At 56.5% G+C, this 70,203-nt stretch overlaps 1 protein-coding gene across 1 annotated transcript; it reads left to right on the top strand.

Moving 5' to 3' along the window:
• The first annotated feature begins 11,093 nt into the window (after positions 1 to 11,093).
• Positions 11,094 to 58,374, top strand: LOC126232426 (uncharacterized). Its single transcript, XM_049942685.1, has 12 exons — positions 11,094 to 11,151; positions 11,297 to 11,446; positions 11,572 to 11,852; positions 26,465 to 26,713; positions 26,845 to 27,058; positions 27,413 to 27,562; positions 27,688 to 27,968; positions 49,779 to 50,027; positions 50,159 to 50,372; positions 50,727 to 50,876; positions 51,002 to 51,282; positions 57,958 to 58,374. The coding sequence occupies exons 1-12, from the start codon at positions 11,094 to 11,096 to the stop codon at positions 58,372 to 58,374; spliced, it is 2,694 nt and encodes an 897-aa protein (XP_049798642.1).
• The last annotated feature ends 11,829 nt before the right edge of the window (positions 58,375 to 70,203 follow it).

Below are 70,203 nucleotides of genomic sequence, written 5' to 3'. Positions count from 1 at the left end.
AACCGCCGACGTCTGCGTGGGGTGCTGCAACCTCGTGACGAGCGACTGCTCCACAGGGGAGGAGTCGGCCGTTGCCACAGCACGGTGGCTCGCAGACGGCGTAATTGACTGGGACGTCCGCGGCGGCACATCGTCGGTGTCCATGGGCGCAACCACTTGCGTCGCGACAGGGGACGGAGCGACGGATGTCTGCGTGGCCGCATCGACCCCAACCGGCCGTGGCACGGGCGGGGCGGCGGCGGGAACCGCTGACGTCTTCTTGATGGCTCGCAGCTCATCGCGCAGCCGCTGGAGCTGGCGATGCACGGCCGCGAGCTCCGCCTTCAGCGCGGCCCGTTCGGCCGCAAAGGCGGCTTGGAAGCCGGCCATAGCGTGGTCGGTGGCGGCTTCAAGACGGCGCGGCTCGCACCCCTCGCCGGAGCGGGAGGGCGGGTCGGCCGGCGTGGCGCTGGACGCCGCCGCAGGACGTGGTGCGGCGGACAGACGGCGTGACGCTCGAAGGTAGCCGCAGCTACGCGAATTGGCGGCGTGGGACCCGCCGCAGTTCGCGCACCTGCCGGCCACTCCACGAGGCTTCGTACAACAGCGGGTGTCGTGAGCCGCCGCGCACTTCAAGCACGCGACGGCATTCGTGCATTCCCGCGCGGTATGCCCCAGCTGCTGGCAATTGTAGCACTGGAGGTCCTTCCTGGTCCGCTGCGGTCGCCTGCGCTGTAGCTGACGTTGGCGGCGGCCGGAGAACCCCATTGCTTGGAGGAGAGCTTCTAATGCGGCGGCAAACTGTTCCACAGCCATAGCGTTACGTGCGCGGTGACAGTAGCAAGAGTGTCGCAGCGAGTCGAGCAGCGGAATACTAACTCGGTATGGCCCGCGCGGCCCCGCGCCGCGCTTATATGCCCTCGGTGCGCGTGGTGGGGGGAGGGCGGGCCAGAGTCTATATAGGGGGGCGGCGGCAGAGAGCTCGCACCGTAGCCGACTCGCTAGCGCCGGGTGAGGAGCTGGCGCTTGTGTTTTTTCGCTTGCTTGCTTTGAGGAGGAGGAAGGAAGAAGAATGACAGGCCGCGGCAAGGGAGGAAAGGGGCTGGGCAAGGGTGGCGCCAAGCGGCACCGCAAGGTGTTGCGCGACAACATCCAGGGCATCACGAAGCCCGCCATCCGCCGCCTGGCTCGCAGGGGCGGCGTGAAGCGCATCTCTGGTCTGATCTACGAGGAGACCCGCGGAGTGCTGAAGGTGTTCCTGGAGAACGTGATCCGCGACGCGGTGACGTACACTGAGCACGCCAAGCGCAAGACTGTGACGGCCATGGACGTGGTGTACGCCCTGAAGAGGCAGGGGCGCACCCTGTACGGTTTCGGCGGTTAGGCAGGCAGGCAGCCAGCCAGCCAGCCAGCCGGTGTGCTGTGCTGCGTTGTGGCCTTCCCGCGGCCGTGCCGTGCCCGTGCTTGGTGGGAGAGACGAAAACGGCCCTTTTCAGGGCCACCACACTGTTCGGAGATTGAAAAGTGCGAAAGAGTCTGTGTTGCCTGTGCGTGTTGTTGTTGTTGTTGTTGCTGCTGCGCGTGCGTTAGTTTTTGAGTTTGACGCGATGGGCGCGGCTGAGTCCAGTGTGTGCGTGGTTTGTTGTTTGTTTGTGGCGTGGGCATAGGCGGGCGGGCCGGATCGATCGATCGATCGGATCAGCTGTTTGGTTTTTTTGTCTGTGCCACGCGCGCCCCTTTAATTGAAACATTATAATGCTAACAATGATCATCACATTATCGGTGTATCGATGTCGTTGTCGTTTGGAACGCGACTCTGTGCGTGCGCGGAGGGGTGCAGAAACAAAAAAGACAAAAAGAGAGAAACGACAAAATGTGTGCGCGTTCGGCCACACGGGCTGTGGACAAGATGGCGGACGTGCGCCGGCGCTGGCTGTGCAATGTATGTATGTGGACGTGTTGTGTAAAGTGCGGCGAGCACGGACGACGGAAACTTTGCTTTGGACGTAGGTTTGTGTGGTGGCCCTGAAAAGGGCCGATTGTTGTGAGCCGAGCCGGCAAGGCAAAGGCAGGCGCGTTTGCGTGCAGGGAGCACGCAAGCGCAGCGCCGCGCTCTCTGTTTAGGCCTTCTTCTCGGTCTTCTTTGGCAGCAGGACGGCCTGGATGTTGGGCAGGACACCACCCTGTGCGATGGTGACGCCCGACAAGAGCTTGTTGAGCTCCTCGTCGTTGCGGATGGCGAGCTGCAGGTGGCGCGGGATGATGCGCGTCTTCTTGTTGTCGCGGGCCGCGTTTCCGGCCAGCTCGAGCACCTCAGCCGCGAGGTACTCCATGACGGCGGCGAGGTAGACGGGCGCCCCGGCGCCGACGCGCTCGGCGTAGTTTCCCTTGCGCAGGAGGCGGTGGATTCTGCCGACCGGGAACTGGAGCCCAGCCCTGCTTGAGCGGGACTTTGACTTGCCCTTGACTTTGCCTCCCTTTCCGCGTCCGGACATGGCGTTTGGCTAGTTGAAACACGTAACGTAACGGTGCGAGCCGCAGCGAGTCGAGCAGCGGAGTGCGTGGCGGCGGGACTACTACTACTACTCTCTTTAAGTCCTCTACCGTTAGAGGGGGTGGTGGTGGAGGTTATTGTCGCCTTCGGACATTTCCTCCTCTTTTCATGTGTGTTGTTTTTGTTACTTTGCTTTTGTTTGTTTCTGTTTGTTGAGAGTTCTTATTTGTTCCGTATGTGCTACTGCAGGAGTAGCGACTTGGGTCTTGCATATCTGCCCCTATGGTGTTCATATTGCCCAAGGGTGTTTATTAAGTCGTTTTCTGACTTCCGCGCCGTGGCGTAGAACGCTTCTGCCAGGGCACGGAATCGTGTTGGGAGTGGCACTATGTCTGCGGCTTCATGCAGGTCTGCCGTGGGGAAGCGCATGGGGACGTGTAAGGCCCGTCGTAGCGCTCTATTTTGGACCTTCTGTAAGCGATCTATCGTCGATCTGGCTGCATAGCCCCATACAGGGCACGCATATTCCAGTATCGGTCGAATTAGACTTCGATAGATCGCTACTCCTGTTGCGGGGTCGAGGGAACTGGTGCTGTTCAAGACAGGGTACAGAATCTGCATCCTGGCGTGAGCCTTTCTGCGAAGTTCCTCTATGTGACACTTCCATGTCAGGCGTCTGTCAAGTGTGACGCCGAGGTACTTCGCAGAATTTCTCCATGGCAAGTTCTGCCCCTGCAATCGCAGCAGTTGGTATGGTCTTCTTGGGGGTCGGCGTTTCCCATATCGTCTGGTGAGCAGCATGGCTTGTGTCTTCTCAGAATTTATTGAGATGCGCCACTGCTTGGCCCAGTTTTCCGTCCTGTTTAGGGCGGTTTGCAGACGCCTTGTAGCCAGGTTCCTGTTTGTCGAGCAGGAGAAGAATGCAGTGTCGTCTGCGTATTGTGCAGTGTGTACATGCTGAGTCGTAGGGATGTCAGCAGTGTAGACACTGTAGAGGACGGGTCCCAGGACCGAGCCCTGGGGCACGCCTGCACTGATTCTTCTCCTGGTCGATTGGGATCCATCGATCTTGACTGAGAAAGTCCTACCGGAGAGATAGTTTTTAACGATTTTGACGATCTTTCCGGGGAAGCCTAGGGTGTACATCTTGTGTAGTATTCCGGTGTGCCAGACTGAGTCAAAGGCTTTTGCTACGTCTAACAAGACAAGCCCGCAGTAGCCCTTTCGGTTGAAGCTGTCCGTGGCTGCTTCAACCACCCTCATGATTTGCTGGGGGGCGGAGTGTCTTTGCCTAAATCCGAATTGGAATTTCGGCAGAATCTGCTCTCTTGTGATATAGTCCTGTATGGGGGTTAGTAGGAGGCGCTCGTAAAGTTTACTGAGGGTGGGCAGTAGACTAATTGGTCTATAATGTTGCGGGAACACCGGGTCTTTTCCTGGTTTCGCGATCGCAATGACTTCTGCGTGCTTCCATTGCGCCGGGAATTTTTGTGATCGCGTCAGTTCATTAACTATATCTGTGAGGTGGGTGATTGCCAGAGGCGGGAGGAGTTTCAGTAATTCATTTGTGACCTGGTCGTGACCCGGGGTTTTCCTGGTGGGCAGGGACTTGATGCAGCGCGCCACATCTTCAGTACTGAAGAGTGGCGTGTAGTCATCTTCGTCGTCTGCTTCCAGGAACACGGCCAGTTCTCTGCGGACTGTTGCGACGTGTTCTCTGTCCTGTACTTCTGCTGGTCTGAACTGTTTTTCGAACACGTCGGCTAGTGCGTTAGCTTTGTCAATGGGGCTGAACTGCAGTCCGCGTTCGCCATGCAGTGGTGGCATTTTCGCGCGTCTTTTCGTGTACTGTTTGGTGGCTTGCCATAAACTATTGTCTCCTAGTTTGAGAGCTGAGAGCCTTGCCGACCATTGTTGGTTGCGGTACTCATTGAGATCTGCTTTCAGCTCTCTCTGTAGCCTATTGAGCAGCCTCCGTGTATCCCTATTTCTGGTGAGCTTCCACTCTTTGGCGATCCTGTTTTTGTGCCGTATTTGCGCAAGCAAGTGCGGGGGGAGTTGCCTGGAGCGGGGGGTCCCCGCAGGAGGCGGTGTGGCTCCCTCAGCAGCTTGTAGGATCGCTCTTGTGAGGTCGTCTAGTGCCTGTTCTGCTGTCTCTGCAGTTGGAGGCGGGGTCTGGGCAAGTTCAGCTGCTACTGCGTTACTGAATTGCTCCTTATTGATGCGCTTGTATGTCGCATGCCGTTGTGGGATAGAGAGCCATTCTCCCATATCGACCTCAAAAATCACGGGATTGTGGTCCGACGACATTCTGTTTACCGATGTCGCGGATACAAAGCCTACCAGATTCTTTGTGATGGCTATGTCGAGGACGTCCGGTCTTCCTCCGTTCTTTGGGAAGTGTGTCGGTTCCTCTGGGCCCCATATTTGTAACTGGTGTGTGCGCGCAAGTCGTTGCAGTTGTTGACCAGCTTGATTTCGGTGTCTCGAGTTCCAGTCCGCGTGCTTGGCATTTAGGTCCCCTGCTATTAGTAGTTTGCCTCTAATACGGCTTAGTGCAGCTATGTCGTCCTCTTCTAGTCTTTGGGAAGGGGGGCGATACACTGCAACGACTGTTAGGGGGCCTGTTACTGTGGCCACTTCGATTGCCGCCGTTTCTATTCCTGGTGTATTGGGCGGGTATATTTGGTGGTGTCTGATTCCTTTTTTGACATATACCGCGACCCCGCCTCCGTGAGTGGGTCGGTCGTTTTTGTAACAAATGTAGTTTGGTACAGAAACTCTTAGTCCTGGTTTGAGGAATGTTTCTCCCACTAGGCATATGTCAACGTTTTCTTCCTGTACGAATTCTCTAAACTCCATGGGTTGGCGAGTGAGGTTGTCAGCGTTAAACGCGCATATTTTGAGACCTTGTATGTTAGGTCTCCTATCCATGGTGGGGGACAGTTTTTCCTAAGGTTGTCGCTGCTACAGGCGACTGCTGTGCTGCCGATCTGAGGTCGGCGGGGAGCTGCGTCAGTGTCGCAAGGATGCCTACTAGCTGTGTCATCTGTGCCTGTAGCAGTCGGATGGACGACGCGAGTTGTTGGATTGCAACAGACTCGACTGCTTCTCGCGGACTGGTTGGTGGTTGGTGTGGAGGACAGACTTCCCTAGGACTTTCGTCAGCTTGAGGAACCTGTTTACTGCTGTGTTGTGGTGGTGGTACGTGGTTCGGCGGGTCAGGTGGGTCACCGGCAAGTGCACGGGAATATGTGGTGGATGCGAAGACCTGCGTTCTTACTGTTTCATTTTGTCTTCTCTGGGGTGGTGGGGGGGGTGGTCTGGGTGCTGGTATGCTTTTGTTATTATTCGGGGTTTTACTGGTGTTTTTGCCCCTCTGCCTGTCCCTTACAGCTCTATACTCAGGACATCCTAAGTAGCTGGCCGGGTGTGCCCCTTTGCAGTTGGCGCACTTTTCCTTTCCCTCCCCCCTTGGTAGTTTGCACTGATCGTACGTGTGCTGTTCAGTGCACCTGACGCACACCACTGGCATCGTGCAGTCACGCGCGATGTGCCCAAGGGCCTGGCAGTTGTAGCAGCGCCCTGGGCCCGATTTCTTTTTCAACTTCTCTGGAGTGACTTTTAGAGCCAGTATCTTCTTGACCTCCCAGATCTTTCGATTTTGGGCAGAGTCTGGGAGGGTGACTGTATGGAGGGGCCAGGGTCGGTTCGGTCTCGTCAACACCACCGAGCTAACCTCAAAACCTTCCTCCAGCAGGAACGTTTTTATGTCCGCAGTGTCGGTGGTATGTGGGACACCGCGGAACACCAGTCTTATTGGCCTTCTCGCTGCTAGTGGGAAGGTGTAGAAATGGAATTTGCGTTCCTCAAGCACCTTCCTCACTGCCTTGTAGTCGTCAACGTTTTTCATTGTGATTTTAACTTTGTCACCGCCGGTTATTTTGGCGGTGAACTTACTCTCCCCTACCGTGTTTGTTATCACGTCGTACAGTGCCTTATAGTTGTTTTCCAACTGTACAACTAATGGTGGGATTCTGAGGGTTTTTGGTTGTTCGTTTCCCTCAGTGTCTGCTTGTTGCGACTCTTGTGCAGGTTCTCCCATCACATCAAACCTGTTGGCGGTGTGGATTGGGGCTGGTGTGACTAAGGCGGGGGATTGTCTGGCGGTTTTTCGTGCCAGCTGGAATCCTTCTTCATCTATTTCCCTCGTGGCGGTTCCTGCGCTGCTTCCGCATCGCTCGCTCCCTTCAGCGCACGCCCCGTCCACGCTCCGAGGTTCCTCCGCTCCAGCATTCTCTCGCGGCGGCGAGCCCGCGCCGACGGCATCGGTTTCCTTCCGCCGCCCGCGCGCACCCGCCTCCGCGCCTTCTTGCTTTTGCGCATTCACCCCGGCGCGCAGCCGCTCGGGCGCCTCGGGTCGCGCGCTAGCCGTCGCAGCGCTGGCGCTTTGTTCGGTCGCAGCGCTTTGTTCGGCTGCTACCTGGCCCTGCTGGCCGCCGCTACACGTGGCCCGGTCGGCCTTTGTGTTGGCAGGCGCGGTCGGCTCAGGCGCGGCTGACCCGGCCGCGTCCGCCTCTTTCGGCCGCCGCGCAGCGACGGTTTTACGCGAAGTAGTCTTTCGTTTCTTTGCCGGTGACCCAGTGACTTTCTTGCTTCGTTTCGGTGACTTTTTTGCTTTCGCCTTAATTAGGCGGGCATTTGGTGGTGTTTTGTCACCCTTGGGCAATAGCCGCGGTTGTTGCCAAGCTCTTTCGAGCTTCTTCTCGTATTTCCTTCTATCTTTACCGGTGAGGCCCGCGATTGCGTTAATCAACAGCAATCGCGAGTTCGGGCTCATCCCGCCCTGGCTGCTCGTTAGGTCCGTCCTGTCGACCTCGTAGCAGCCAGGGGCGTTTTCTTTCTCCGTTACCGTGAGTTTGACAGGGGTGTCCATGTCCAGACGCGGGAGGATGGCTGCCAAGGAGTGTCGGTGTCTGCTTTTGGTTGGCACCGTTAGGTATCAGGCAGGACGATCCGACCCTAACAAATCTGACACGCGCGGGTATCTGGCCGTTGACCAGGCCCTGACGTGCAATTTCCCTACACTTGGGGGGGAGCAGAGCTAGTCTCTGCGGCAGCAGGAGTGCTCGTCGCAGCCGAGATGCTCGAACCGGCCGAAAAAGCGAACCGCGGCAGCAAGAAGACGCGCACCAAGACGCGCCAACCCACAGCTCGCAATCCACAACGACAATTTGCTCGCCAGCTGCCGATAATCCAGCCGCTCGCCCCGCAATCTTCTTGCAACTCCGCTCCCGATTTTAGAAAATCAGGAGCTCGGAAGCCTTAGTGCCGAACCGTCCAGCTAGAGCGCTAGGACAATCAGCGACTAAACCCGCAAGCAGGTTCCTATGGCTGAGTAACAACGAAGACGGAGAGTACTAGCGCAGCCCCGCACACGCGTCCGCACTCTCCAGAAGCTACTCAGCGAATGCGGCGGGACTAGGGTGGGGGTCCCTTTATGGGCTCGGGTGCGGCGGCCGGTTGCGCGCGCGCCCCATTGGTCGGCGGCCGCAACAGGGCGAGCTGGTAAAGGTGGGGTGTTGCGGTAGCGGCGGGTGCCACTGTGTGGGGAGACGCTGACTAGAGCGGAGCGCTTGCTGCTTGCTGTACGTTCGAGATGCCGCCCAAGACTAGCGGGAAGGCCGCCAAGAAGGCTGGCAAGGCGCAGAAGAACATTTCGAAGGGCGACAAGAAGAAGAAGCGCAAGAGGAAGGAGAGCTATGCCATCTACATCTACAAGGTGCTGAAGCAGGTGCACCCCGACACGGGCATCTCGTCGAAGGCGATGAGCATCATGAACAGCTTCGTGAACGACATTTTCGAGCGCATTGCGGCCGAGGCGTCTCGCCTGGCGCACTACAACAAGCGCTCGACCATCACGTCCCGCGAGATCCAGACGGCTGTGCGGCTCTTGCTGCCTGGCGAGCTGGCCAAGCACGCCGTGAGCGAGGGCACGAAGGCGGTGACCAAGTACACGAGCTCCAAGTGAGGGGGTTAAGGCTGTAGGGAGCTCCCCTCCGTTGCGAGAGCGGCAAAACGGCCCTTTTCAGGGCCACCAAATTGCCTTTGCGGGAAGAGCGGAATTGTTGTTTGTGTGAGGCGGCGCATAGCTACCCGGTTTGGTTGGTTGCGAAGCAGCTGGTGGTGGTTATGCGTGCTCGCGAGTCTTGGCGTGGTTGGTTGGTTGGTTGTTTGTCGACACATAGACAGGAGGTGTTGTCTGTGTCGCTGATTCCTTTCCTTTCTTTGTCTCTGTCTGCCCGGTTAGTCACGTGACTGCAATTGAAACCCCTCGCGATTGTTGGATGTCACCGTTAGGGCCGTCTGCGGGTTTGTTTGTTGTCACATCATACATACATACATACATGATGGCGAGGGTGAAATGTTGTGTTGCCGTCTACTATTCCCTTTGCTGTACGGCGTGGAGGTGTGTTGGTGACGTTTTAAAAAAAAAAAAATGGACGTGTCTTTACTAGTCATTAAGAAGACGCAAGAATTGTACGGGCGGGTGGGGTAGGCGACACGCACGGTGGTGTACCCATTTATTTGGCCCTTGATTTTGATAGCCGTTTCTGCAGTTGATTTGAATGATTGATTGTTGTGCGCACGCACGCCGGTGTCGTCATTCAAGGTGCACGTGTGTTCGGTTCAGTGACGGTAGACGACGACGGCCGTTGTTTGTTGTTATGGGCGTACACGCGGTTGTCTGTGTCCCCCGGTGAAATGGCCGGTTTGTCGGTGATGTGATGTGATGTGATCCGATCCGGCGGCCCTGAGTAGCTGTCTATGGGCATCATGGCAACGTGTCGGTCTGAACACCCGTCTCACTGTGGCACCGTCGGCGCTGCGAACGGTGACGAAAGGCTGACTGTGATCGGTCGGATGTCATGTCTTGTCTGGGCAGAACGTGTGGAATGAGCAAAAAAAAAAAAACTGTGGGGACGGAAACAATGGTGGAGGAGGGGAACGAAAATAATAAAACGAAACGAAACGAAGAAAAAGAAGAAGGAGAAGCAATCACCGGAAAACGAGACAGGGGAAAAACGGAGAGGCGCTGTCTAGAGCAACGGAACGTTCCCGTGCATTGCAGCCGCACTGACATGCGTTTACGGCGCGGCTGCAAGTGTCGGCCGTGGTGACGGCTGAATTGCATTGCCTTCCCGGATGCAACGTTCGCCCGATATGGCTCGGAGGAAGAATCTATGAGAGAGTGCCTTGCCCTTGCCGTTTCGTGTGCGGTGTAGCGAATGATGTGTGTGTGTGTGTGTGTATGTAGTGGGGAATGGATGGTCGATAGCTGCCGTCACGGTCGAGATAACGCAGTCAAAGGTGTCGCGAAAAAGTGTGTTAGCCGTGGTTGGTTTGTGTGTTTGTTTTGTTTTTAAAGAGAAGGGACGAGAGAAAGAAGGTAGGTGGAGAGTGCGTTGCGTGTTGCGAACTGCGTCCGTGAATACGGCAGTATTTGGTGGTGGGCGTGCCCTTGCAGGTGGCCCGGAAGGCGTGTTCGTTTCGCGGTAGTGTGGACGGGTGAGGGGCACGCGTAACGCTGCGCTGCTGGCATATTCGGGAGATGGGAGGGGGCGAAAGGAGAAAGGAGACGCGGAGGGCGCGTGCGGGTGGTTCGCGCTGCGCTCGGCGGTTGTGTTTGTTTGTGCAACAAATGTGTTGCCGGGAGGGGGACCGTTGTTGTGGTGGTTGCGGTTGTAGCCTCCGACGCGGCTGGCAGTGAACAACGTGAGACGACGGATGCGTGGCTGGGGCGGCGCATGTCGCCGGTGCCATGCCTTTAGAGCCGCGTGGTCGGGGTGTGCGCACCGCGTGTCGTGTTGCGAGACATCACATGTGCTGCTGCGCACCGGTGGCGTGGCGTGGCGTGGCGTGGGGGCGAGGAGAGCGAGCCGCGCCAGTACCGCGCGGTGTGCTTGTGCGCCGGAGAATGGCACACTGCGCCTGCCCGTTGAGGAGGCTGATGGCCGTGGTGTGGTGGAAATGGAGCGCGTCGGACGTGTACCAATGAGAAAGAGAAACAAAGCAAGCAACCACGAACGAAAGGTGGAGGGCGGCATTGTGTCACATGTGGCGGTGGGGAAAAACGAAAAAAAAAAACAAAAAACAAAAAACAAAGACGTTAAGAAAGAGGAGAAACAACAAAGACAATGAGTCGTGCGTTCGCGAGGGGGGTGGGTGTGCGTGCGTAACGCCGGTACGCGCAGTGCGGAGCCCAACGGCTGTGTCGTCGGCCGAATGGGTGCGGGAATAGAGGCCGCGTCGGCACGGAGAAGGAAGGACGCACGCGCGCTGCGGCGTTGGCGCGGTTTGCGGCTGGCGCCTTTGGTGGCAACGGCCAGGACAAGCAGCGGTGTATGGTGTTGTGCGGGGCGGACAGGGGCGGCGGTGGTGGACGGGGAGGAGGCGGTGGCGTGTGTGGTACGGCGAAAACGGGACGGACGGCCGGCGGATGTTGAGAGGCGCCGCCCGCGCACGCACGCAGACACACAGAAGGGAAGAGCGAGAAAGGAACAAATGGAGGGGGCGAATGTGGAGGTGCGGGGAGGGGGAGGCGGTGGTGTTTGTGGGCATGTGGTGGGAGAGAAGGGCGGGGGCGGAAGGACAGCAGAGGCGCGAGGCGACAGCCTGTGCTTGTTGCTTGCTTGCGTCTTTTTGTTTTTTTATTTTGTTTTTATCCTTTGGTCGCCTTGGAGCCTGTCGGTCCCGTCCGTGTGTGGCCACGCTGTGGGTGCGTGTATGTTTGTACGTTTCGTTTTTTGTCTTCTTCTGCAGCAGAGGCGGCCAGCAAATGCGTGCGGTTGGATGGATGGGCGGCCACGGCACGGCACGGCACCGCACCTGTGCCCAAGGAGGAGACGCTGGCGGCGGGCCACCCTCGGATGCGGCCGGCCGGGGCTGTGTGCGCCGCTGCAACAACAACGAGTAAACAAGACGAAGACGAAGCGGATGGCTGGTGAGTGCATTTCGGCGGTAGACAAGGCAGTGTGTGATGTGGCGTTGTGACGGGGGGGGGTTTGCTCACGCGGCCTCGTTGTGTTGATGCGCAGGAAGACGAGATGCGGGCAGACGCGTACAGAGAGACGAGCCCGGTCTGCAGCAGGATGTGTGGCGCGCCGAGTGCAGAGCAGCGCGCGCCGGCTGGGCTGGGTTCGGCTGGGCCCGCCCGGCGGCGGGCCGCGCCGTTGTCGCGGACGTGAGCGCCCCCTGGCGGGTGGTCGGAGGCGGCGCGGTGGACGTGTGGCTGGTTGGCAGTGCACATTGCGAGTGGCTGGCTGGCTGGCTGGCTGGCGGGCGGGCGGTCGGCGGCGGCGGCGAGAAGAGAGAGGAGGTATGTGTTGCGGGCGCCTTTGCTGCGCTGCGTCGTTGCGTGCCTGGGCGTGCGCCTGTCGACTGTGTGTGACTGTGTTGGGCGTTGTGCCACGTACGTGTGCTCGGCCGAAGGCAGGCGTCGGAAAGAAGAGGGCGAAGGGCAGGAAAGTGGGTCGGTGTGCGTGCGTAGCCCGTGATGTGATGATGTCACGTCACGTCATGTGTTTGCGAAGCGGCTGCCGAGAGGTGTGTGGTAGCGAGCGGGAATGTGCGTTTGGTGGTTGCGGCGTGAGGTGAGGGTGGGAGAATATTGGGGCGGGCGGGCGGGCGGGCGGGCCGGCCGTTGTTGGTGGTTCCTCCTGTGGTTGTTTGTGCAGCTTTGATGGCAACGTGGAAGGACGCCGGTTTCGTGCCTTTGCGTGTGGTTGTCGACGGTGACTGGTTGGGGTGTGCGCCGATGCACGTGCCATGTCGTTAGTATGTTTGGGTCGTGAGTGTTGTTTTTGGCTGTGTTGTTGTGTACGGGAAGGGGGGGGGGGGAGAGGAGGAGGCGGGTGGATAGTGCGTGCAGTAGTGTCGTTGCGACGGGCGCGTCGGGTGGAGCTGTGCGTAGTGGCGGAAAGGTGTAGGTTGCGGGAAGGGAGCCCGTCGTGTGTCGTGTCGGTGTCGTTGACGGGGTCGCGTGCGTGCGTTGTGAAATCGAGTGTGGCGGGAAAGGAGCAGTGTGCCGCTGGCGTCGTGGCCGTTAGCAGAGGCTGTGCTTGTCCGTTTGTTACCTGTTGGACGCTTGGTGCGAGTTGTTTGCTGCTGTTGTTGTTGTTATCGTTGTCGTTTGTCGCCCCCGTCTCGCGGGTTGTTTTTGTTTGTCGGCTGTGCTGTGTCGGCGAGCTGTTTTGCGGTGCGTGAATGTGTTGGTGCAAAAGTGGCGGCGTTATGGCTGCGCCCGCGACGAGCCGCGGGCGCGCCATTGATGATGTTCAAACACAGAGCGGCTGTGTGCAATGGGAGGCCTGCGTACGGGTAGCGGTGTTGTCGTACGTGCATCCGGCCCGGTGCGGAAAGCGCCGTTGCCGTTTGCCCCTTAGTTGCCAGCCATGTCGCGTGAGCGGCGGGTTGCCTCTGGTCGACGTGGTGCCTCGGGTTTGTGGTTTTTGGTGCCCTTTGGCCGGTGGGTGGTGTTTAATTTTGTTTTTGTGTGTGTGTGTGTTTTATATCTGCCTCCTGCTCGGTCTTGCGGCGGTTTGGTCGACGTCGTCTGTAGTTTTTGCGGCTTGCCGACGACCGACCGACCGACACACCTTTGAAACCTACGTGTGGCGCCCGAAGGTGAACGTAACCTGACCGCGGACCTCTCGGCGCCTTAACCTAACCTAACCTCTAACCTAAGATGTCCGGCCGTAGAGGTAGGTGCGGCCACCTGACGCCTCACGTCCGAACGCTTAACCTAACTTTGACGCTTAACCTAACTGTAACCCTTAACCTAACCCACGTCCACCTAACCTAACCTAACCTAACCTAACCTAACCTAACCTAACCTCACCTTAGGGTGGTGTACACCGCGAATGCCTTAGGGCATGTTATGTTATATAGTCTTAGGTGGAGTCCACTATACGCAACAAGCGGCTACACGGGTAGCAGGGGTTGTGTGGCGTGGGCTGGGCGGTTCTGTTTAGGTTGGATGGCCCTTGGGCAAGTACGGAAAGGGCAACGGGCGCGGGGCAAGGTCAGGACATGCGGGGACCAAGCGGCAATCGGTATTGTAATTGTCAACTGTCGAAGCTCTGCGTTGGTAAAGTACCGGAACGTCAAGCGCTGATAGAAAGCGCCGAAGCTGCAATCGTTATAGGTACAGACGGTGCTTTAGAAAGGATAGCGTGCATGCAACCGGTGGTGGAGTGGTTCGTCGCTGTTAGTAGTAGTTTATCCTGTGTAGTGAAGTAGAAGTGGTGGACGGTTCCTGTGAACTATTGTGGGTGGAGGGTACACTCAACAGCCGAGCTAGGTTGATAATTGGCTCCTTTTACCGACCTCGCGACTCAGCAGCATTAGTGGCCGAACAAGTGAGAGAAAATGTGGACATACATTTTCCTTTCCGCAGCGTGTTACAGTCTTAGGTGGAGATTTCAATGTGCCAGATGTTCAGGACGGGTGGTAGGGACAGAGCATCGAGTGACAGTATACTGAGTGCACCATCCGAACGAAAAATGCCGCGAGCAATTAAACAGAGAGAGAACCGACTCGTGGAGATAACATCGTGGACCTACCGATGACAAACAGACCCCGAACTTGTCGACTCTGTATGTGCAGAACAGGGACCCAGTGAACAAGAGGCCGTTGCAGCATCGCTGAATATGGACGTTAGTAGGAATATACAAACAAAAAAACAAAAAAAAACAAAAAAAAAAAAAGGGAGGAAGGTTTATCTGTTTAGCAAGAGTAATAGAAGGCAGATTTGAGACTACCAGGCAGATGCAAACGCAAATGTCTGCTCCGACACTGACAATGTTGAGTGTTTATGGAGAAAGTGCAAGGCAATCGTAAAATGCGTCTTAGACAGGTACGTGCCGAGTAAAACTGCGAGGGATGGGAAAAACCCACCGCGGTACAACAACCAAAGTTTAGGAAACTATAGCGAAAGCAAAGAGAGCTTCACTCAAAGTTGAAACGCAGCCAAAACCTCTCAGACAAACAGACGCTAAACGATGTCCAAAGTTAGCGTAAGGAGGGCTATGCGTGAAGCGTCCGGTGAATGCGAAAGTACAATTCCATGTACCGACGTGACAGGAAATCAAATCAAATCCTAGGACGTTGTGGTCGTACGTTGAATCAGTAGTAAGCGGCTCGAAGCGGCATATCCAGACACTCCGGGATGATGATGGCATTGAAACAGAGGATGACACGCGTAAAGCTGTGAAATACTAAACACCTGTTTCCAAAAGCTGTGTCACGGAGGACGACCGCACTGCAGTTCCTTCTCGCACAAACGAAAAAAATGGCTGACATCGAAATAAGTGTCCAAGGAGGAATAGAAAAGCAACTGGAATCACTCAACAGAGGAACGTCCACTGGACCCGACGGGATACCAATTCGATTCTACACAGAGTACGCGACAGAACCTCCTAACAGCCGTGTACCGCAAGTCTCTAGAGGAACGGAGGGTTCCAAATGATTGGAAAAGAGCACAGGTAGTCCCGGGCTTGAAGAAGGGTCGTCGAGCAGATGCGCAAAACTATAGGCCCTATATCTGTGACGTCGATCGGTTGTAGAATTTGAGAACATGTTTTATGCTCGAGTAGTAGCATGTCGTTTTTTGGAAACCCAGTGTCTACTATGTAGGAATCAACATGGATTCCGGAAACAGCGATCGTGTGAGACCCAACGCGCTTTATTTGTTCATGGGACCCAGAAAATATTAGATACAGGCTCCCAGGTAGATGCCATTTTGGTTGACATCCGGAAGGAGGGCGTTCGATACAGTTCCGCACTGTCGCCTGATAAACAAAGTAAGTGTCTGCAGAATGTCGGACCAAGTGTGTGGCTGGACTGAAGAGATTGTAGCAAACAGAACACAGCATGTTGTGTTATCAATGGAGAGACGTCTACAGACGTTAAAGTAACCTCTGGCGTGCCACAGGGGAGTGTTATGGGACCCATTGCTCTTCACACACAATGTATATAAATGACCTAGTAGATAGTGTCGGACGTTGCATGCGTCTTTTCGCGGATGATGCTGTAGTATACAGAGAAGTTGCAGCGAAAAATGCAGGACGATCTGCAGCGGATAGGCACGTGGTGCAGGGAGTGGCAACTGTCCCTTAACATGTATTGCGAATAATATAGAAAGAAGGACCCTTTATTGTATGATTGAGTATATGATAGCGGGACAAACACTGGTAGCAGTTACGTCTGTAAAATATCTGGGAGTATGCGTGCGGAGTGATTGGGAGTGGGATGATCATCATATTAAAAAAAAAAAACAAAAAAAAACAAACAAAAGTAATTGTTGGTAAGGCGGGTACCAGGTTGCGATTTATTGGGAGAATGCGTAGCAAATGTCGTCCATCAACAAAGGAGGAGGTGGCTTACAAAACACCCGTTCGTTCGACCTATACGTGCGTGTTGCCCATCAGTGTGGGATCCGTACCAGGTCGCGTTGACGGAGGCGACGGAGACGATCCAACGTTTCGTCGCAGGGTCATTTGGTAACCGTGATAGCGTTACGGAGATGTTTAACAAACCCACGCGGCAGACTCTGCAATAGAGGCGCTCTGCATCGCGGTGTAGCTTGCTCGCCAGGTTTCGAGATATTGCGTTTCTGGATGGGGTATCGAATATATTGCGTATACCTCCCGAGGAGATCACGAATGGATGTGGTTAGAGAGATTCGAGCGCGCACGGAGGCGTTTTTTTTTTTTTTGCAGACTGTCGTTTCGTCCCGCGAACCATACGCGACTGGAACAGCAAAGGGAGGTAAATGACATTGGCACGTGAAGTGCCCTCCGCCACACACCGTTGGGTGGCTTGCGGAGTCTAAATGTTAGAGGTCGGCTGTCGGTGTGTGCTTTTGATGAAGGCAGATTCGGTGCGTCTGTAGTTGCGGATGGCGGTTAGCCACCCTCGCTGAAAGCGGCGAGGGGCGGCGGCGCCTCGGTTGGCCGGTGCCCATGTTGCGCAGGCGGCGCTCGTTTTTGTTTTGCGGCGGGCAATGTTGTGAGAAACGGGCGCGAATGTTGGCGGGCGAGGTGGCCCGACGGCCGCGGGCCGATCGGGAAACTGTGGGAGGGCGATGGGGCGGCGGAGGTGCGTTTGCACGGCCGTCATCGCCGCACGCCTCCGCTTGTGTGGCTGTGGCGGCGGCCGCGCTGGCCGGGCTGGCGCGGCGACGGTGCGCCAGTTTTGCCGAAGGTTTGGCCATTGTGGCGGGTCGTCGGCTGGGGCTGTGGGGGCGGCATTTGGGCGGGGGCGGCGATTCTCGGCGGGCCGAGCCAGGCTGTGGCGCGCGGTAGCTGCAGTTTGGCCGTGGTTTGCGGCGCTGCCGTGGCGACTGGTTGGCGACTGTGGTGTGGCCGTGTGTAGCCCCATCCTCGGTGGTTTGAATGGCGCGGGTGGTTGCGGCGCAGGTTTGGGGCTGGTCCGCACAGGCTGTCGGACGTTGGGCGGTAGCAAGCGCGGGAGGCGCGGCGCGGCGGCGCGCAGAGTGGCGGCCGCTCTCTCGGCCGTCCGCGCCCGCCCGCGACACTGGCCGGGCCTGGCGGCGCGGCGGCTATTCTCTGCCGTGCTTGCCGCCTTGCCGCTCTCTCTCGCTGTTCTGTTGTTGTGTGTACGCGCGTCGTCCGTCGAAATAATGGCAGATCAGGCGGCTACGAACGAGACTGCTGCGGCACCCGCCGCCACCGGCACGACGAAGAAGGCCAAGTCTGCGGCGTCTGCGAAGAAGCCGCGCGCCAAGCCTGCGCACCCGCGCACCTCTGAGATGGTGACGGCCGCCATCAAGAGTCTGAAGGAGCGCGGCGGCTCGTCGCTGCAGGCGATCAAGAAGTACATTGCCGCGCACTACAAGCTGGACGCGGAGAAGCTGGCGCCCTTTATCAAGAAGTACCTCAAGTCGGCCGTCGTGGCTGGCGAGCTGGTGCAGACGAAGGGGAAGGGCGCGTCCGGCTCTTTCAAGCTTGCCGGCGCCGGCGGCGGGGCGGCCGAGGGCGGCAAGGCTCGTGCCGGCGGTGCGAAGAAGAAGCGCGCCGCTCCGGCCAGCAAGGAGAAGAAGGGCGGCCGCGCGGCCGGCGCAAAGAAGGCTGGTGGCGTGAAGGCGGCGACCGGTCGGAAGGCGGGCGCCGCCAAGAAGGCGTCTGCGGCGTCGGCGGCTCCCGCGGGTGCGAAGAAGGCGGCTGCGGCCAAGCCGGCCAAGGCCAAGTCGCCGTCGAAGGCGAAGAAGGCCGCCAAGGTTCCGACGAAGAAGCCGAAGGCGCCGCGCCCGAAGAAGGCGACGACGCCGTCTAAGGCGAAGGCGTCGCCCAAGAAGAAGAAGTAAAGTAGTAAAGTTAAAGAAAGGCAAGGGAGAGGGGTTGGCGCTTGACGCCGTCGTCCCCCACCGCCCTCCCCCGCGTCGTCTTAGTGGCGCGCGATGGCACGGCTGCGGCTGTCGCGCGGCCCAAAACGGCCCTTCTCAGGGCCATCAAAGGACGTCGGGAAGGCGTTGATTGTCGTGCATGCGCCGGTGTGGTTGGTTGGTTGGTTGTGTGTGACCCTTGTGGGTACTGTTTGCGTGCCGTGGTGGTTGGATTGTGGTGCCGGTGGCGGTAGGCGGCGGCGCGCGGTAGCGGAGCGGTTGTGGCCGTTTGTTGGTCTTTTTATTTTATTTTATTTGTTTTTTTTCTTTTTTTGTTTTTGTTGTTGTTGTTGTTGTAGTTGTTTTGTTTTGCGGCGGCCGACGTTTGGTTGCTCATGTATGTTTCTGGAGACTCTTGTTTGTTTGTGTGTTTGCTTGCTTTGCGGATGTCGTGTCTTTTGTGTGTGTGTTGTGTCTCTCTCTCTCTCTCTCTCTTTGAAAGCGGCGGGGGGACGTGAGACGTGGCAGTGGCCGGCGGGAATTGGGAAGGCGCGGTGGCGTTGACGTTGTAGTGTAGCGTAGCGTGCGCGCGCCTCGGAGACGGCGGCGGCCAGCCACCCGTGGTGTGTGGTGACGTCGTCCGGCTGTTGTGTGTGTGTATTGTGAGGGATGGGAGTGACGTCGATTGTTGGCGAGAGCGGCTGTGGACGGGAGGGGAATTGGTTGTTGTTGTTTTGCGGGGCGGCAAGACCGACAAAAGTTTTGCTCGCGACGGAGAGATGTTAGTGGCCCTGAAAAGGGCCGTTTTTGTTGGGCGGGCGCGCGTGCGCGGCGCGGTTTCTAGGCGCGCTCGCCGCGGATGCGGCGCGCGAGCTGGATGTCCTTGGGCATGATGGTGACGCGCTTGGCGTGGATTGCGCACAGGTTGGTGTCTTCGAAGAGGCCGACGAGGTAGGCCTCGCTGGCCTCCTGCAGGGCCATGACTGCGGAGCTCTGGAAGCGCAGGTCGGTCTTGAAGTCCTGGGCGATCTCGCGCACTAGGCGCTGGAACGGCAGCTTGCGGATGAGCAGCTCTGTGCTCTTCTGGTAGCGCCTGATTTCCCGCAGGGCGACGGTGCCCGGCCTGTAGCGGTGGGGCTTCTTGACGCCGCCGGTGGCGGGCGCGCTCTTCCTCGCCGCCTTGGTGGCGAGCTGTTTGCGCGGCGCCTTTCCGCCGGTGGACTTGCGGGCCGTTTGCTTTGTGCGGGCCATAGCGGTTAGCGGCGTGGAGGTGCGTGCGGTACACGAAGCGTCCGGTGCTGCCTTGACAACGGGCCCGCGCGGCCCCGCGCCGCGCTTATATGCCCTCGGTGCGCGTGGTGGGGGGAGGGCGGGCCAGAGTCTATATAGGGGGGCGGCGGCAGAGAGCTCGCACATTAAACTTTCCTGGCTACTGTGTCTATCGTACCGACCGACCGGGCGACGCCGTGGCAGGTGGAACTGCAATCGTCATACACAAAGACATCGAGCACACAAACATAGAGCTCCCTGAACTGGAAAAAATCGAGGCTACGGCCGTCAGAGTCAAGTTCAACGGAGCCTACACCACACTGATATCGGTATACAACAGCCCTGTAGGCATTTCAACACGCGATATCAGCACATTACTCAACATTTCACCGCGAGTAATCGTCGCTGGAGATCTGAACGCAAAACACCCAGAATGGAATTCACGCATACGAAATCCCAACGGCAAAAAACTGTACGAACATTCACTTGGCAGAAACTACATTATACTAGCGCCGACTGAACCGACGCACATTCCCTATCAGAGGGGACTCAGGCCAGACGTGATAGACATGGCCCTCATCAAGGGCATTACAACGACACTCAACGTTGCCGTTGAAAACGATCTGCCCTCAAACCACCAACCTGTAATACTATACATTGAGGAAACACTGCAGCACATGGAACAACGCAAGATGTTGGACTACGGGCGTGCAAATTGGACAAGGTTCAAGCAAACGCTCGATAGCCACATCCCACCTATACACGAAATTAATGAAACAGCACAAATTGACGAGGCAGTAGAAACCCTCACTAAAGCCGTCCAGGACGCAATGGCAGGCACCATACCTGATCGCACCTCACAACAACGCAGTGCGGCCCTGCCCCAGGAAATCCTGGGCCTAATCTCAATGAGGAATCGCCTCAGGAGACAATGGCAGCGCACCAGGCGTCCGTACTTCAAACGGCACATTAACAGACTACAGGGCATCATACACGATAAAATACAAACACATAGAACACAACAGTGGGACCAAAAACTCGAAGGGCTGGACACCACACGACCTGGCGTGTGGCAACTAGCCCGACACTTCACCAGGGAGAAAATATACACCCCAACGCTTCAAGGGCCCGACGGACCTGCATACTCAGCGGAAGAGAAAGCAGAACTAATGGCCCGAACACTCGCAGCGTCATTCACACCGAACCTGGTACCATCAGATCCAGTGTTCACACTTGCTTCTGACCAAGAGGTTACACGCATTCTAGCCCAACCATCGCGCGACGACATTCGACATGCTAGCACAGCCGAAGTCTCCTGGGCTATAATGCATTCCGCCGCTAGGAAAGCCCCTGGTCATGATGGCATTCAAAACCGTGTCCTCCAGGAGTTCACGGATAAAGCAACTGAGTACCTAACACACATAACGAATGCCATACTAAAACACCAACACTTCCCCGCCTTTTGGAAGACGGCCAAGGTCCTGATGTTCAGGAAGCCGGGGAAAGACCACAGCCTCCCACAAAATTACCGACCCATCAGCCTTCTGAGCTCGCTCAGTAAGATTGTTGAGAAGGTGATTCTCAAACGCATCACTAGGCACTGCATAACAAATGACATCCTGAGACCGGAGCAATTCGGCTTCAGGAATCACCACTCCACAACACAACAACTCCTACGGGTCGTTGAACATATAACACATGGTTTCAACATAAACAAAGCTACAGGGGCAGTGTTCCTGGACATCGAAAAGGCTTTCGACCGTCTATGGCACAACGGCCTCATTCGCAAACTCAGCGACGCGGGATTCCCCGACGGGCTGCTGCGTCTCATACACTCATACCTCACAGACAGGAGTTTCAACACTGATGTGCAGGGAAAACAATCAACACGACACGGTATACACGCGGGAGTACCCCAGGGAAGCATCCTAGGGCCCCTACTGTTTAACCTCTACATAAACGATCTCCCAACCACACACAACACAATGATGGCAATCTACGCGGATGACACAGCCATCCTTGCGCAAGATTGGAAACCATCAAACATTACGTCACGCCTACAGACTGCACTCAGAGTGGCCGAGCCTTGGTTGGAGAAATGGCGTGTTAGAGTAAACGTCGACAAGTGCGAAGCCGTTCTGTTCACTAGAAGACCGAAGCAACTGCGCAAACACCGTTACTGCAGACCAATAACCCTACATGCACGCCCAATACGTTTCCGCGAGAAAGTCAAATACCTCGGTGTCTGGCTGGACCGGAAATTACTCTGGGGGGACCACATACAACACATGACCAACCGAGCTAGCGCGAGGCTCAAACAGCTCTATCCTATGCTCAACAGGCGTAGCACACTGAACAGAAGGGTGTCGAGGTCCATGTACATGACACTTATCCGACCCCTGATGACGTACGCAGCTCCTGTCTGGGGATACGCTGCGCCTACACGCCTGCGCCGTCTGCAGCTCATACAAAACAAAGTACTCAAAATCATAAGCAATGCTCCACGATACACACGCATCGCGGACCTTCACCGGGAATACCGACTTGAGACTCTCACGGAGGTAATCCACAAACTCACCACAAGACTTTACAGAAACTCCAGACATTCGCAGAACCCGTTTATTCTGAATCTGGGGAACTACGACCACAACCATAGATGGAAACATAAAAGACCAAAAGATATACTTGTAAGGGCATAACATCTATGGCCAAGCATACGCAAACATAACGGCACAGGCGAGCCCCTGTTAATCAGACGCTATTACTGGATATCCAGCTGAAATACACTGCCGAACAACTGGCACCACACAGGGAAGCCGTACCGTACACTGCATGCAAACAAGCTCCACACATCCCCCACACAGTGAGACGATCTATGGCCGATCTCCCACTACTGTATAACGATCTTGATTGTTCCAGGAATGTAGCAGCTGCAGCCACTGGGATACATCGCCATCGCTTGTCACGGTAATGATGCATGATACCCATACTAACAAATCCAACCTTGCATGAGCTATCGCAGCTAGTAAGCCACTACTGCTCTTACTACCCATCCCACTGTCGCAGAGGTTTTTTTTCCCACGGCACGAGCCATGGCACTTTTTTTCCCTCTGCTCTTCAAATCGCTACCCTCACTCGCGTTTCGTCCACTATCTATCACCTGATGGACCGTGTTAATGCGTAGTCTTACCCAGACGCACGGACAACATCACAGCCCAGCATCCTGTGATCCACTTACTAGATAACTAACATGTTTTACGGAGGTGACAGTAGAACTTTTGGTTTGGTCACCACGTTGGTGCGGGCGTGGAGGGGCCCCATCTTCTAGAGCTCGCACCGTAGCCGACTCGCTAGCGCCGGGTGAGGAGCTGGCGCTTGTGTTTTTTCGCTTGCTTGCTTTGAGGAGGAGGAAGGAAGAAGAATGACAGGCCGCGGCAAGGGAGGAAAGGGGCTGGGCAAGGGTGGCGCCAAGCGGCACCGCAAGGTGTTGCGCGACAACATCCAGGGCATCACGAAGCCCGCCATCCGCCGCCTGGCTCGCAGGGGCGGCGTGAAGCGCATCTCTGGTCTGATCTACGAGGAGACCCGCGGAGTGCTGAAGGTGTTCCTGGAGAACGTGATCCGCGACGCGGTGACGTACACTGAGCACGCCAAGCGCAAGACTGTGACGGCCATGGACGTGGTGTACGCCCTGAAGAGGCAGGGGCGCACCCTGTACGGTTTCGGCGGTTAGGCAGGCAGGCAGCCAGCCAGCCAGCCAGCCGGTGTGCTGTGCTGCGTTGTGGCCTTCCCGCGGCCGTGCCGTGCCCGTGCTTGGTGGGAGAGACGAAAACGGCCCTTTTCAGGGCCACCACACTGTTCGGAGATTGAAAAGTGCGAAAGAGTCTGTGTTGCCTGTGCGTGTTGTTGTTGTTGTTGTTGCTGCTGCGCGTGCGTTAGTTTTTGAGTTTGACGCGATGGGCGCGGCTGAGTCCAGTGTGTGCGTGGTTTGTTGTTTGTTTGTGGCGTGGGCATAGGCGGGCGGGCCGGATCGATCGATCGATCGGATCAGCTGTTTGGTTTTTTTGTCTGTGCCACGCGCGCCCCTTTAATTGAAACATTATAATGCTAACAATGATCATCACATTATCGGTGTATCGATGTCGTTGTCGTTTGGAACGCGACTCTGTGCGTGCGCGGAGGGGTGCAGAAACAAAAAAGACAAAAAGAGAGAAACGACAAAATGTGTGCGCGTTCGGCCACACGGGCTGTGGACAAGATGGCGGACGTGCGCCGGCGCTGGCTGTGCAATGTATGTATGTGGACGTGTTGTGTAAAGTGCGGCGAGCACGGACGACGGAAACTTTGCTTTGGACGTAGGTTTGTGTGGTGGCCCTGAAAAGGGCCGATTGTTGTGAGCCGAGCCGGCAAGGCAAAGGCAGGCGCGTTTGCGTGCAGGGAGCACGCAAGCGCAGCGCCGCGCTCTCTGTTTAGGCCTTCTTCTCGGTCTTCTTTGGCAGCAGGACGGCCTGGATGTTGGGCAGGACACCACCCTGTGCGATGGTGACGCCCGACAAGAGCTTGTTGAGCTCCTCGTCGTTGCGGATGGCGAGCTGCAGGTGGCGCGGGATGATGCGCGTCTTCTTGTTGTCGCGGGCCGCGTTTCCGGCCAGCTCGAGCACCTCAGCCGCGAGGTACTCCATGACGGCGGCGAGGTAGACGGGCGCCCCGGCGCCGACGCGCTCGGCGTAGTTTCCCTTGCGCAGGAGGCGGTGGATTCTGCCGACCGGGAACTGGAGCCCAGCCCTGCTTGAGCGGGACTTTGACTTGCCCTTGACTTTGCCTCCCTTTCCGCGTCCGGACATGGCGTTTGGCTAGTTGAAACACGTAACGTAACGGTGCGAGCCGCAGCGAGTCGAGCAGCGGAGTGCGTGGCGGCGGGACTAGGGTGGGGGTCCCTTTATGGGCTCGGGTGCGGCGGCCGGTTGCGCGCGCGCCCCATTGGTCGGCGGCCGCAACAGGGCGAGCTGGTAAAGGTGGGGTGTTGCGGTAGCGGCGGGTGCCACTGTGTGGGGAGACGCTGACTAGAGCGGAGCGCTTGCTGCTTGCTGTACGTTCGAGATGCCGCCCAAGACTAGCGGGAAGGCCGCCAAGAAGGCTGGCAAGGCGCAGAAGAACATTTCGAAGGGCGACAAGAAGAAGAAGCGCAAGAGGAAGGAGAGCTATGCCATCTACATCTACAAGGTGCTGAAGCAGGTGCACCCCGACACGGGCATCTCGTCGAAGGCGATGAGCATCATGAACAGCTTCGTGAACGACATTTTCGAGCGCATTGCGGCCGAGGCGTCTCGCCTGGCGCACTACAACAAGCGCTCGACCATCACGTCCCGCGAGATCCAGACGGCTGTGCGGCTCTTGCTGCCTGGCGAGCTGGCCAAGCACGCCGTGAGCGAGGGCACGAAGGCGGTGACCAAGTACACGAGCTCCAAGTGAGGGGGTTAAGGCTGTAGGGAGCTCCCCTCCGTTGCGAGAGCGGCAAAACGGCCCTTTTCAGGGCCACCAAATTGCCTTTGCGGGAAGAGCGGAATTGTTGTTTGTGTGAGGCGGCGCATAGCTACCCGGTTTGGTTGGTTGCGAAGCAGCTGGTGGTGGTTATGCGTGCTCGCGAGTCTTGGCGTGGTTGGTTGGTTGGTTGTTTGTCGACACATAGACAGGAGGTGTTGTCTGTGTCGCTGATTCCTTTCCTTTCTTTGTCTCTGTCTGCCCGGTTAGTCACGTGACTGCAATTGAAACCCCTCGCGATTGTTGGATGTCACCGTTAGGGCCGTCTGCGGGTTTGTTTGTTGTCACATCATACATACATACATACATGATGGCGAGGGTGAAATGTTGTGTTGCCGTCTACTATTCCCTTTGCTGTACGGCGTGGAGGTGTGTTGGTGACGTTTTAAAAAAAAAAAAATGGACGTGTCTTTACTAGTCATTAAGAAGACGCAAGAATTGTACGGGCGGGTGGGGTAGGCGACACGCACGGTGGTGTACCCATTTATTTGGCCCTTGATTTTGATAGCCGTTTCTGCAGTTGATTTGAATGATTGATTGTTGTGCGCACGCACGCCGGTGTCGTCATTCAAGGTGCACGTGTGTTCGGTTCAGTGACGGTAGACGACGACGGCCGTTGTTTGTTGTTATGGGCGTACACGCGGTTGTCTGTGTCCCCCGGTGAAATGGCCGGTTTGTCGGTGATGTGATGTGATGTGATCCGATCCGGCGGCCCTGAGTAGCTGTCTATGGGCATCATGGCAACGTGTCGGTCTGAACACCCGTCTCACTGTGGCACCGTCGGCGCTGCGAACGGTGACGAAAGGCTGACTGTGATCGGTCGGATGTCATGTCTTGTCTGGGCAGAACGTGTGGAATGAGCAAAAAAAAAAAAACTGTGGGGACGGAAACAATGGTGGAGGAGGGGAACGAAAATAATAAAACGAAACGAAACGAAGAAAAAGAAGAAGGAGAAGCAATCACCGGAAAACGAGACAGGGGAAAAACGGAGAGGCGCTGTCTAGAGCAACGGAACGTTCCCGTGCATTGCAGCCGCACTGACATGCGTTTACGGCGCGGCTGCAAGTGTCGGCCGTGGTGACGGCTGAATTGCATTGCCTTCCCGGATGCAACGTTCGCCCGATATGGCTCGGAGGAAGAATCTATGAGAGAGTGCCTTGCCCTTGCCGTTTCGTGTGCGGTGTAGCGAATGATGTGTGTGTGTGTGTGTGTATGTAGTGGGGAATGGATGGTCGATAGCTGCCGTCACGGTCGAGATAACGCAGTCAAAGGTGTCGCGAAAAAGTGTGTTAGCCGTGGTTGGTTTGTGTGTTTGTTTTGTTTTTAAAGAGAAGGGACGAGAGAAAGAAGGTAGGTGGAGAGTGCGTTGCGTGTTGCGAACTGCGTCCGTGAATACGGCAGTATTTGGTGGTGGGCGTGCCCTTGCAGGTGGCCCGGAAGGCGTGTTCGTTTCGCGGTAGTGTGGACGGGTGAGGGGCACGCGTAACGCTGCGCTGCTGGCATATTCGGGAGATGGGAGGGGGCGAAAGGAGAAAGGAGACGCGGAGGGCGCGTGCGGGTGGTTCGCGCTGCGCTCGGCGGTTGTGTTTGTTTGTGCAACAAATGTGTTGCCGGGAGGGGGACCGTTGTTGTGGTGGTTGCGGTTGTAGCCTCCGACGCGGCTGGCAGTGAACAACGTGAGACGACGGATGCGTGGCTGGGGCGGCGCATGTCGCCGGTGCCATGCCTTTAGAGCCGCGTGGTCGGGGTGTGCGCACCGCGTGTCGTGTTGCGAGACATCACATGTGCTGCTGCGCACCGGTGGCGTGGCGTGGCGTGGCGTGGGGGCGAGGAGAGCGAGCCGCGCCAGTACCGCGCGGTGTGCTTGTGCGCCGGAGAATGGCACACTGCGCCTGCCCGTTGAGGAGGCTGATGGCCGTGGTGTGGTGGAAATGGAGCGCGTCGGACGTGTACCAATGAGAAAGAGAAACAAAGCAAGCAACCACGAACGAAAGGTGGAGGGCGGCATTGTGTCACATGTGGCGGTGGGGAAAAACGAAAAAAAAAAACAAAAAACAAAAAACAAAGACGTTAAGAAAGAGGAGAAACAACAAAGACAATGAGTCGTGCGTTCGCGAGGGGGGTGGGTGTGCGTGCGTAACGCCGGTACGCGCAGTGCGGAGCCCAACGGCTGTGTCGTCGGCCGAATGGGTGCGGGAATAGAGGCCGCGTCGGCACGGAGAAGGAAGGACGCACGCGCGCTGCGGCGTTGGCGCGGTTTGCGGCTGGCGCCTTTGGTGGCAACGGCCAGGACAAGCAGCGGTGTATGGTGTTGTGCGGGGCGGACAGGGGCGGCGGTGGTGGACGGGGAGGAGGCGGTGGCGTGTGTGGTACGGCGAAAACGGGACGGACGGCCGGCGGATGTTGAGAGGCGCCGCCCGCGCACGCACGCAGACACACAGAAGGGAAGAGCGAGAAAGGAACAAATGGAGGGGGCGAATGTGGAGGTGCGGGGAGGGGGAGGCGGTGGTGTTTGTGGGCATGTGGTGGGAGAGAAGGGCGGGGGCGGAAGGACAGCAGAGGCGCGAGGCGACAGCCTGTGCTTGTTGCTTGCTTGCGTCTTTTTGTTTTTTTATTTTGTTTTTATCCTTTGGTCGCCTTGGAGCCTGTCGGTCCCGTCCGTGTGTGGCCACGCTGTGGGTGCGTGTATGTTTGTACGTTTCGTTTTTTGTCTTCTTCTGCAGCAGAGGCGGCCAGCAAATGCGTGCGGTTGGATGGATGGGCGGCCACGGCACGGCACGGCACCGCACCTGTGCCCAAGGAGGAGACGCTGGCGGCGGGCCACCCTCGGATGCGGCCGGCCGGGGCTGTGTGCGCCGCTGCAACAACAACGAGTAAACAAGACGAAGACGAAGCGGATGGCTGGTGAGTGCATTTCGGCGGTAGACAAGGCAGTGTGTGATGTGGCGTTGTGACGGGGGGGGGTTTGCTCACGCGGCCTCGTTGTGTTGATGCGCAGGAAGACGAGATGCGGGCAGACGCGTACAGAGAGACGAGCCCGGTCTGCAGCAGGATGTGTGGCGCGCCGAGTGCAGAGCAGCGCGCGCCGGCTGGGCTGGGTTCGGCTGGGCCCGCCCGGCGGCGGGCCGCGCCGTTGTCGCGGACGTGAGCGCCCCCTGGCGGGTGGTCGGAGGCGGCGCGGTGGACGTGTGGCTGGTTGGCAGTGCACATTGCGAGTGGCTGGCTGGCTGGCTGGCTGGCGGGCGGGCGGTCGGCGGCGGCGGCGAGAAGAGAGAGGAGGTATGTGTTGCGGGCGCCTTTGCTGCGCTGCGTCGTTGCGTGCCTGGGCGTGCGCCTGTCGACTGTGTGTGACTGTGTTGGGCGTTGTGCCACGTACGTGTGCTCGGCCGAAGGCAGGCGTCGGAAAGAAGAGGGCGAAGGGCAGGAAAGTGGGTCGGTGTGCGTGCGTAGCCCGTGATGTGATGATGTCACGTCACGTCATGTGTTTGCGAAGCGGCTGCCGAGAGGTGTGTGGTAGCGAGCGGGAATGTGCGTTTGGTGGTTGCGGCGTGAGGTGAGGGTGGGAGAATATTGGGGCGGGCGGGCGGGCGGGCGGGCCGGCCGTTGTTGGTGGTTCCTCCTGTGGTTGTTTGTGCAGCTTTGATGGCAACGTGGAAGGACGCCGGTTTCGTGCCTTTGCGTGTGGTTGTCGACGGTGACTGGTTGGGGTGTGCGCCGATGCACGTGCCATGTCGTTAGTATGTTTGGGTCGTGAGTGTTGTTTTTGGCTGTGTTGTTGTGTACGGGAAGGGGGGGGGGGGAGAGGAGGAGGCGGGTGGATAGTGCGTGCAGTAGTGTCGTTGCGACGGGCGCGTCGGGTGGAGCTGTGCGTAGTGGCGGAAAGGTGTAGGTTGCGGGAAGGGAGCCCGTCGTGTGTCGTGTCGGTGTCGTTGACGGGGTCGCGTGCGTGCGTTGTGAAATCGAGTGTGGCGGGAAAGGAGCAGTGTGCCGCTGGCGTCGTGGCCGTTAGCAGAGGCTGTGCTTGTCCGTTTGTTACCTGTTGGACGCTTGGTGCGAGTTGTTTGCTGCTGTTGTTGTTGTTATCGTTGTCGTTTGTCGCCCCCGTCTCGCGGGTTGTTTTTGTTTGTCGGCTGTGCTGTGTCGGCGAGCTGTTTTGCGGTGCGTGAATGTGTTGGTGCAAAAGTGGCGGCGTTATGGCTGCGCCCGCGACGAGCCGCGGGCGCGCCATTGATGATGTTCAAACACAGAGCGGCTGTGTGCAATGGGAGGCCTGCGTACGGGTAGCGGTGTTGTCGTACGTGCATCCGGCCCGGTGCGGAAAGCGCCGTTGCCGTTTGCCCCTTAGTTGCCAGCCATGTCGCGTGAGCGGCGGGTTGCCTCTGGTCGACGTGGTGCCTCGGGTTTGTGGTTTTTGGTGCCCTTTGGCCGGTGGGTGGTGTTTAATTTTGTTTTTGTGTGTGTGTGTGTTTTATATCTGCCTCCTGCTCGGTCTTGCGGCGGTTTGGTCGACGTCGTCTGTAGTTTTTGCGGCTTGCCGACGACCGACCGACCGACACACCTTTGAAACCTACGTGTGGCGCCCGAAGGTGAACGTAACCTGACCGCGGACCTCTCGGCGCCTTAACCTAACCTAACCTCTAACCTAAGATGTCCGGCCGTAGAGGTAGGTGCGGCCACCTGACGCCTCACGTCCGAACGCTTAACCTAACTTTGACGCTTAACCTAACTGTAACCCTTAACCTAACCCACGTCCACCTAACCTAACCTAACCTAACCTAACCTAACCTAACCTAACCTCACCTTAGGGTGGTGTACACCGCGAATGCCTTAGGGCATGTTATGTTATATAGTCTTAGGTGGAGTCCACTATACGCAACAAGCGGCTACACGGGTAGCAGGGGTTGTGTGGCGTGGGCTGGGCGGTTCTGTTTAGGTTGGATGGCCCTTGGGCAAGTACGGAAAGGGCAACGGGCGCGGGGCAAGGTCAGGACATGCGGGGACCAAGCGGCAATCGGTATTGTAATTGTCAACTGTCGAAGCTCTGCGTTGGTAAAGTACCGGAACGTCAAGCGCTGATAGAAAGCGCCGAAGCTGCAATCGTTATAGGTACAGACGGTGCTTTAGAAAGGATAGCGTGCATGCAACCGGTGGTGGAGTGGTTCGTCGCTGTTAGTAGTAGTTTATCCTGTGTAGTGAAGTAGAAGTGGTGGACGGTTCCTGTGAACTATTGTGGGTGGAGGGTACACTCAACAGCCGAGCTAGGTTGATAATTGGCTCCTTTTACCGACCTCGCGACTCAGCAGCATTAGTGGCCGAACAAGTGAGAGAAAATGTGGACATACATTTTCCTTTCCGCAGCGTGTTACAGTCTTAGGTGGAGATTTCAATGTGCCAGATGTTCAGGACGGGTGGTAGGGACAGAGCATCGAGTGACAGTATACTGAGTGCACCATCCGAACGAAAAATGCCGCGAGCAATTAAACAGAGAGAGAACCGACTCGTGGAGATAACATCGTGGACCTACCGATGACAAACAGACCCCGAACTTGTCGACTCTGTATGTGCAGAACAGGGACCCAGTGAACAAGAGGCCGTTGCAGCATCGCTGAATATGGACGTTAGTAGGAATATACAAACAAAAAAACAAAAAAAAACAAAAAAAAAAAAAGGGAGGAAGGTTTATCTGTTTAGCAAGAGTAATAGAAGGCAGATTTGAGACTACCAGGCAGATGCAAACGCAAATGTCTGCTCCGACACTGACAATGTTGAGTGTTTATGGAGAAAGTGCAAGGCAATCGTAAAATGCGTCTTAGACAGGTACGTGCCGAGTAAAACTGCGAGGGATGGGAAAAACCCACCGCGGTACAACAACCAAAGTTTAGGAAACTATAGCGAAAGCAAAGAGAGCTTCACTCAAAGTTGAAACGCAGCCAAAACCTCTCAGACAAACAGACGCTAAACGATGTCCAAAGTTAGCGTAAGGAGGGCTATGCGTGAAGCGTCCGGTGAATGCGAAAGTACAATTCCATGTACCGACGTGACAGGAAATCAAATCAAATCCTAGGACGTTGTGGTCGTACGTTGAATCAGTAGTAAGCGGCTCGAAGCGGCACATCCAGACACTCCGGGATGATGATGGCATTGAAACAGAGGATGACACGCGTAAAGCTGTGAAATACTAAACACCTGTTTCCAAAAGCTGTGTCACGGAGGACGACCGCACTGCAGTTCCTTCTCGCACAAACGAAAAAAATGGCTGACATCGAAATAAGTGTCCAAGGAGGAATAGAAAAGCAACTGGAATCACTCAACAGAGGAACGTCCACTGGACCCGACGGGATACCAATTCGATTCTACACAGAGTACGCGACAGAACCTCCTAACAGCCGTGTACCGCAAGTCTCTAGAGGAACGGAGGGTTCCAAATGATTGGAAAAGAGCACAGGTAGTCCCGGGCTTGAAGAAGGGTCGTCGAGCAGATGCGCAAAACTATAGGCCCTATATCTGTGACGTCGATCGGTTGTAGAATTTGAGAACATGTTTTATGCTCGAGTAGTAGCATGTCGTTTTTTGGAAACCCAGTGTCTACTATGTAGGAATCAACATGGATTCCGGAAACAGCGATCGTGTGAGACCCAACGCGCTTTATTTGTTCATGGGACCCAGAAAATATTAGATACAGGCTCCCAGGTAGATGCCATTTTGGTTGACATCCGGAAGGAGGGCGTTCGATACAGTTCCGCACTGTCGCCTGATAAACAAAGTAAGTGTCTGCAGAATGTCGGACCAAGTGTGTGGCTGGACTGAAGAGATTGTAGCAAACAGAACACAGCATGTTGTGTTATCAATGGAGAGACGTCTACAGACGTTAAAGTAACCTCTGGCGTGCCACAGGGGAGTGTTATGGGACCCATTGCTCTTCACACACAATGTATATAAATGACCTAGTAGATAGTGTCGGACGTTGCATGCGTCTTTTCGCGGATGATGCTGTAGTATACAGAGAAGTTGCAGCGAAAAATGCAGGACGATCTGCAGCGGATAGGCACGTGGTGCAGGGAGTGGCAACTGTCCCTTAACATGTATTGCGAATAATATAGAAAGAAGGACCCTTTATTGTATGATTGAGTATATGATAGCGGGACAAACACTGGTAGCAGTTACGTCTGTAAAATATCTGGGAGTATGCGTGCGGAGTGATTGGGAGTGGGATGATCATCATATTAAAAAAAAAAAACAAAAAAAAACAAACAAAAGTAATTGTTGGTAAGGCGGGTACCAGGTTGCGATTTATTGGGAGAATGCGTAGCAAATGTCGTCCATCAACAAAGGAGGAGGTGGCTTACAAAACACCCGTTCGTTCGACCTATACGTGCGTGTTGCCCATCAGTGTGGGATCCGTACCAGGTCGCGTTGACGGAGGCGACGGAGACGATCCAACGTTTCGTCGCAGGGTCATTTGGTAACCGTGATAGCGTTACGGAGATGTTTAACAAACCCACGCGGCAGACTCTGCAATAGAGGCGCTCTGCATCGCGGTGTAGCTTGCTCGCCAGGTTTCGAGATATTGCGTTTCTGGATGGGGTATCGAATATATTGCGTATACCTCCCGAGGAGATCACGAATGGATGTGGTTAGAGAGATTCGAGCGCGCACGGAGGCGTTTTTTTTTTTTTTGCAGACTGTCGTTTCGTCCCGCGAACCATACGCGACTGGAACAGCAAAGGGAGGTAAATGACATTGGCACGTGAAGTGCCCTCCGCCACACACCGTTGGGTGGCTTGCGGAGTCTAAATGTTAGAGGTCGGCTGTCGGTGTGTGCTTTTGATGAAGGCAGATTCGGTGCGTCTGTAGTTGCGGATGGCGGTTAGCCACCCTCGCTGAAAGCGGCGAGGGGCGGCGGCGCCTCGGTTGGCCGGTGCCCATGTTGCGCAGGCGGCGCTCGTTTTTGTTTTGCGGCGGGCAATGTTGTGAGAAACGGGCGCGAATGTTGGCGGGCGAGGTGGCCCGACGGCCGCGGGCCGATCGGGAAACTGTGGGAGGGCGATGGGGCGGCGGAGGTGCGTTTGCACGGCCGTCATCGCCGCACGCCTCCGCTTGTGTGGCTGTGGCGGCGGCCGCGCTGGCCGGGCTGGCGCGGCGACGGTGCGCCAGTTTTGCCGAAGGTTTGGCCATTGTGGCGGGTCGTCGGCTGGGGCTGTGGGGGCGGCATTTGGGCGGGGGCGGCGATTCTCGGCGGGCCGAGCCAGGCTGTGGCGCGCGGTAGCTGCAGTTTGGCCGTGGTTTGCGGCGCTGCCGTGGCGACTGGTTGGCGACTGTGGTGTGGCCGTGTGTAGCCCCATCCTCGGTGGTTTGAATGGCGCGGGTGGTTGCGGCGCAGGTTTGGGGCTGGTCCGCACAGGCTGTCGGACGTTGGGCGGTAGCAAGCGCGGGAGGCGCGGCGCGGCGGCGCGCAGAGTGGCGGCCGCTCTCTCGGCCGTCCGCGCCCGCCCGCGACACTGGCCGGGCCTGGCGGCGCGGCGGCATCGGACTCCGAGCAGCGCTAGCTGTGTGACGTGCACTAAGGGGCGGCGTTCTTACTTCGCACCTGGTGTACGTATCGCAAATTGTCGTGTTGTCAGGGTGACAGGGCGCAGTAGGAGACAGGAGAACGTCCCTGGACTAGCCGGGGCTAGGAATGAGTAGTCCAGGGAATGATGAAGACCCAGGGCCTCAGACGCGGGGGCCCGACCGGGAGCAGGCCGGCCCCCCGCGCGCTGTACGTCCGCGGCCTTCGAGGCAAAGACAAAACAGTAGGGCTGAGGCAGAATACGCGGGTAGGTCTGAGCCTAATCCCAACACCACCCATGAAACAGACGTGGAACTAGCACTCCGACGACAAATCCAAAAACTACAAGAAGCACAACAAGACTCCAACATGGCGACTCTCTCAAATGACAAATCAACCAATCACGACGCACCACGTCAAGACACAGATAGAAACTCAACAAATGAAGACACCAATCAAACATATGACGACGATAACTACTCACATTATTACCACTCTTCTGAATCTGATGTATCCGAACCAGAAGACATGGAACAAGACGATGGGGAAGGGGAATTTCAAACCCCTCCCCCACGTAAAACAGCAAAAAGGAAAAACACAGATGAGGACACTGTACCGCATAAACAATTTTCAATTCAGACAGAAAACAGATTCGAACCTCTTGCACCTCCACCTCAACGAAGAAATAGTACTGTAAATCCTGCAACCACATCCCATCCAACAGCATCATCATCGACTGCTCCTCATGCCATCCCGAAGAAACCGAGAATCCCGCCCATCACTATTCAATACAAGGGACACTACCTCACACTCAATGCTGCTTTAAAGAAACACATGGACGGACCAATACAAGCAATCTACAAAGGAGACACCATCAAGTACCATTTTGATTCATTAAAGGACCAACGGACAGCACTTGACTTTTTTCACCACCACAACATTTCAAACTTCACGCATCAACCACAAACCGAACGAACTTTAAAAGTTGTAATCAAAGGACTTCCCGAAACTGTCACGGAAGCAGAAGTGGAAAAAGACCTACGAGACCTCAGCTTCATGCCGCGAAATGTCCATCAATATAAGAAAAGAGACAACAACACAAAACAACTAAAACCCATGGACGTATTCTGTGTAACTCTCGACCGGAAACCCGAAAATGACGCCATCTACCATGTACGATACATACTAGACACAAAAGTAACAGTGGAATCCTACCAAAACAAAGACGGTCCACCTCAATGCAAAAAGTGCCAAGGGTTTTTCCACACAGCAAACTACTGCTCCATGCCTACTCGCTGTGTCCGCTGCGGTGGCGCACATAGAGCACGGGATTGCAGCCTACCACTAAACGCCACCTCTCACTGCGTAAATTGTAAACAAGACGGCCACCCCGCATCTTTTCGCGGCTGCGAAGAATTTCAAAAAGCAATCCGGATATACCATGCACAACGACCAAAAACCACCACTCCCGCCGTAACAACAATCCAACCAGCAATAAAACACACACCTATGCCAACTCCAGCCGAAGCCAGCCGCAGAGGACGAAGAACATGGGCAAGTCTCCTGACTAACCAGGAATCATCTTCAACCACCCAGACTCATCAGACAACAGATTCAACCGCAAACCAATCAACCGAACCAGCTTCCTTCCTCGACTTCCTAAACCAGATGAAAAACCTTTGGAAAAATTCACAGTGGACCAACATCATTTCCATCATTACCACCACATATCAACAATTTATGACCGCACCTGACTTATTATCAAAAGTACTAGCAATCGCCAGTGGAATAATGAAATTCTTCGCCACCGATAATGGAAATTCGACCGACTAAGAAGCAAAACCTCCGTTTTTGCAATTTTAATGCTTCAGGAATCCATAACAAAGCAGATTTACTAAATGAATTTATTGAAGACAACAAGATCGACATTCTATTTGCCACTGAAACTCATTTACGTCCGTCACAATCATTCAAACTTCGAAACATGATATGCCATCGAACTGACAGAACAAACCGACTGGGAGGCGGAACAGCCATCTTCATTCGCTCTCACATTAGACACAACCCCGAAATCACGCCACAGATGACATCACTAGAAGCCACAATAGTCAAAATTGAAACAGCACAAGGGAAAATAACCCTGGTGGCCGCATACCTCAGCCCCAGAGTTACACTCGAAGAAAATGACTTACTCCAAATATTCGACAATAACAACAAAATTTTACTGGCCGGCGACTTGAATGCTAAAAACACTTCATGGAATTCACGACGGAACAACGCACGTGGAAACACACTTTACAACTTACAAGGAAGACTAAATGCTGTAATTTCCGCTCCTCAAGACATCACTCACATTCCGTTCAATCACCGCCACCAACCCGACGTCCTGGATATCTGTATTACCAAGAACCTGGATCCTGACTTACATCTCCGAACCCTTCAAGACCTCACTTCTGACCACCTACCTGTTATCGGCCACATCGGAAATGCAGTAGAACCTCCACAACCACGACACAAAACCATTATAGATTGGGACCAGTTTCACAGATGGCTGAACAACAACATTCGCCCCACATTGGACCTTACCACTACACAGAAGATAGACAAAGCTATCGGATCGCTAACAGAAAAAATCAAAACAGCATACAAAAAAGCATCCACAACTACAATATTTCCCGTATCAAACGCTCACCATCTACCTCCACTCATACAAGATTTAAAGTACCTGAAAAACGCAGCTAGACGCCGATGGCTCCATACTCGAAACCCAGAAGACAGAAAACAATTTAACAGACTAAAAAAGCAAATCCATCACCGAGTACAGGAATGGAGAGCTGAAATATGGGAAGACCGCATGAGCTCCTTACAACTTCGCAACACAGACGACTGGAAATTAATTAAGAACCTACGACGTACGAAATCTCACAAACCGGCATTACTTCACAATAACGATCTTATCTTTGACGCCCTTAGCCAGGCAGAACTCTTTGCAGCCACGTACGAACAACAGAACACAATAGAACCTCCTGGAAATGCACAACCCGACATCTTACAATATCAACAGCATGTAACAACAACAGCACAGAATATACGTCAGACGCCTCCGCGCGATCAACCAGAACTCACCACTCCAGCCGAAATTAAATCAATCATTAACCGACTTGGCACAAACTCCGCTCCTGGACCGGACCTCATTTCCAACATCCATCTCCAAAACCTGCCAAGAAAACCTCTCGTCCTGCTAACCAGAATCATCAACGCCTGCCTCATCAACCAATACTTTCCTCAAGCATGGAAGATTTCAAAAATAGTTCCGATACCCAAACCTGGAAAAGACCTCAAGCAACCACAGAACTATAGACCGATAAGCCTACTTCCAACCATGTCCAAGCTCCTGGAACGAATCCTACTACCAAGAATCCGACAACCTCTACTCGACGGCAACATTATCAGACAAGAACAATTCGCATTCCAACAAAAACTGTCAGCAGAACTCCAGATCCTCCGCATTACCGAACACATCACCAAAAACATGAACTTATCCAGATTTACAGCCGCAATATTCCTTGACATTGAAAAAGCATATGACAAAGTGTGGAAGGACAACCTCATAACGAAATTAAAAGACCACACTGACATACCGGAATGTTATATAAAAATGATCGACAGTTTTTTACATGACAGAAGGTGTTTTGTCCAGATTGACAACAAACGATCAACCCAAAAAACATTACAGGAAGGAATACCGCAGGGTTCGGTGCTTTCGCCGACCCTATTTACAGTATACGTCAACGACATACCCAAAACTGCAACATCGACAATAGCACAATTCGCAGACGACACGGCACTCCTTGAAACACACCGACGATTATCAACGACAATAAATAGACTGCAGCAACAAGTGGACCTCACCGAAAAATGGGCTGAAAGAAACAGGATTAAAGTAAACCCGGACAAGACAGTTGCCATACTTTTTACACGCCGCAGACCACAGATCCACGACCGAATTGAACTCAATGGAACGCAAATACCATGGACAACATCTGTCAGATACCTAGGAGTAACAATAGACAACAAAATGCTTTTCAAACAGCACATTGAAAACAAACGTCTGCGAATATCAAGAACAATTCATGCAATTTACCCTCTTCTGGCTAGTAAGGAAATGTTCCAAAGGACGAAATTAACCATTTACAAAGCAATAGTCATACCAATGATGCTCTACGGCTGCTCGTCGTGGGGCATAACCAGCAGAACAAATAGAAAACCACTCCAAACACTGCAAAATAGATGTCTAAAACTTATCCTAAACGCGCCATGGTGGACGAGGACTAATCGCCTACATGAGGAACTTCACATGCCAACAGTCGACAGTCAAATTATCACCACTACAAGAAGACTAATTGAGAAAATTGGAAGGCTCAGACCTACCACGCATCAACTACAGGATCTAGCAACAGTAGCACCAACACACCGGCAAAAAGTAAGAGTTCCACTCTCTATCCTAGAAGACGACTAATATACGCAAATCAATAGATCAGGTCAACTACAACAAGAAGCTTCACTAAAATAAAAAATACCAAGATTGTGGGCCTAAAGGACCAAAGTACTGTGCCCAAAGGCTCCCCAAAGAAAAACAAGGTGTCCCATTTTGTGAAATAAATGGTGTCCCCAATAAGTAACCCTACTCCTCACACTTGAGGGGCCAACCTCCTCCGGAGGTAGTACCCTTGCCGACGAAAACAACACACCAAAAAAAAAAAAAAAAAAAAAAAAAAAAAAAAAAAAAAAAAAAAAAAAAAGCGGCGCGGCGGCTATTCTCTGCCGTGCTTGCCGCCTTGCCGCTCTCTCTCGCTGTTCTGTTGTTGTGTGTACGCGCGTCGTCCGTCGAAATAATGGCAGATCAGGCGGCTACGAACGAGACTGCTGCGGCACCCGCCGCCACCGGCACGACGAAGAAGGCCAAGTCTGCGGCGTCTGCGAAGAAGCCGCGCGCCAAGCCTGCGCACCCGCGCACCTCTGAGATGGTGACGGCCGCCATCAAGAGTCTGAAGGAGCGCGGCGGCTCGTCGCTGCAGGCGATCAAGAAGTACATTGCCGCGCACTACAAGCTGGACGCGGAGAAGCTGGCGCCCTTTATCAAGAAGTACCTCAAGTCGGCCGTCGTGGCTGGCGAGCTGGTGCAGACGAAGGGGAAGGGCGCGTCCGGCTCTTTCAAGCTTGCCGGCGCCGGCGGCGGGGCGGCCGAGGGCGGCAAGGCTCGTGCCGGCGGTGCGAAGAAGAAGCGCGCCGCTCCGGCCAGCAAGGAGAAGAAGGGCGGCCGCGCGGCCGGCGCAAAGAAGGCTGGTGGCGTGAAGGCGGCGACCGGTCGGAAGGCGGGCGCCGCCAAGAAGGCGTCTGCGGCGTCGGCGGCTCCCGCGGGTGCGAAGAAGGCGGCTGCGGCCAAGCCGGCCAAGGCCAAGTCGCCGTCGAAGGCGAAGAAGGCCGCCAAGGTTCCGACGAAGAAGCCGAAGGCGCCGCGCCCGAAGAAGGCGACGACGCCGTCTAAGGCGAAGGCGTCGCCCAAGAAGAAGAAGTAAAGTAGTAAAGTTAAAGAAAGGCAAGGGAGAGGGGTTGGCGCTTGACGCCGTCGTCCCCCACCGCCCTCCCCCGCGTCGTCTTAGTGGCGCGCGATGGCACGGCTGCGGCTGTCGCGCGGCCCAAAACGGCCCTTCTCAGGGCCATCAAAGGACGTCGGGAAGGCGTTGATTGTCGTGCATGCGCCGGTGTGGTTGGTTGGTTGGTTGTGTGTGACCCTTGTGGGTACTGTTTGCGTGCCGTGGTGGTTGGATTGTGGTGCCGGTGGCGGTAGGCGGCGGCGCGCGGTAGCGGAGCGGTTGTGGCCGTTTGTTGGTCTTTTTATTTTATTTTATTTGTTTTTTTTCTTTTTTTGTTTTTGTTGTTGTTGTTGTTGTAGTTGTTTTGTTTTGCGGCGGCCGACGTTTGGTTGCTCATGTATGTTTCTGGAGACTCTTGTTTGTTTGTGTGTTTGCTTGCTTTGCGGATGTCGTGTCTTTTGTGTGTGTGTTGTGTCTCTCTCTCTCTCTCTCTCTTTGAAAGCGGCGGGGGGACGTGAGACGTGGCAGTGGCCGGCGGGAATTGGGAAGGCGCGGTGGCGTTGACGTTGTAGTGTAGCGTAGCGTGCGCGCGCCTCGGAGACGGCGGCGGCCAGCCACCCGTGGTGTGTGGTGACGTCGTCCGGCTGTTGTGTGTGTGTATTGTGAGGGATGGGAGTGACGTCGATTGTTGGCGAGAGCGGCTGTGGACGGGAGGGGAATTGGTTGTTGTTGTTTTGCGGGGCGGCAAGACCGACAAAAGTTTTGCTCGCGACGGAGAGATGTTAGTGGCCCTGAAAAGGGCCGTTTTTGTTGGGCGGGCGCGCGTGCGCGGCGCGGTTTCTAGGCGCGCTCGCCGCGGATGCGGCGCGCGAGCTGGATGTCCTTGGGCATGATGGTGACGCGCTTGGCGTGGATTGCGCACAGGTTGGTGTCTTCGAAGAGGCCGACGAGGTAGGCCTCGCTGGCCTCCTGCAGGGCCATGACTGCGGAGCTCTGGAAGCGCAGGTCGGTCTTGAAGTCCTGGGCGATCTCGCGCACTAGGCGCTGGAACGGCAGCTTGCGGATGAGCAGCTCTGTGCTCTTCTGGTAGCGCCTGATTTCCCGCAGGGCGACGGTGCCCGGCCTGTAGCGGTGGGGCTTCTTGACGCCGCCGGTGGCGGGCGCGCTCTTCCTCGCCGCCTTGGTGGCGAGCTGTTTGCGCGGCGCCTTTCCGCCGGTGGACTTGCGGGCCGTTTGCTTTGTGCGGGCCATAGCGGTTAGCGGCGTGGAGGTGCGTGCGGTACACGAAGCGTCCGGTGCTGCCTTGACAACGGGCCCGCGCGGCCGTCCGAGGCACAAGACTGAGGGATGTACCCTCTGCAGTTTGCGAAGTACTAGCGTAGCGAAGACGCTTCTCCTTCTTACTTGAAGCTTGATGTTGAATGACGTGGCGGTTGGAATTTGTGCTTGACTTTTGTGCAATTTTTTTTTTTTTTTTTTTTTTTTTTTTTTTTTTTTTTACAGGTGAAAGGATAGTTAGAGAGATAGTGGAAGAATCTGGAAAACGAATGGCCCCATTGACTGGCCGATTTTTTTTTTTTTTTTTTTTTTTTTTTTTTTTTTTTTTTTTTTTTTTTTTTTTTTAAATAGAAGATAGGACAGTAAAAGGGATAGTAGAAGAGGGTGGAAGACGAAAGGCCCATTGGCTGGCCGAGAATCATGATGACGTAAAAGTAGTGATAGAATAAAGGATAGGAGGAGGAATAGCGTGAGTTGATAGAAAACGAAAGGCCATTTTCCTGGCCTCTTCCTTTTGGTGGCATCTCGCGATGGCGGCGGCAGACAGTCTTGAGGTGGGGTGAGAAGAAAGAGAAAGCAGTGTGAGAGTGACAGGAAGAGGTGAAAGAGGAAAGCATGGCATGATTAGGCCAGTGGTGGGGAGGGTGTGGGGCTGATTAGGGTGGCAGTCTATACGGGGTGGTACATGACTAGGGGAGATGAATCAATGACATGAGGAATGGTAGTCTACCTGAAGTGTGGTGACTGATGAGTGCAGGTCATGGGGGGCGAAACAGAAGGTCAGGCCATCGAGTGGTGGCTAGACGATGGACGCGGGTGCCCAAGGAAAGGATTAAGGGATTGGGAGAGTGACGGGTTTTTTGGTAAAAGGAATTGGCTGCGGAGAGGATTCGGGTACGAAGGAGCGGCACCTCGGCCAGGATGTGGAGCTCTTGGGTTGGGAAGTCGAAAGGAAGGTGGAGGGCACGCCGGAGAGCCCGGTTCTGGACGGTTTGGAGTCGGCGGAGGTGGGTGGGGGCAGCATTGCCCCACACCACCACCGCGTATTCAAGGATGGGGCGGACAAGGGAGGTGTACAATCGAACAGCAAGGTGGGACGGGAGTGAGGAGGTTGGGTTGATGAGAGGGTAAAGCAGGCATAGCCGCCCCATTGCTTTACGACGCACGTCATCGATGTGGGGGCGCCAGGTGAGGCGCTGGTCCAGGGTAACACCCAGGTACTTAGCAGTACGAGTCCAGGGGACTGGTGTACCAAGGACCATCACCTGAGGGAGCCGAATGGGAATGTGGCGTCGGCAGATGATAAGGGCTTGGGTTTTGGAGGGATTAAATGCCAGACGCCAAGTCCTAGCCCAATCGGTTAGGGAATCTGTAGCCCCCTGGAGCCGCTGTTGCAGAACTGCCGCACTCCGAGAACGAGAGAAGAGTGCAGTATCATCTGCGTAGAGAGCTAAATGTACTCTCGGCGCAGAGGGCAGATCAGCTGTGAAAAGGGAGTAGAGTAGCGGTCCAAGAACACTGCCTTGCGGTACTCCTGCCCTGATGCGTCGTCGTGTGGATTTCCCGTCGGGGATCCTGACATGGAAGGTGCGACCTTCCAGATATGTGGCTATTAGCCGTACATGGGACACCGGGAAGCCGAGGGAAAATAACTTGTAGAGCAGCCCTTCGTGCCAGACCGAGTCAAACGCTCTGGACACGTCGAGGAGTACGGCCCCGAAGTACTCCCTACGTTCTATGGCGTCCAGTGCCTCTTCTACCAGGCGCAGGAGTTGGTGAGTGGTTGCATGTCCCTGCCTGAAGCCAAACTGCTCATCAGGGAGGACTCGTTCTCGGGCAATGTGGATGAGCAGTCGTTTGAGGTACAGTCTCTCGAACACCTTGGAGATGGCGGGCAAGAGGCTGATGGGGCGGTAGCTGGCAGGGGAACGAAGATCCTTCCCAGCCTTGGGTATGGCGACCACTTCAGCATGTTTCCAGACGGTGGGATATTGCCTGGTTCGGAGGATGTGGTTGAAGGTGGTCGTCAGGATGGGAATAGAAGCTGGGGGTAGCTGCTTGAGGAGGGCATTTGTCAGCTTATCAGGGCCACCAGCTTTCTTGGATTTGAGGTACCGCAATTGCAGTTCGACCTCCTCTTCATTGATAGGGGTGATTTCATCCTCGGGGTCCTGGACGGCAAGGAATCGTGGGAGGCGCGCCGTTACCAGGCGGATATGGTCGGGGTCAACGGGGTCATTGACCGGGGTGAAGTTGTGCGCGAAGACGTCAGCCAGAGCATTAGCCTTGGCGTCTGGTTCGGACACAAAGTCATTGCCGACCTGTAGTGGGGGGATCCGTTGACCTCGTCTCAGAAGGCTTTTTGTGAGCCGCCAAGCAGACGGGTCACTCAGGTCAATGGCAGAGATTTTGGTCTCCCATGCCTGATTGCGGTGGTCTTGCACCGCAGCCTTGATTTGGCGCTGTAGTCGATTAAGGAGGCGCTTGGTTGCCGGATTCCGAGTGAGCTGCCATTCTCGGGTGGTCCGGTTTTTCTCTGAGATGAGAGCAAGGATGTGGGGGGGGAGCGGACGCAGATGGTCTGGGGGCCGTGGTGGACGGTGAGGGGTCGCTGCTGTTGCAGCATCTAGGGCAATGGTGGTGAGGTGGATGAGTGTACGATCTGCGTCAGTGTGATCGGCAGCAGGGATTGTGGGTAGGGCTGCTTCGACCCGCCTCTGGTAGGACTGCCAGTCAATACCGCGGATGTTCAGGCCTTCGCTCGGCGCGGTCGGGGTTCCAACGAGATCGATGGAACAGATGACCGGCCGGTGGTCAGAGGCTAGAGCAGTGCGGGTGGCTGCAGTGATGAGGTGGGGTAGACCTTTCACCACTGCGATGTCAAGGACATCAGGGGGACGTCCTCCAGAGGGGTATATTGTGGGGTCGTGCGGGCCGATGGTGCGGGCATGATGCCGCTCAGCGACCTGGAGGAGTCGACGACCAGATGTGTTTGTTAATCTGCTGTTCCAGGCAGTGTGTTTGGCATTGAAGTCGCCGCCAACGAAGACATCGTTGCCAAGCGACAGCAATGTCCCATAGTCCGGTGTTTCAAGTAGGCCTCGTGGTGGTCTATAGAGAGCCACGAACGTGATGGGACCCCTCACCGTGTGAACAACAACGCCAGTGGCTTCCACAGTGTTGAGTGGGGGGAGGGGAATGGGGTGGTGGCGGAGGGAATTTCGTACGTACACCGCCGTGCCACCGTGGGCGGTGGGCCTGTCTGTCCTGTAGCAGGAATAGTTTGCTACACGGACAAAAACACCGGGTTTGAGGTGCGTCTCAGCGACAAGGCAAATGTCAACCCTCTCATCAAGGAGAAACTGACGAAACTCGCCCTGCTGTGGATGGAGACCGTTGGCATTCCAGATCATGGCTGTCAATCCGTGATGTCTAACAGCCATGACTGGTTGGAACGGGGGTGATGGTGGGGGGCAGGGATTGGGAGAGGGCAGAGGCGAGTTGGAGGGGGATGGTTTGAAGGAACGAGCTGAAAGCGGAGGAGATAGTTGAGGTGAAGGCCTCAACAACATTGTTGATGAGGTCACCAAATGGGGTGGGGATGGGGGAGGGGATGGGGAGAGGGAAGTGCTGAGATTGTATGGGGATGGGTGTGGGGGCAGCAGAGCTTAACGCCTGATGCCGTGAGGGGTGTGGAACAGCGGAGCATGACGCCCGCTGTGGGGAGAGGGGGGCAGTGCATGACGCCTGCTGGGAGTGGTGGAGAGGGAGTGTTGCGGGGGGAGGAGTGGTAGGGATGGAGAGGAGGGGGGGTGGGTAGGAGCCCGAAGGGGCAGGATGGGAGCGAGACGCGTGGATGGGGTACGTCCGCGACGCCGACCCGCCCAGGGCAGCAGCATAGCTAGTGCCCGGACGGGTCGCCGCCGAGGGCCCTGAAAATCGTTTGTGGGTCTGGAATGCCCGAAATGACTGGATTTTTGGGCAGCCCATGTAGCTGCCCGTATGATTCCCGCCACAGCGGGCGCAAGTGGGGGGGGCGTCTCGGGGTTTGGAGCACTCCCTGGAGGCATGACCACCGGCACACTTCACGCATCGCACTTCGCGGGTGCAGTCACTCGCGAAGTGCGCCAAGCCTTGGCAGCGAAAGCATACCAGGGTCATCCTCCTGGAGCGGGGTTTCTCCATCGTCACTTTGACGTGGTCGAGGAGGGTGAGGGTGGGGAGGAGGCGGTTCTCCGGCGTGTCTGGAGCGGAAACGAAGAAGAGTGGGGTGGGGCGGCGGGTGCGGGGGGAGATGATCCTGGAGATGACTGAGGTGGTGATGCCAAATGAATTTAGGGCCGACTTCAGGTCATCGCCAGAGTACTTCATAGGAAGCCCTCTGACGACGACCCTTAGGCGGCGGGACTTGGAGGGGTAGGAGAAGTATGGAATGTTGAGAGAGCGGAGTGTGTGAAGTACCTGGACCAGATCCTCTGGGGACTGGAGAGTAAGTCGATACTGGTCATTCTGATTTGGTTTGATGAGGTAGGGGGAGGTGGTGATGGTGTCTAGAATATCGACAAGTTCCTTCATGGGCCGACTGTAATCAAACACAATGGGCGGTGGGGGAGGGGGTGTGACTTTGGGGGGGGGAGGAGGGGGTGGAGGAGGGTCTGCAGCGCCATCAAGTGCTGCAAATTGATTTTGGATGGGCACATCTGAGGCTGGCTCTGCGGATTGTCGGCGAGGTGCCGGCTTGCGCGGTACTTGAAACCCTTCCGCGTCTAGTATGGCCTTTTTCTTTTTTGACTGCCCGCGTTCAGCAGGCTGTGTCGCCTCCGAATCGGAGGATGCGACTAACTGCCGCTTCCGACGCTCAGCGACCGGGCGCCGATGGTCGTCGTCGAACTCCATCACGCTCCCGCCACCGCCGTCGTCGGCCGCGGCAGTCATGTTCGGGTAGCGGAGGGCCTGAAGCTGTACAGGGTCAATCGGCTGGCCCCCCTCCTCGGCGGCTTCACAGAGGGGGATCAGGTGTTCCTGCAGGCCCTCCTGTATGTCTGCGTCAGACATCAGTAAGGACGCAAGGTCTTCGTCGGGTGCCGGAAGTGGTTGAGGGACGCATACAGCGTCCTGGATGTCCGGCATGTCGAGTGGCGGTCTGGTGGAGGGGGGTAGGGGGGAGCGGGATCTAGAACGCGGCGCACGCGGGCTTGTCCCACGTGAAGGGGGCCCTGATGCGCAGATTTCCCTAATCGCCCTAGGTGCAGTTTCATTGATGGCTGCATCAATGAAACTGCGACCGGGAGTGGCAGGGGAGGGGCAGATGACTGTGGATGTGATGGTCGTGGTGGTGATGGTTGTGGTGGTGATGGTGGAGGCGCAGATGGTGGCGGTCGGTGGCAGCGCAATAACGCCGCCGGCTGCGGCTGTCTTCGTCCTCTTCGTAGGCCCAATCGTCACCGTTGTCGAGTGCGGGGTCGTTGTAGGTGGGGGGCCGGATGGGGCCGCCGACGGAGCAAGCTCCGCCGGTCGGCGATCCGCCACACCCGTCGCATCAGAACGCACGTCTGTCTCTCGCGGCATCCTAACTCAGAATGGGGGGCCCGCGCGGCCCCGCGCCGCGCTTATATGCCCTCGGTGCGCGTGGTGGGGGGAGGGCGGGCCAGAGTCTATATAGGGGGGCGGCGGCAGAGAGCTCGCACCGTAGCCGACTCGCTAGCGCCGGGTGAGGAGCTGGCGCTTGTGTTTTTTCGCTTGCTTGCTTTGAGGAGGAGGAAGGAAGAAGAATGACAGGCCGCGGCAAGGGAGGAAAGGGGCTGGGCAAGGGTGGCGCCAAGCGGCACCGCAAGGTGTTGCGCGACAACATCCAGGGCATCACGAAGCCCGCCATCCGCCGCCTGGCTCGCAGGGGCGGCGTGAAGCGCATCTCTGGTCTGATCTACGAGGAGACCCGCGGAGTGCTGAAGGTGTTCCTGGAGAACGTGATCCGCGACGCGGTGACGTACACTGAGCACGCCAAGCGCAAGACTGTGACGGCCATGGACGTGGTGTACGCCCTGAAGAGGCAGGGGCGCACCCTGTACGGTTTCGGCGGTTAGGCAGGCAGGCAGCCAGCCAGCCAGCCAGCCGGTGTGCTGTGCTGCGTTGTGGCCTTCCCGCGGCCGTGCCGTGCCCGTGCTTGGTGGGAGAGACGAAAACGGCCCTTTTCAGGGCCACCACACTGTTCGGAGATTGAAAAGTGCGAAAGAGTCTGTGTTGCCTGTGCGTGTTGTTGTTGTTGTTGTTGCTGCTGCGCGTGCGTTAGTTTTTGAGTTTGACGCGATGGGCGCGGCTGAGTCCAGTGTGTGCGTGGTTTGTTGTTTGTTTGTGGCGTGGGCATAGGCGGGCGGGCCGGATCGATCGATCGATCGGATCAGCTGTTTGGTTTTTTTGTCTGTGCCACGCGCGCCCCTTTAATTGAAACATTATAATGCTAACAATGATCATCACATTATCGGTGTATCGATGTCGTTGTCGTTTGGAACGCGACTCTGTGCGTGCGCGGAGGGGTGCAGAAACAAAAAAGACAAAAAGAGAGAAACGACAAAATGTGTGCGCGTTCGGCCACACGGGCTGTGGACAAGATGGCGGACGTGCGCCGGCGCTGGCTGTGCAATGTATGTATGTGGACGTGTTGTGTAAAGTGCGGCGAGCACGGACGACGGAAACTTTGCTTTGGACGTAGGTTTGTGTGGTGGCCCTGAAAAGGGCCGATTGTTGTGAGCCGAGCCGGCAAGGCAAAGGCAGGCGCGTTTGCGTGCAGGGAGCACGCAAGCGCAGCGCCGCGCTCTCTGTTTAGGCCTTCTTCTCGGTCTTCTTTGGCAGCAGGACGGCCTGGATGTTGGGCAGGACACCACCCTGTGCGATGGTGACGCCCGACAAGAGCTTGTTGAGCTCCTCGTCGTTGCGGATGGCGAGCTGCAGGTGGCGCGGGATGATGCGCGTCTTCTTGTTGTCGCGGGCCGCGTTTCCGGCCAGCTCGAGCACCTCAGCCGCGAGGTACTCCATGACGGCGGCGAGGTAGACGGGCGCCCCGGCGCCGACGCGCTCGGCGTAGTTTCCCTTGCGCAGGAGGCGGTGGATTCTGCCGACCGGGAACTGGAGCCCAGCCCTGCTTGAGCGGGACTTTGACTTGCCCTTGACTTTGCCTCCCTTTCCGCGTCCGGACATGGCGTTTGGCTAGTTGAAACACGTAACGTAACGGTGCGAGCCGCAGCGAGTCGAGCAGCGGAGTGCGTGGCGGCGGGACTAGGGTGGGGGTCCCTTTATGGGCTCGGGTGCGGCGGCCGGTTGCGCGCGCGCCCCATTGGTCGGCGGCCGCAACAGGGCGAGCTGGTAAAGGTGGGGTGTTGCGGTAGCGGCGGGTGCCACTGTGTGGGGAGACGCTGACTAGAGCGGAGCGCTTGCTGCTTGCTGTACGTTCGAGATGCCGCCCAAGACTAGCGGGAAGGCCGCCAAGAAGGCTGGCAAGGCGCAGAAGAACATTTCGAAGGGCGACAAGAAGAAGAAGCGCAAGAGGAAGGAGAGCTATGCCATCTACATCTACAAGGTGCTGAAGCAGGTGCACCCCGACACGGGCATCTCGTCGAAGGCGATGAGCATCATGAACAGCTTCGTGAACGACATTTTCGAGCGCATTGCGGCCGAGGCGTCTCGCCTGGCGCACTACAACAAGCGCTCGACCATCACGTCCCGCGAGATCCAGACGGCTGTGCGGCTCTTGCTGCCTGGCGAGCTGGCCAAGCACGCCGTGAGCGAGGGCACGAAGGCGGTGACCAAGTACACGAGCTCCAAGTGAGGGGGTTAAGGCTGTAGGGAGCTCCCCTCCGTTGCGAGAGCGGCAAAACGGCCCTTTTCAGGGCCACCAAATTGCCTTTGCGGGAAGAGCGGAATTGTTGTTTGTGTGAGGCGGCGCATAGCTACCCGGTTTGGTTGGTTGCGAAGCAGCTGGTGGTGGTTATGCGTGCTCGCGAGTCTTGGCGTGGTTGGTTGGTTGGTTGTTTGTCGACACATAGACAGGAGGTGTTGTCTGTGTCGCTGATTCCTTTCCTTTCTTTGTCTCTGTCTGCCCGGTTAGTCACGTGACTGCAATTGAAACCCCTCGCGATTGTTGGATGTCACCGTTAGGGCCGTCTGCGGGTTTGTTTGTTGTCACATCATACATACATACATACATGATGGCGAGGGTGAAATGTTGTGTTGCCGTCTACTATTCCCTTTGCTGTACGGCGTGGAGGTGTGTTGGTGACGTTTTAAAAAAAAAAAAATGGACGTGTCTTTACTAGTCATTAAGAAGACGCAAGAATTGTACGGGCGGGTGGGGTAGGCGACACGCACGGTGGTGTACCCATTTATTTGGCCCTTGATTTTGATAGCCGTTTCTGCAGTTGATTTGAATGATTGATTGTTGTGCGCACGCACGCCGGTGTCGTCATTCAAGGTGCACGTGTGTTCGGTTCAGTGACGGTAGACGACGACGGCCGTTGTTTGTTGTTATGGGCGTACACGCGGTTGTCTGTGTCCCCCGGTGAAATGGCCGGTTTGTCGGTGATGTGATGTGATGTGATCCGATCCGGCGGCCCTGAGTAGCTGTCTATGGGCATCATGGCAACGTGTCGGTCTGAACACCCGTCTCACTGTGGCACCGTCGGCGCTGCGAACGGTGACGAAAGGCTGACTGTGATCGGTCGGATGTCATGTCTTGTCTGGGCAGAACGTGTGGAATGAGCAAAAAAAAAAAAACTGTGGGGACGGAAACAATGGTGGAGGAGGGGAACGAAAATAATAAAACGAAACGAAACGAAGAAAAAGAAGAAGGAGAAGCAATCACCGGAAAACGAGACAGGGGAAAAACGGAGAGGCGCTGTCTAGAGCAACGGAACGTTCCCGTGCATTGCAGCCGCACTGACATGCGTTTACGGCGCGGCTGCAAGTGTCGGCCGTGGTGACGGCTGAATTGCATTGCCTTCCCGGATGCAACGTTCGCCCGATATGGCTCGGAGGAAGAATCTATGAGAGAGTGCCTTGCCCTTGCCGTTTCGTGTGCGGTGTAGCGAATGATGTGTGTGTGTGTGTGTGTATGTAGTGGGGAATGGATGGTCGATAGCTGCCGTCACGGTCGAGATAACGCAGTCAAAGGTGTCGCGAAAAAGTGTGTTAGCCGTGGTTGGTTTGTGTGTTTGTTTTGTTTTTAAAGAGAAGGGACGAGAGAAAGAAGGTAGGTGGAGAGTGCGTTGCGTGTTGCGAACTGCGTCCGTGAATACGGCAGTATTTGGTGGTGGGCGTGCCCTTGCAGGTGGCCCGGAAGGCGTGTTCGTTTCGCGGTAGTGTGGACGGGTGAGGGGCACGCGTAACGCTGCGCTGCTGGCATATTCGGGAGATGGGAGGGGGCGAAAGGAGAAAGGAGACGCGGAGGGCGCGTGCGGGTGGTTCGCGCTGCGCTCGGCGGTTGTGTTTGTTTGTGCAACAAATGTGTTGCCGGGAGGGGGACCGTTGTTGTGGTGGTTGCGGTTGTAGCCTCCGACGCGGCTGGCAGTGAACAACGTGAGACGACGGATGCGTGGCTGGGGCGGCGCATGTCGCCGGTGCCATGCCTTTAGAGCCGCGTGGTCGGGGTGTGCGCACCGCGTGTCGTGTTGCGAGACATCACATGTGCTGCTGCGCACCGGTGGCGTGGCGTGGCGTGGCGTGGGGGCGAGGAGAGCGAGCCGCGCCAGTACCGCGCGGTGTGCTTGTGCGCCGGAGAATGGCACACTGCGCCTGCCCGTTGAGGAGGCTGATGGCCGTGGTGTGGTGGAAATGGAGCGCGTCGGACGTGTACCAATGAGAAAGAGAAACAAAGCAAGCAACCACGAACGAAAGGTGGAGGGCGGCATTGTGTCACATGTGGCGGTGGGGAAAAACGAAAAAAAAAAACAAAAAACAAAAAACAAAGACGTTAAGAAAGAGGAGAAACAACAAAGACAATGAGTCGTGCGTTCGCGAGGGGGGTGGGTGTGCGTGCGTAACGCCGGTACGCGCAGTGCGGAGCCCAACGGCTGTGTCGTCGGCCGAATGGGTGCGGGAATAGAGGCCGCGTCGGCACGGAGAAGGAAGGACGCACGCGCGCTGCGGCGTTGGCGCGGTTTGCGGCTGGCGCCTTTGGTGGCAACGGCCAGGACAAGCAGCGGTGTATGGTGTTGTGCGGGGCGGACAGGGGCGGCGGTGGTGGACGGGGAGGAGGCGGTGGCGTGTGTGGTACGGCGAAAACGGGACGGACGGCCGGCGGATGTTGAGAGGCGCCGCCCGCGCACGCACGCAGACACACAGAAGGGAAGAGCGAGAAAGGAACAAATGGAGGGGGCGAATGTGGAGGTGCGGGGAGGGGGAGGCGGTGGTGTTTGTGGGCATGTGGTGGGAGAGAAGGGCGGGGGCGGAAGGACAGCAGAGGCGCGAGGCGACAGCCTGTGCTTGTTGCTTGCTTGCGTCTTTTTGTTTTTTTATTTTGTTTTTATCCTTTGGTCGCCTTGGAGCCTGTCGGTCCCGTCCGTGTGTGGCCACGCTGTGGGTGCGTGTATGTTTGTACGTTTCGTTTTTTGTCTTCTTCTGCAGCAGAGGCGGCCAGCAAATGCGTGCGGTTGGATGGATGGGCGGCCACGGCACGGCACGGCACCGCACCTGTGCCCAAGGAGGAGACGCTGGCGGCGGGCCACCCTCGGATGCGGCCGGCCGGGGCTGTGTGCGCCGCTGCAACAACAACGAGTAAACAAGACGAAGACGAAGCGGATGGCTGGTGAGTGCATTTCGGCGGTAGACAAGGCAGTGTGTGATGTGGCGTTGTGACGGGGGGGGGTTTGCTCACGCGGCCTCGTTGTGTTGATGCGCAGGAAGACGAGATGCGGGCAGACGCGTACAGAGAGACGAGCCCGGTCTGCAGCAGGATGTGTGGCGCGCCGAGTGCAGAGCAGCGCGCGCCGGCTGGGCTGGGTTCGGCTGGGCCCGCCCGGCGGCGGGCCGCGCCGTTGTCGCGGACGTGAGCGCCCCCTGGCGGGTGGTCGGAGGCGGCGCGGTGGACGTGTGGCTGGTTGGCAGTGCACATTGCGAGTGGCTGGCTGGCTGGCTGGCTGGCGGGCGGGCGGTCGGCGGCGGCGGCGAGAAGAGAGAGGAGGTATGTGTTGCGGGCGCCTTTGCTGCGCTGCGTCGTTGCGTGCCTGGGCGTGCGCCTGTCGACTGTGTGTGACTGTGTTGGGCGTTGTGCCACGTACGTGTGCTCGGCCGAAGGCAGGCGTCGGAAAGAAGAGGGCGAAGGGCAGGAAAGTGGGTCGGTGTGCGTGCGTAGCCCGTGATGTGATGATGTCACGTCACGTCATGTGTTTGCGAAGCGGCTGCCGAGAGGTGTGTGGTAGCGAGCGGGAATGTGCGTTTGGTGGTTGCGGCGTGAGGTGAGGGTGGGAGAATATTGGGGCGGGCGGGCGGGCGGGCGGGCCGGCCGTTGTTGGTGGTTCCTCCTGTGGTTGTTTGTGCAGCTTTGATGGCAACGTGGAAGGACGCCGGTTTCGTGCCTTTGCGTGTGGTTGTCGACGGTGACTGGTTGGGGTGTGCGCCGATGCACGTGCCATGTCGTTAGTATGTTTGGGTCGTGAGTGTTGTTTTTGGCTGTGTTGTTGTGTACGGGAAGGGGGGGGGGGGAGAGGAGGAGGCGGGTGGATAGTGCGTGCAGTAGTGTCGTTGCGACGGGCGCGTCGGGTGGAGCTGTGCGTAGTGGCGGAAAGGTGTAGGTTGCGGGAAGGGAGCCCGTCGTGTGTCGTGTCGGTGTCGTTGACGGGGTCGCGTGCGTGCGTTGTGAAATCGAGTGTGGCGGGAAAGGAGCAGTGTGCCGCTGGCGTCGTGGCCGTTAGCAGAGGCTGTGCTTGTCCGTTTGTTACCTGTTGGACGCTTGGTGCGAGTTGTTTGCTGCTGTTGTTGTTGTTATCGTTGTCGTTTGTCGCCCCCGTCTCGCGGGTTGTTTTTGTTTGTCGGCTGTGCTGTGTCGGCGAGCTGTTTTGCGGTGCGTGAATGTGTTGGTGCAAAAGTGGCGGCGTTATGGCTGCGCCCGCGACGAGCCGCGGGCGCGCCATTGATGATGTTCAAACACAGAGCGGCTGTGTGCAATGGGAGGCCTGCGTACGGGTAGCGGTGTTGTCGTACGTGCATCCGGCCCGGTGCGGAAAGCGCCGTTGCCGTTTGCCCCTTAGTTGCCAGCCATGTCGCGTGAGCGGCGGGTTGCCTCTGGTCGACGTGGTGCCTCGGGTTTGTGGTTTTTGGTGCCCTTTGGCCGGTGGGTGGTGTTTAATTTTGTTTTTGTGTGTGTGTGTGTTTTATATCTGCCTCCTGCTCGGTCTTGCGGCGGTTTGGTCGACGTCGTCTGTAGTTTTTGCGGCTTGCCGACGACCGACCGACCGACACACCTTTGAAACCTACGTGTGGCGCCCGAAGGTGAACGTAACCTGACCGCGGACCTCTCGGCGCCTTAACCTAACCTAACCTCTAACCTAAGATGTCCGGCCGTAGAGGTAGGTGCGGCCACCTGACGCCTCACGTCCGAACGCTTAACCTAACTTTGACGCTTAACCTAACTGTAACCCTTAACCTAACCCACGTCCACCTAACCTAACCTAACCTAACCTAACCTAACCTAACCTAACCTCACCTTAGGGTGGTGTACACCGCGAATGCCTTAGGGCATGTTATGTTATATAGTCTTAGGTGGAGTCCACTATACGCAACAAGCGGCTACACGGGTAGCAGGGGTTGTGTGGCGTGGGCTGGGCGGTTCTGTTTAGGTTGGATGGCCCTTGGGCAAGTACGGAAAGGGCAACGGGCGCGGGGCAAGGTCAGGACATGCGGGGACCAAGCGGCAATCGGTATTGTAATTGTCAACTGTCGAAGCTCTGCGTTGGTAAAGTACCGGAACGTCAAGCGCTGATAGAAAGCGCCGAAGCTGCAATCGTTATAGGTACAGACGGTGCTTTAGAAAGGATAGCGTGCATGCAACCGGTGGTGGAGTGGTTCGTCGCTGTTAGTAGTAGTTTATCCTGTGTAGTGAAGTAGAAGTGGTGGACGGTTCCTGTGAACTATTGTGGGTGGAGGGTACACTCAACAGCCGAGCTAGGTTGATAATTGGCTCCTTTTACCGACCTCGCGACTCAGCAGCATTAGTGGCCGAACAAGTGAGAGAAAATGTGGACATACATTTTCCTTTCCGCAGCGTGTTACAGTCTTAGGTGGAGATTTCAATGTGCCAGATGTTCAGGACGGGTGGTAGGGACAGAGCATCGAGTGACAGTATACTGAGTGCACCATCCGAACGAAAAATGCCGCGAGCAATTAAACAGAGAGAGAACCGACTCGTGGAGATAACATCGTGGACCTACCGATGACAAACAGACCCCGAACTTGTCGACTCTGTATGTGCAGAACAGGGACCCAGTGAACAAGAGGCCGTTGCAGCATCGCTGAATATGGACGTTAGTAGGAATATACAAACAAAAAAACAAAAAAAAACAAAAAAAAAAAAAAGGGAGGAAGGTTTATCTGTTTAGCAAGAGTAATAGAAGGCAGATTTGAGACTACCAGGCAGATGCAAACGCAAATGTCTGCTCCGACACTGACAATGTTGAGTGTTTATGGAGAAAGTGCAAGGCAATCGTAAAATGCGTCTTAGACAGGTACGTGCCGAGTAAAACTGCGAGGGATGGGAAAAACCCACCGCGGTACAACAACCAAAGTTTAGGAAACTATAGCGAAAGCAAAGAGAGCTTCACTCAAAGTTGAAACGCAGCCAAAACCTCTCAGACAAACAGACGCTAAACGATGTCCAAAGTTAGCGTAAGGAGGGCTATGCGTGAAGCGTCCGGTGAATGCGAAAGTACAATTCCATGTACCGACGTGACAGGAAATCAAATCAAATCCTAGGACGTTGTGGTCGTACGTTGAATCAGTAGTAAGCGGCTCGAAGCGGCATATCCAGACACTCCGGGATGATGATGGCATTGAAACAGAGGATGACACGCGTAAAGCTGTGAAATACTAAACACCTGTTTCCAAAAGCTGTGTCACGGAGGACGACCGCACTGCAGTTCCTTCTCGCACAAACGAAAAAAATGGCTGACATCGAAATAAGTGTCCAAGGAGGAATAGAAAAGCAACTGGAATCACTCAACAGAGGAACGTCCACTGGACCCGACGGGATACCAATTCGATTCTACACAGAGTACGCGACAGAACCTCCTAACAGCCGTGTACCGCAAGTCTCTAGAGGAACGGAGAGTTCCAAATGATTGGAAAAGAGCACAGGTAGTCCCGGGCTTGAAGAAGGGTCGTCGAGCAGATGCGCAAAACTATAGGCCCTATATCTGTGACGTCGATCGGTTGTAGAATTTGAGAACATGTTTTATGCTCGAGTAGTAGCATGTCGTTTTTTGGAAACCCAGTGTCTACTATGTAGGAATCAACATGGATTCCGGAAACAGCGATCGTGTGAGACCCAACGCGCTTTATTTGTTCATGGGACCCAGAAAATATTAGATACAGGCTCCCAGGTAGATGCCATTTTGGTTGACATCCGGAAGGAGGGCGTTCGATACAGTTCCGCACTGTCGCCTGATAAACAAAGTAAGTGTCTGCAGAATGTCGGACCAAGTGTGTGGCTGGACTGAAGAGATTGTAGCAAACAGAACACAGCATGTTGTGTTATCAATGGAGAGACGTCTACAGACGTTAAAGTAACCTCTGGCGTGCCACAGGGGAGTGTTATGGGACCCATTGCTCTTCACACACAATGTATATAAATGACCTAGTAGATAGTGTCGGACGTTGCATGCGTCTTTTCGCGGATGATGCTGTAGTATACAGAGAAGTTGCAGCGAAAAATGCAGGACGATCTGCAGCGGATAGGCACGTGGTGCAGGGAGTGGCAACTGTCCCTTAACATGTATTGCGAATAATATAGAAAGAAGGACCCTTTATTGTATGATTGAGTATATGATAGCGGGACAAACACTGGTAGCAGTTACGTCTGTAAAATATCTGGGAGTATGCGTGCGGAGTGATTGGGAGTGGGATGATCATCATATTAAAAAAAAAAAACAAAAAAAAACAAACAAAAGTAATTGTTGGTAAGGCGGGTACCAGGTTGCGATTTATTGGGAGAATGCGTAGCAAATGTCGTCCATCAACAAAGGAGGAGGTGGCTTACAAAACACCCGTTCGTTCGACCTATACGTGCGTGTTGCCCATCAGTGTGGGATCCGTACCAGGTCGCGTTGACGGAGGCGACGGAGACGATCCAACGTTTCGTCGCAGGGTCATTTGGTAACCGTGATAGCGTTACGGAGATGTTTAACAAACCCACGCGGCAGACTCTGCAATAGAGGCGCTCTGCATCGCGGTGTAGCTTGCTCGCCAGGTTTCGAGATATTGCGTTTCTGGATGGGGTATCGAATATATTGCGTATACCTCCCGAGGAGATCACGAATGGATGTGGTTAGAGAGATTCGAGCGCGCACGGAGGCGTTTTTTTTTTTTTTTGCAGACTGTCGTTTCGTCCCGCGAACCATACGCGACTGGAACAGCAAAGGGAGGTAAATGACATTGGCACGTGAAGTGCCCTCCGCCACACACCGTTGGGTGGCTTGCGGAGTCTAAATGTTAGAGGTCGGCTGTCGGTGTGTGCTTTTGATGAAGGCAGATTCGGTGCGTCTGTAGTTGCGGATGGCGGTTAGCCACCCTCGCTGAAAGCGGCGAGGGGCGGCGGCGCCTCGGTTGGCCGGTGCCCATGTTGCGCAGGCGGCGCTCGTTTTTGTTTTGCGGCGGGCAATGTTGTGAGAAACGGGCGCGAATGTTGGCGGGCGAGGTGGCCCGACGGCCGCGGGCCGATCGGGAAACTGTGGGAGGGCGATGGGGCGGCGGAGGTGCGTTTGCACGGCCGTCATCGCCGCACGCCTCCGCTTGTGTGGCTGTGGCGGCGGCCGCGCTGGCCGGGCTGGCGCGGCGACGGTGCGCCAGTTTTGCCGAAGGTTTGGCCATTGTGGCGGGTCGTCGGCTGGGGCTGTGGGGGCGGCATTTGGGCGGGGGCGGCGATTCTCGGCGGGCCGAGCCAGGCTGTGGCGCGCGGTAGCTGCAGTTTGGCCGTGGTTTGCGGCGCTGCCGTGGCGACTGGTTGGCGACTGTGGTGTGGCCGTGTGTAGCCCCATCCTCGGTGGTTTGAATGGCGCGGGTGGTTGCGGCGCAGGTTTGGGGCTGGTCCGCACAGGCTGTCGGACGTTGGGCGGTAGCAAGCGCGGGAGGCGCGGCGCGGCGGCGCGCAGAGTGGCGGCCGCTCTCTCGGCCGTCCGCGCCCGCCCGCGACACTGGCCGGGCCTGGCGGCGCGGCGCAAGGAAGGGTTGGAGTCCCTTAGCGATCGTAGTGTGTGTGGAAGCCTTGTGCGACTCGCCGCTATCGAGAGCTACCAAAACTCTGCGATTCACTTGCTTGTTAGCGAGTACCAAGCAATTTTGTCGTGTTCTAGGACCGACATAGAGAGCAGGCAAGATAGTGCGGACTAGCCGCACTTGTAGGATGGACAGAGTAGGGGACGACGAGGAGCCAGGGCCCCACCCGCGGGTGGCAAGCCCGCGTTCCTCTAGGCCAGAACAGACGCACAGGGCTGAGGCAGAACTCGCGAGCAGGACCACTCAGGGCGCTCGTCCGCGACACCCCGCCCCACCGGCCCCCACGCCCGAAGACTTATGCAGTGCGATGATACAAGAGAAACTCGACCAACTCCGCCGCGACCGCGACGCACGAGCAATGGAACTCGCAAGACGGCGGGATCAAGATGGCGCCACCACTAGTAACAACGCATCTTCCGACGACAGCAGAACGTCGAGTCGACCTCCGACGGAACAACACCATGCCATGGACTATCAGGACGACTCCAGCGACTCAGACGCACCATTCCAGGAAGTCCGACGCCGCCGGACAGGCACGAAGCGCAAGAAAGCCGAAGAACACACCCCCAAGCAGATGAAATCACGAGCTGTACCCACCACGAACTACTATGCTCCACTACAGCAACAGGACGCAGCTACGGAAGACCAACACCAGCCTCAACCTAACGCCTCAACCACTCAGGACACCGCAGCTCCACCACCGCCGAAACCGAGAATACCGCCTGTCACCATCAACTACACAGGCAAATACCTGGAACTAAACGCTCAACTAAAACAGAAGATCTGCGGACCACTCAAGGCGATCTACAAAAACAACCAGATCAAATACCACTTTGAGACGCTGGCAGACCAACGAGCAGCACTGGACTACCTCCATTCCATCAACATGCCCTATTTCACCCACCAAGCGGCAGAAGACAGGGCACTGCAAGTGGTCCTCAAGAATATCCCAGAGGAAATTACCGAAGACGAACTCGCCGCCGAACTACGACACATGCAGTTCACGGTTACGAACGTACACCAGTTCAAAAAACGAGACCTGACCTCCAAGAAACTGATTCCACAATCGGCCTACTGCGTATCTCTGCCGCATGGACAAAAAAGCCGCACCATCTACGACATTCAATATCTGTTCCATACCAGAGTCAAGGTAGAAGACTACAAGCCACTCGACGGGCCGGCCCAGTGTAAGAAATGCCTCAAATTCAACCACACCGGCCGGTACTGCCAGATGCCGGTCAGATGTGTTCGCTGTGGCGGCCACCATCACGCAAAGGATTGTACCAAACCACGGACTGAGCCACCCATCTGCGCCAACTGTCGCCAAGAAGGCCACCCAGCGACTTGGCGAGGTTGCCCTGAATTCCAAAAGGCAATCCACGCCTACCAACTGCGACCTCAACCTTCCAGGGAGCCACAACAACCACCACAGCCGTCGTTTGCGGCAACACCGAAGGACTTCCCATCTCTCCGAACACCCTGGTCGGCCGCATCGTCCTTATTTCAAACACCGTCTCAGCAACAACCACCTAGCCAGAAAAACACGGCGCGTCAACGAATGCAAGACCTCCGCCAGCAACAACAGCAACAACGATCCACGGACAACGCCCTCGGTCTGTCCGACATTATCGCCGCGCTATCTAACATGGGCTCAATCATCAACTTACTAAAAACGAAAAATGTCTTTGCCATCATAGCGGATACTGCTCGCAAATTCAATGACGCACCAGACTTGCTATCCAAACTACTCACTCTACTGGAAGGAATCATGGCCTTTTTCACTGACTAATATGGATCAAGAGCGGCATCAACGTAGAAACCTTACATTCTGCTTCTTTAACGCCAATGGAGTCGCTCCCAAAAAAGTGGAACTCACGGACTTCATCGAACGACATAAAATCGACGTGCTCCTATTATCAGAAACGCATCTGCGACCCACCCAAACCTTCAACATTCGTAACATGGTGGGATACCGCACTGACCGCCACAATCGGCGAGGTGGAGGCACCGCAATCTACCTGCGATCTTCCCTCACTCACTCCCTCGAAACCTTGCCTGACATGACGAGTCTAGAAGCCACCGCAGTCACGATCACCACAACACATGGGAAGCTCACGTTTGTTGCAGCCTACTTGAGCCCTGGCGCGGCCTTCACAGACGAAGATTTCATCTCCATCTTTGATCGATATGACAGAGTCCTCCTTTGTGGGGATCTCAACGCGAAACATGTCGCCTGGAACTCGCGGCAGACGAACGCCAAAGGCACCCGCCTCTACGACCTCGAACTTCGGCTCCAAGCATTCACCCAAGGACCGGAGGACCCGACTTACCTGCCTACCGTTCGACGTCATCAACCAGATGTCCTCGATGTGGCCATGGTAAAGAACGTGAATCCCGACCTCTCACTTCAAACGATCAACGACTTGACATCCGATCACCAGCCTGTTCTCGGAACCCTGTCTGGAGCTCTTCAATCACTGCCACCGAAAACAAAAGTCTCCACTGATTGGATATCCTTCGCCAGGTGGCTGAACAACAATGTGCGCCCCACAGAGCCATTAGCCACCGCAGAGCAACTCGATGACGCCATCACTCGTCTCACTTCGAAAATCAAGAAAGCCGCCCACCAGGCCTCCACAAAGCTACTCTTCTCGACACCATATCGTGAACCACTGCCGCCAGCACTGCAAGACCTGAAATACTTAAAGAATCGAGCTCGTAAAAAATGGCAACAAACTCGCCACCCAGCGTATAAACGTGAAATGCACCGGCTCTCCAGGGAACTCACGTGGCGTTGCCAGGAATGGCGCGCTGAATTATGGGAGGACCGGATGGCGCAAATTCAACACCTATCGCGCGATGAATGGGCTTTCATCCGTAACATCAAGAAACCCAGACCACCGAAAACGGCGCTCACGGATGGAACCGACCTCATCTTTGACAACCTCCGAAAGGCCGAACTTTTTGCGGAAACTTACGAAACGCAGTCACGCCTGAATTTTGCAGAATTTCACAATGACGAAGAAGAGGACGCGCGCACTCGGGCAGAGGCAAACCACATAAGACAACACCCCAGCGGAGACCGGCCGGAACTGACGTCGCCAAGGGAAATTCGTAGCCTTCTCAGGAAGTTACACTCCACATCTGCTCCAGGACCAGATGGAATTTCGAACGATCATCTAAAACACCTCCCCCGAAAACCGCTAGTTCTACTAACGAGAATATTCAACGCATGCCTGTTGAAGGAACATTTTCCCCCTCAATGGAAACTGGCCAAGATCATACCCATCCCGAAACCGGGCAAAGACCTCCTCCAGCCTGAGCACCACCGACCAATCAGTCTCCTTTCCACGATGGGCAAAACGTTTGAACGTGTCATCCTGGCCCGCATCAAGCCGCCCCTCTTGGAAAATGACGTCATTCGACCCGACCAATTTGCCTTTCAGCCGAAACTTTCAGCCGAAATCCAGCTGCTCCGGATCTCGGAACATCTTACCAACCAAATAAACCTAAATCACTACACAGCAGCCATTTTTCTGGATGTCCAACAAGCATTTGACAAGGTGTGGCGAGAGAAGCTCCTAAGCAAACTACGGAATACCACCGACATCCCCAACTGTTATATCAAGATCATCGACAGCTTCCTGACCAACCGCCGTTTTTATGTCCAACAGGCCGATCAACACTCCGACACCAAACCTCTCTCAGACGGCATACCGCAAGGATCCGTACTCTCACCCATCCTATTCACCATCTACGTGAATGACATGCCGAAATTACCGAACATTATGCTCGCACAATTCGCCGATGATACGGCTCTTCTAACCAGTAGCCGTTCATTAGATACAGCCATCACCCGTTTACAGCACCAGATCGATATCCTTCTCCTGTGGGCAACGGACAACAAAATCAAAATCAACGCACTCAAGACGAAAGCCATACTCTTCACTCGCCGGAGACCGATTCTTCACCGTCGCCTCCAAATCAATGACCACGCCATCGATTGGTCCACCACAACAAAATACTTGGGGGTCACACTGGACCATAAACTCACATTTTCAGCCCACGTAAACGACAAAAGCCTCAAAATCATTCGCGCCATCCATGGACTTTACCCCTTCTTAGCAAGCACTGAACTGAATGTCGCGACGAAGCTCCGCATCTACCGAGCGACAATACTCCCGATGATGCTATATGGCTGCGCAACGTGGGGAATCACATCTCCCACCAACATACGCAAACTACAACGCTTGCAAAACCGGTGTCTAAGAATCATCCTCAAAGCGCCCAGGTGGTCCCGGATTAATTCCTTACACGATGAACTACAGATTTCACCTATCGATCAAGTAATCCAATTACACGTCCAGCGTCTCATCACCAAAATCGACGACTTAAGAATGTCGACAAGGCAACTCGAAGGAGTCGCGACCATCCAACCCGAACCCTGGCATAAAGTCAAGGTTCCTAGGGCCCTCACAACTCAATAAAAAGCGAAGCAAAGGTATGTAGGGCACAAAGGACCCCTGTGAGCCCAAAGTCCTACAAACGATTACAATAAAGATATACAATTCCTACCTTTCAACCTTGGAAGTCCAGCCGCCAAAGGCGGTAGCACTTCGGCGACAACACCACACACAGGTAAAAAAAAAAAAAAAAAAAAAAAAAAAAAAAAAAAACGGCGCGGCGGCTATTCTCTGCCGTGCTTGCCGCCTTGCCGCTCTCTCTCGCTGTTCTGTTGTTGTGTGTACGCGCGTCGTCCGTCGAAATAATGGCAGATCAGGCGGCTACGAACGAGACTGCTGCGGCACCCGCCGCCACCGGCACGACGAAGAAGGCCAAGTCTGCGGCGTCTGCGAAGAAGCCGCGCGCCAAGCCTGCGCACCCGCGCACCTCTGAGATGGTGACGGCCGCCATCAAGAGTCTGAAGGAGCGCGGCGGCTCGTCGCTGCAGGCGATCAAGAAGTACATTGCCGCGCACTACAAGCTGGACGCGGAGAAGCTGGCGCCCTTTATCAAGAAGTACCTCAAGTCGGCCGTCGTGGCTGGCGAGCTGGTGCAGACGAAGGGGAAGGGCGCGTCCGGCTCTTTCAAGCTTGCCGGCGCCGGCGGCGGGGCGGCCGAGGGCGGCAAGGCTCGTGCCGGCGGTGCGAAGAAGAAGCGCGCCGCTCCGGCCAGCAAGGAGAAGAAGGGCGGCCGCGCGGCCGGCGCAAAGAAGGCTGGTGGCGTGAAGGCGGCGACCGGTCGGAAGGCGGGCGCCGCCAAGAAGGCGTCTGCGGCGTCGGCGGCTCCCGCGGGTGCGAAGAAGGCGGCTGCGGCCAAGCCGGCCAAGGCCAAGTCGCCGTCGAAGGCGAAGAAGGCCGCCAAGGTTCCGACGAAGAAGCCGAAGGCGCCGCGCCCGAAGAAGGCGACGACGCCGTCTAAGGCGAAGGCGTCGCCCAAGAAGAAGAAGTAAAGTAGTAAAGTTAAAGAAAGGCAAGGGAGAGGGGTTGGCGCTTGACGCCGTCGTCCCCCACCGCCCTCCCCCGCGTCGTCTTAGTGGCGCGCGATGGCACGGCTGCGGCTGTCGCGCGGCCCAAAACGGCCCTTCTCAGGGCCATCAAAGGACGTCGGGAAGGCGTTGATTGTCGTGCATGCGCCGGTGTGGTTGGTTGGTTGGTTGTGTGTGACCCTTGTGGGTACTGTTTGCGTGCCGTGGTGGTTGGATTGTGGTGCCGGTGGCGGTAGGCGGCGGCGCGCGGTAGCGGAGCGGTTGTGGCCGTTTGTTGGTCTTTTTATTTTATTTTATTTGTTTTTTTTCTTTTTTTGTTTTTGTTGTTGTTGTTGTTGTAGTTGTTTTGTTTTGCGGCGGCCGACGTTTGGTTGCTCATGTATGTTTCTGGAGACTCTTGTTTGTTTGTGTGTTTGCTTGCTTTGCGGATGTCGTGTCTTTTGTGTGTGTGTTGTGTCTCTCTCTCTCTCTCTCTCTTTGAAAGCGGCGGGGGGACGTGAGACGTGGCAGTGGCCGGCGGGAATTGGGAAGGCGCGGTGGCGTTGACGTTGTAGTGTAGCGTAGCGTGCGCGCGCCTCGGAGACGGCGGCGGCCAGCCACCCGTGGTGTGTGGTGACGTCGTCCGGCTGTTGTGTGTGTGTATTGTGAGGGATGGGAGTGACGTCGATTGTTGGCGAGAGCGGCTGTGGACGGGAGGGGAATTGGTTGTTGTTGTTTTGCGGGGCGGCAAGACCGACAAAAGTTTTGCTCGCGACGGAGAGATGTTAGTGGCCCTGAAAAGGGCCGTTTTTGTTGGGCGGGCGCGCGTGCGCGGCGCGGTTTCTAGGCGCGCTCGCCGCGGATGCGGCGCGCGAGCTGGATGTCCTTGGGCATGATGGTGACGCGCTTGGCGTGGATTGCGCACAGGTTGGTGTCTTCGAAGAGGCCGACGAGGTAGGCCTCGCTGGCCTCCTGCAGGGCCATGACTGCGGAGCTCTGGAAGCGCAGGTCGGTCTTGAAGTCCTGGGCGATCTCGCGCACTAGGCGCTGGAACGGCAGCTTGCGGATGAGCAGCTCTGTGCTCTTCTGGTAGCGCCTGATTTCCCGCAGGGCGACGGTGCCCGGCCTGTAGCGGTGGGGCTTCTTGACGCCGCCGGTGGCGGGCGCGCTCTTCCTCGCCGCCTTGGTGGCGAGCTGTTTGCGCGGCGCCTTTCCGCCGGTGGACTTGCGGGCCGTTTGCTTTGTGCGGGCCATAGCGGTTAGCGGCGTGGAGGTGCGTGCGGTACACGAAGCGTCCGGTGCTGCCTTGACAACGGGCCCGCGCGGTCCGAGGTCCGAGGCACAAGACTGAGGGATGTACCCTCTGCAGTTTGCGAAGTACTAGCGTAGCGAAGACGCTTCTCCTTCTTACTTGAAGCTTGATGTTGAATGACGTGGCGGTTGGAATTTGTGCTTGACTTTTGTGCAATTTTTTTTTTTTTTTTTTTTTTTTTTTTTTTTTTTTTTTTTTTTACAGGTGAAAGGATAGTTAGAGAGATAGTGGAAGAATCTGGAAAACGAATGGCCCCATTGACTGGCCGATTTTTTTTTTTTTTTTTTTTTTTGTTGTAATAGAAGATAGGACAGTAAAAGGGATAGTAGAAGAGGGTGGAAGACGAAAGGCCCATTGGCTGGCCGAGAATCATGATGACGTAAAAGTAGTGATAGAATAAAGGATAGGAGGAGGAATAGCGTGAGTTGATAGAAAACGAAAGGCCATTTTCCTGGCCTCTTCCTTTTGGTGGCATCTCGTGATGGCGGCGGCAGACAGTCTTGAGGTGGGGTGAGAAGAAAGAGAAAGCAGTGTGAGAGTGACACGAAGAGGTGAAAGAGGAAAGCATGGCATGATTAGGCCAGTGGTGGGGAGGGTGTGGGGCTGATTAGGGTGGCAGTCTATACGGGGTGGTACATGACTATGGGAGATGAATCAATGACATGAGGAATGGTAGTCTACCTGAAGTGTGGTGACTGATAAGTGCAGGTCATGGGGGGCGAAACAGAAGGTCAGGCCATCGAGTGGTGGCTAGACGATGGACGCGGGTGCCCAAGGAAAGGATTAAGGGATTGGGAGAGTGACGGGTTTTTAGGTAAAAGGAATTGGCTGCGGAGAGGATTCGGGTACGAAGGAGCGGCACCTCGGCCAGGATGTGGAGCTCTTGGGTTGGGAAGTCGAAAGGAAGGTGGAGGGCACGCCGGAGAGCCCGGTTCTGGACGGTTTGGAGTCGGCGGAGGTGGGTGGGGGCAGCATTGCCCCACACCACCACCGCGTATTCAAGGATGGGGCGGACAAGGGAGGTGTACAATCGAACAGCAAGGTGGGACGGGAGTGAGGAGGTTGGGTTGATGAGAGGGTAAAGCAGGCATAGCCGCCCTATTGCTTTACGACGCACGTCATCGATGTGGGGGCGCCAGGTGAGGCGCTGGTCCAGGGTAACACCCAGGTACTTAGCAGTACGAGTCCAGGGGACTGGTGTACCAAGGACCATCACCTGAGGGAGCCGAATGGGAATGTGGCGTCGGCAGATGATAAGGGCTTGGGTTTTGGAGGGATTAAATGCCAGACGCCAAGTCCTAGCCCAATCGGTTAGGGAATCTGTAGCCCCCTGGAGCCGCTGTTGCAGAACTGCCGCACTCCGAGAACGAGAGAAGAGTGCAGTATCATCTGCGTAGAGAGCTAAATGTACTCTCGGCGCAGAGGGCAGATCAGCTGTGAAAAGGGAGTAGAGTAGCGGTCCAAGAACACTGCCTTGCGGTACTCCTGCCCTGATGCGTCGTCGTGTGGATTTCCCGTCAGGGATCCTGACATGGAAGGTGCGACCTTCCAGATATGTGGCTATTAGCCGTACATGGGACACCGGGAAGCCGAGGGAAAATAACTTGTAGAGCAGCCCTTCGTGCCAGACCGAGTCAAACGCTCTGGACACGTCGAGGAGTACGGCCCCGAAGTACTCCCTACGTTCTATGGCGTCCAGTGCCTCTTCTACCAGGCGCAGGAGTTGGTGAGTGGTTGCATGTCCCTGCCTGAAGCCAAACTGCTCATCAGGGAGGACTCGTTCTCGGGCAATGTGGATGAGCAGTCGTTTGAGGTACAGTCTCTCGAACACCTTGGAGATGGCGGGCAAGAGGCTGATGGGGCGGTAGCTGGCAGGGGAACGAAGATCCTTCCCAGCCTTGGGTATGGCGACCACTTCAGCATGTTTCCAGACAGTGGGATATTGCCTGGTTCGGAGGATGTGGTTGAAGGTGGTCGTCAGGATGGGAATAGAAGCTGGGGGTAGCTGCTTGAGGAGGGCATTTGTCAGCTTATCAGGGCCAGCAGCTTTCTTGGATTTGAGGTACCGCAATTGCAGTTCGACCTCCTCTTCATTGATAGGGGTGATTTCATCCTCGGGGTCCTGGACGGCAAGGAATCGTGGGAGGCGCGCCGTTACCAGGCGGATATGGTCGGGGTCAACGGGGTCATTGACCGGGGTGAAGTTGTGCGCGAAGACGTCAGCCAGAGCATTAGCCTTGGCGTCTGGTTCGGACACAAAGTCATTGCCGACCTGTAGTGGGGGGATCCGTTGCCCTCGTCTCAGAAGGCTTTTTGTGAGCCGCCAAGCAGACGGGTCACTCAGGTCAATGGCAGAGATTTTGGTCTCCCATGCCTGATTGCGGTGGTCTTGCACCGCAGCCTTGATTTGGCGCTGTAGTCGATTAATGAGGCGCTTGGTTGCCGGATTCCGAGTGAGCTGCCATTCTCGGGTGGTCCGGTTTTTCTCTGAGATGAGAGCAAGGATGTGGGGGGGGAGCGGACGCAGATGGTCTGGGGGCCGTTGTGGACGGTGAGGGGTCGCTGCTGTTGCAGCATCTAGGGCAATGGTGGTGAGGTGGATGAGTGTACGATCTGCGTCAGTTTGATCGGCAGCAGGGATTGTGGGTAGGGCTGCTTCGACCCGCCTCTGGTAGGACTGCCAGTCAATACCGCGGATGTTCAGGCCTTCGCTCGGCGCGGTCGTGGTTCCAACGAGATCGATGGAACAGATGACCGGCCGGTGGTCAGAGGCTAGAGCAGTGCGGGTGGCTGCAGTGATGAGGTGGGGTAGACCTTTCACCACTGCGATGTCAAGGACATCAGGGGGACGTCCTCCAGAGGGGTATATTGTGGGGTCGTGCGGGCCGATGGTGCGGGCATGATGCCGCTCAGCGACCTGGAGGAGTCGACGACCAGATGTGTTTGTTAATCTGCTGTTCCAGGCAGTGTGTTTGGCATTGAAGTCGCCGCCAACGAAGACATCGTTGCCAAGCGACAGCAATGTCCCATAGTCCGGTGTTTCAAGTAGGCCTCGTGGTGGTCTATAGAGAGCCACGAACGTGATGGGACCCCTCACCGTGTGAACAACAACGCCAGTGGCTTCCACAGTGTTGAGTGGGGGGAGGGGAATGGGGTGGTGGCGGAGGGAATTTCGTACGTACACCGCCGTGCCACCGTGGGCGGTGGGCCTGTCTGTCCTGTAGCAGGAATAGTTTGCTACACGGACAAAAACACCGGGTTTGAGGTGCGTCTCAGCGACAAGGCAAATGTCAACCCTCTCATCAAGGAGAAACTGACGAAACTCGCCCTGCTGTGGATGGAGACCGTTGGCATTCCAGATCATGGCTGTCAATCCGTGATGTCTAACAGCCATGACTGGTTGGAACGGGGGTGATGGTGGGGGGCAGGGATTGGGAGAGGGCAGAGGCGAGTTGGAGGGGGATGGTTTGAAGGAACGAGCTGAAAGCGGAGGAGATAGTTGAGGTGAAGGCCTCAACAACATTGTTGATGAGGTCACCAAATGGGGTGGGGATGGGGGAGTGGATGGGGAGAGGGAAGTGCTGAGATTGTATGGGGATGGGTGTGGGGGCAGCAGAGCTTAACGCCTGATGCCGTGAGGGGTGTGGAACAGCGGAGCATGACGCCCGCTGTGGGGAGAGGGGGGCAGTGCATGACGCCTGCTGGGAGTGGTGGAGAGGGAGTGTTGCGGGGGGAGGAGTGGTAGGGATGGAGAGGAGGGGGGGTGGGTAGGAGCCCGAAGGGGCAGGATGGGAGCGAGACGCGTGGATGGGGTACGTCCGCGACGCCGACCCGCCCAGGGCAGCAGCATAGCTAGTGCCCGGACGGGTCGCCGCCGAGGGCCCTGAAAATCGTTTGTGGTTCTGGAATGCCCGAAATGACTGGATTTTTGGGCAGCCCATGTAGCTGCCCGTATGATTCCCGCCACAGCGGGCGCAAGTGGGGGGGGCGTCTCGGGGTTTGGAGCACTCCCTGGAGGCATGACCACCGGCACACTTCACGCATCGCACTTCGCGGGTGCAGTCACTCGCGAAGTGCGCCAAGCCTTGGCAGCGAAAGCATACCAGGGTCATCCTCCTGGAGCGGGGTTTCTCCATCGTCACTTTGACGTGGTCGAGGAGGGTGAGGGTGGGGAGGAGGCGGTTCTCCGGCGTGTCTGGAGCGGAAACGAAGAAGAGTGGGGTGGGGCGGCGGGTGCGGGGGGAGATGATCCTGGAGATGACTGAGGTGGTGATGCCAAATGAATTTAGGGCCGACTTCAGGTCATCGCCAGAGTACTTCATAGGAAGCCCTCGGACGACGACCCTTAGGCGGCGGGACTTGGAGGGGTAGGAGAAGTACGGAATGTTGAGAGAGCGGAGTGTGTGAAGTACCTGGACCAGATCCTCTGGGGACTGGAGAGTAAGTCGATACTGGTCATTCTGATTTGGTTTGATGAGGTAGGGGGAGGTGGTGATGGTGTCTAGAATATCGACAAGTTCCTTCATGGGCCGACTGTAATCAAACACAATGGGCGGTGGGGGAGGGGGTGTGACTTTGGGGGGGGGAGGAGGGGGTGGAGGAGGGTCTGCAGCGCCATCAAGTGCTGCAAATTGATTTTGGATGGGCACATCTGAGGCTGGCTCTGCGGATTGTCGGCGAGGTGCCGGCTTGCGCGGTACTTGAAACCCTTCCGCGTCTAGTATGGCCTTTTTCTTTTTTGACTGCCCGCGTTCAGCAGGCTGTGTCGCCTCCGAATCGGAGGATGCGACTAACTGCCGCTTCCGACGCTCAGCGACCGGGCGCCGATGGTCGTCGTCGAACTCCATCACGCTCCCGCCACCGCCGTCGTCGGCCGCGGCAGTCATGTTCGGGTAGCGGAGGGCCTGAAGCTGTACAGGGTCAATCGGCTGGCCCCCCTCCTCGGCGGCTTCACAGAGGGGGATCAGGTGTTCCTGCAGTCCCTCCTGTATGTCTGCGTCAGACATCAGTAAGGACGCAAGGTCTTCGTCGGGTGCCGGAAGTGGTTGAGGGACGCATACAGCGTCCTGGATGTCCGGCATGTCGAGTGGCGGTCTGGTGGAGGGGGGTAGGGGGGAGCGGGATCTAGAACGCGGCGCACGCGGGCTTGTCCCACGTGAAGGGGGCCCTGATGCGCAGATTTCCCTAATCGCCCTAGGTGCAGTTTCATTGATGGCTGCATCAATGAAACTGCGACCGGGAGTGGCAGGGGAGGGGCAGATGACTGTGGATGTGATGGTCGTGGTGGTGATGGTTGCGGTGGTGATGGTGGAGGCGCAGATGGTGGCGGTCGGTGGCAGCGCAATAACGCCGCCGGCTGCGGCTGTCTTCGTCCTCTTCGTAGGCCCAATCGTCACCGTTGTCGAGTGCGGGGTCGTTGTAGGTGGGGGGCCGGATGGGGCCGCCGACGGAGCAAGCTCCGCCGGTCGGCGATCCGCCACACCCGTCGCATCAGAACGCACGTCTGTCTCTCGCGGCATCCTAACTCAGAATGGGCCCGCGCGGCCCCGCGCCGCGCTTATATGCCCTCGGTGCGCGTGGTGGGGGGAGGGCGGGCCAGAGTCTATATAGGGGGGCGGCGGCAGAGAGCTCGCACCCCTGGAGACTGCGGACGGAGCGCACGGGCACGCTGTACACGTGGCAGCAGAAGAAGCCGGCGCGCACGCACCTCCACACGCAGGCGAACATGGCTGGACGCAGGAAGGGCAGCAAGATTGCGGCCGCGATCGAACTCCTGGTCGATGCGATCGGGAAGGACCGCGGTCGCAGTCGCCGCCACAAGAAGAAGCAGCGCACGGAGCAGCAATGCTTCAAGTGCCAAAAGATGGGGCACATCGCGAAAGCGTGCAGGGGCACTCCAGCGTGTTTGAAGTGTGCTGAGGCACACGACACACGCGACTGCACCAAGCCTCGCGACGCGGCTGCCAAGTGCGTGAATTGCGGCGGTGCCCACGCCGCAAACTCGCGCAGCTGCGCCTACGTGCGGGGCTACAGACACAAGATGGCCGCCCCACGCCCAGCAGAGGTGCCTGGCGTCGAGACGGACGTCCCGCCCCCCCGTTCCCGCGGGGGTGGCGCACCGTGCCGTCGCGAAGCCACCACCGACGACGCACTGGCCGCCTTCCACACGGCCCTTGCGGCCGAGAGGGCCGCCATGAGGGAGGAACTCGTGGCTGTTCACCGCCAGCTGCAACAGCTGCGTGAGGAGCTGCGGGTCCTCAGGAAGACGCCAAACCCCACTGCGAGTCGGCCAACGGGGGTCGACGCCTCCACCCAGACGGTGCCACCCGAGCCGCCAGTTGATGTGACGGGCGGCGCGGAGGCACCCATGGAGATCGAAGTGGTGCTGCCTACTCTCCCTCCTGACGGGGAGGTCGAGCCGCGGGCACACGACGTGGAGACGCACACGGAGACACCCACAGCTACCGAGACGGCGGCGGAACGCCGGTCGCTCGATGCGATCGCGGACCAGGCGATGCAGATGTTCCGGAATATTAATGGCTGGGCACAACCGGGCCTGGACAACGCCTGTCCAGCCACTCCACCCCTCAGGACGAAGCCCGCTTCTTCGCAAGCTGAAGAAGCGGTAACAGACGAAGAGCTGCCCCTCCCGCTCCCAGACGAGCGGAGCGTGCAGCCCTTCCTCAAGAAGATCGTGGCGTCGCTGAAGGACGGGTCGTACCCTCACGGGGACAACCCATACCCCTTCACGCCGGCGCCCGCGAAGCCACCACCGCCTCACCAACCGTGTGACCTCAAACACATGCGTTGCATGTTGCATGAGGCCGTAACCAGGAAGG

This window comes from Schistocerca nitens, unplaced genomic scaffold (assembly GCF_023898315.1).
Source record: "Schistocerca nitens isolate TAMUIC-IGC-003100 unplaced genomic scaffold, iqSchNite1.1 HiC_scaffold_504, whole genome shotgun sequence".
In the NCBI taxonomy this organism is placed as follows: Eukaryota; Metazoa; Arthropoda; class Insecta; order Orthoptera; family Acrididae; genus Schistocerca; species Schistocerca nitens.
This window is presented reverse-complemented; position numbering and strand designations above follow the sequence as displayed.

Bases quoted from the DNA above. Each gene is read 5' to 3' on its own strand.
- LOC126232426 (XM_049942685.1), top strand. From the start codon at position 11,094: ATGTGGTGGGAGAGAAGGGCGGGGGCGGAAGGACAGCAGAGGCGCGAG. The intron at 27,969-49,778 runs GTATGTGTTGCG...TCGTGTTGCGAG, and splicing joins GCGGCGAGAAGAGAGAGGAG to ACATCACATGTGCTGCTGCG. The intron at 50,373-50,726 runs GTACGGCGAAAA...CTTCTTCTGCAG, and splicing joins AGGAGGCGGTGGCGTGTGTG to CAGAGGCGGCCAGCAAATGC.